Source organism: Eptesicus fuscus, chromosome 13, assembly GCF_027574615.1.
Source record: "Eptesicus fuscus isolate TK198812 chromosome 13, DD_ASM_mEF_20220401, whole genome shotgun sequence".
In the NCBI taxonomy this organism is placed as follows: domain Eukaryota; kingdom Metazoa; phylum Chordata; class Mammalia; order Chiroptera; family Vespertilionidae; genus Eptesicus; species Eptesicus fuscus.
Genome location: NC_072485.1, coordinates 44,505,500 through 44,566,447, shown reverse-complemented (window position 1 = coordinate 44,566,447; position 60,948 = coordinate 44,505,500). Strand labels below are relative to the sequence as shown.

Genomic DNA, 60,948 nt, shown 5'->3' with positions numbered 1-60,948 from the left:
AAACACCCATGCTTTGGATCCCCAAGTTCCTTTCTTTTCACCAAAGGCAACCAGTAATTATTTCTTGGGAATCCGCCCAGAGATAGTATTTGTATAGATATGAATATATTTTCCCATAAGAGACAAAAACAAATGTTAGCATACCAACCATACCGGTCTCATACTTTGTTTTCTTGACTTTCCTTTTTTAGCATAGTTATCTTAGAGGCTGTTCCATATTGCCATATAGATATACCTCCTTGTTGTTAAGTTGCATGATTTTCTACCACATGGATGTCTGGTATTTTTATGAGGACTTTGGATGAACATGGTATTTCCAGTATTTTCCACTGTAAAAAATGATTCAAAAAGGTATTTGTTCACATATCTTTAAGCATATGTGAAAGTTTATCTATAGGAAATTGCCAAGAAGTGAATTACTGGGCAAAATGGAAAAAAAGATTTTGATTGATATTGCCAGATAATCTTTCCAAGAGGTTTTTCTGGTCCTTTATGACAGTAGGGCATTTTTAATGCTCTTGATACACACTTCATAGATTCATCGTAGTATTTTACACACCCAGAATTTGTTCATGATGTGTCTATTTCATCACATCCACACCACAATTGAGAACTTTAATTTAAAAACCTTTATTAATAGAATGAATAAAGATTGTAATTTCAATTTTGATTCACCTTTCCCTGCTTTATTTAGTGAACTTTGACATTTTCAAAGTTTTTTCCCCCCATTTTTATACTTAGTCAATCTTCTATTTTTGCTTTATGTTCACCTCATCTTGTAGTATTAATGAAATAATGAAATAATGTTCTTCAAGGGATTAACATGGAATCTGGCAGCATATGCTATTAATTTGTAAGAGTTTCATTATATCTTGAAATTATTACCTCCATTTCCTGGAAGTATTTCCTCCTATTCATTTTCCCTTAAAATCTATCCTTTAAAAAAAGTTACACTTGTGCATACACTAAAACTTTATATATTCATAACAAGTGTATTTCTAGAATTAATGATTTATTGTTTTTAAGTTTTAAATAATGTAAAATGCAGCATTTTAGTATTTACTTGCATTTTCTTTACAAACATTTAAAAAAAATTAATTTTATAACCAGTTTGAGACTTGACATGGAGAGAGAAAGTCCCTAAATCAATTTCTCCCACAAATGGCTAAACTATTGTTCCAGTAGCATTTAGTAAAGAAGCCTTCTCCTTGCATTAAGTTACAATGTGCTTTATTGTCAAAAATTCAATCCAAACACATATAAAGGAGTATTGCCAGACTAGACAGTCTTCTCTGTTTTCTGTTTTAGTACCAATTGGATGAGTGTATTGATGGTAGGGAATAGCCTTACTAATGACTGCAAATAATTTTTTAAATAAAAAAAGACTGGTTATGATATTTTTGAGTATACATTTTGTTAAACATAAATTAATTTTAGAAAAGCTCATTTTTATCCCATTGTATCTTTCCATTAAAAATCTGTGTTGCCTTTCTGTCATACTTTTTTTTGGTAATTGTTTCCATTTTTATTCGTTTTTTGGTCTCATTATATTTCCTAGTTGGGTATTATTATTTTAAAAAACCTTCTGATGATTATTATTTTTTGAAAATATTCCAAAAAATATAGCTATTTGACACTACTGCCTCCCAAACCAAATTGCTTTTTGGTAAATTCTCTGAAAAAAATTTATTTTTTGTAGAAAATTGTATTACCTATTATTAAGAGAACATCAGTGGTATAAACTTTGATTTTTATTTCTCAAGTTATTCAAATGTTTATAATTTTCTAAGCAACATAAAGAAGCATAGATATATAGATATAGAGAACTATGCCAGAGGGGATTTTTAAAAAAAACTTTTTATTGATTCTTTTGAGAGAAAGGGAGAGGGAGAGAGAAATAGCAACATGGACAAGAGAGAACCATTATAGATCACCTGCCTCCTGTGTGCCCCCTCCTGGGGATCCAGCCTGCAACTCAGGCATGTGCCTTGACCAGGAATCGAATTGGCGACCTTCTTGTGTATGGGTCATCGCTCAGCCACTAAGCCACACCAGCTGGGGGCAATGTGGTTTTGAAACACAGAACAGACTGATGTTTGCCTGTGGGGAGCGGGCTGTAAGCTGACACGGTCCTTGCACCTGTAGGGGCTAGCAAGGCTGGCACCCTACCCGCACAGATTTCCCAGGCCTGTTTGGATGGCAACTAATCAGTATAACGAGAGCAGCCCCTGCCTACAGAGCTTTCCCAGGGTTTGTTTATATGACTGCTATCAGTAGGATAAGAGCCACTTTCATGGCTTACCAAGAAATATGTATCCAACTAGTGAGATTTATTGTAAGAAGAGACCTGTCCTTCAACTTATCCCTCCAGTAGTGATTTTAGAGAAACAAAGAATGTTTTCCTTGTGAGTGATTCCCTGCTTAGTGTCTTATGTATAAAAAGCACTGTATTACTAATAAAAGTTGCCAGAGCTTCTCGAGAGTTCTGGACCTCCTGACCCCGTGGTTGTTTCTCTTGCTTTTATTTCTCTTATTCTTTTTATTTCTCAATTCCCACCTCCCTACCTCAGCCCGGTTCAATCGTCAGGCTGGACCTGACATTTGCCAGAGGGGATATGAAAGTATGGAGAAGTACATATCGGTACATATTTACAAAATAGTCATGGGGATAAAAAGTACAGCCTAGGTAATAGAGTCAATAATATTATAATAACTATGTATGGTACCATTTGGGTACTGAAAATATCAGGGGAACACTTTGTAAAGTATATGATTGTCTAACCACTGTAGTGTACACTTGAAACAAATAGAAAACAATATTGAGTGTAAACTGTAATTGAAAATGTTAAAATTATCTTTAAAAAGAAGCAGCACTGTCAATATCCTTGCCAGACTTTGGGTAGAATGCCTCTGGATCTGTCTCCATTGGGGTGCTGTATAAGTTTTTTGGATAAGTGGTCTTTATTTGTTTTGGTGATTTGATATCTAGTTTTAGTGACTGGATAATGACAGTGAAGAAAATAGCTAAAGAACATATGTACATACCCCTGGACACGGACAATTATTTGATAAAGGTGAGGAAGGGGGTGGCGGGGAGGGTGCTGAAGGTGGAAAAAGAGTGGAGGAAGGGGGATCCTGCAATAATGTCAACATTAAAAATAGTTTTTTAATAAGAAAAGTTCTGATTTTATTTTTGAATCAGAAATGAGTGACTTCAATCACTATCTCTTCTCAGGGTCTTGGATCAATAATTTGAATGGAAGGCTATATGCTTCTATCATTTTGTCAGCCAATGTGCCTCCCCTGCCTCAGGCTCTATGATGGTTGCTTTTTTCTCTGGTATAACTTTGTATTCCTTTTTATTTAACTTTATTTTTATTGCTGACATTATTACAGATGTCCCCATTTGCCCCAGCTTTACCCACCTCCACCTAACATGGCCAGAGAGCTGTCTCATTTTTCTGCTTGTTCTCCAGACCTCAGGCTTTAGTCTCCATACAGGTGAAGATCTTGAGGGAAATGAGAGCCAGTGTTGAAAGGATTAAACTAAGGAAGTGAACTGAGAAAGCCCAGGCTAGAGGAGAGAACCAGAACCGAGAGCCAGGAACACAGAGCAAGGAAACTGCCCCCTCCACTCACCTGACACCTGGTGACTCCCTGCTAGGAGGTCTGGGAGAATCTTCTGCGAATGGATCTGCCTCTGCAGCTGCGACTACTCCCTTGGCTGCACCTCTCTTTTATACCATTGCTGCTGACAGTACATCTTCTCCTGTCCCCTGGGGCCTGGGCTCTTGCACAGTTTGAAGCCCTGAGTTGCCCTGGGTCTTCCCTGCCACTCTCCAGGACCTCCAGGAGGCTCTCTCTAATCCTTTTTCCCAGGTGCATCATGGCTTGGTGTTTTTTCATCACAGCTTCAAAAGCCCCCAGTGATCTCAGAGCTGCATCCAGCTCAGCTCAGGGGACAGAAGTACTCAGCCCCTAGTTCTATGAGACAAGGTTTAAGAAGAGGTGTCCCTCCTCTTGTGTGAATCCCTGAACTCCTCCCCTCCCCCAACACATGCACCTTTCTTTAGCCTCTTCAGGGACCATTTTCCATCAAGTGTGTTCTCTGCTGTATCTTTACCCACTTTCTTATTCAGGACTTATCTCTCCCTTATCCTACCTAATAAAAGAGTAATATGCAAATCGACCGCACCTTCGCTAAGCCCAAGCCATGCTCACCAGCCAATCAGGGTGCATATGCAAATTAACCCAACCAAGATGGCAGTTAATTTGCATACATAGGCACCCTGAGTGGACCCCCTTCGATGGATCGCAGGGAGCTGGGGTCCACTCTGGCACCAGGCCCCCTGCAATCAATCGCAGGGAGCTGGGGGTTGCTTCGGCCTGGTGCTTTAGGCTTTAGGCGTGGGAAGGGGCCAAGCCTACGATCAGAGGTGCCAGGGGAAACCCCTTCCCAAGCCTAAATCCTGGGGTGGAGGCTTTAGGCTTGGGGAAGTGCTGGGGGGGAACCCTTTCCCAAGCCTGGGGTGGAGGCTTTAGGCTTGGGAAGGGGCCGAGCCTGCGATCAGAGGTGCTGGTGGGGAACTCCTTCCCAAGCCTAAAGCCTGGGACGGAGGCTTTAGGCTTAGGAAGGGGCCAAGCCTATGATCAGAGGTGCCGGGGGGTGGAACCCCTTCCCAAGCCTAAAGCCTGGGGTGGAGGCTTTAGGCTTGAGAAGGGGCCAAGCCTATGATCAGAGGTGCTGGGGGGAAGGGGCCGAATGTGCGATTGGAGGTGGGGGGGAACCCTTCCCAAGCCTAAACCTGGGGTGGAGGCTTTTGGCTTCGGAAGGGGCTGAGCTTGGGATGGGAGGGAAAGGGAAAATATCAATGGAAACATATCCTTAGGTGAGAATAAAAAGAAAAAGAAAGAAATGTCATATCCTATGAAAGACACATCTTGAAAATGCTTAAAGAAAGTTGTCATTTTTTCATGGTGAAGGGAGTGGAGTCCGTGTTGATGAAAATACCTTGGCGGCTGTGGTGACTGGCAGTGGCTGCAGCAGTGGGGTGATGGGGCTGGCACCTTCCCCTGATCAGCCTGGTTGCCTCAAGCAAAGGGAGGCCAGACTGAGGCTTAGGTCCGCCCCCAATGGAGAGCGGGCTTAAGCCATCCATAGGACATCCCCTGAGGGCTCCCAGTATGTAAGAGGGGGCAGGCTTGGCTGAGGGACCCCTCCCCAGTGCACAAATTTTGTGCACTGAGCCCCTAGTCCTATATGATAAAGAGGTAATATGCAAATTGACTGGGCTTGCAGGGGAGGGCAGTTAGGGGCGACCAGGCCTGTAGGGGAGAGAAGTTGGGGGCTACTGGGCTGTCAGGGAAGGGCAGTTGGGGGGACCAGGCCTGCAGGGGAGGGTAGTTGGGGGCGAGTGGGCCGGAGGGAAGCAGTTAGGCATGAGATCAAGCCTAAACCAGCAGCTGGACATCCCCCGAGGGGTTCCAGATTGGAGACAGTGCAGGCTGAGCCAAGGAACACCCCCACCCCCACCCCCACATTGCACAAATTTCATGCACCGGGCCTCTAGTCTATAATAATAAAAGCATAATATGCTAATTAGACCAGATGTCCTTCTGGGACAAAGCCGGGGCTGCAGCCCATGGATCTAGGCAGCCTCTGCTCTGTGAGGGAGGGATCCAGGCAGTCATGGCTGTGAAGGTCTACTCTTGCACAAGTTTTGTGCATGGGGCCACTAGTATAAACATAAAAATGTAGATGCCTCTTCTGTTGGAAACCTCCTATTTGTTGCTTCAGATCAAGTTTGCACCCTGCTCAGTACCCATAGAGGTTAAAATCTATGGCCTCTGGATTATGGTTAGATTTGGCTACTGGGAGTAAGCTGGTGGGAGTTCAGAGGGCAGCAAGAAAGACAAGTTGAGATATTTATTTTTTTGAATCTTTTTCTCTCAGTCCCAGTGTTGGGCAGTGTCTGTGTTTCCCTCCTGAAGGCCTCCTGTCTCCATCAGGTGGTTCCCCCCTTGCTGTGGTTAGCACTGGTCAATACTGGTAGCTGTTTCTTCCCCATTGCTCCTCAGATCTGTGGGATGGCAATGGCTTTTGAGGTTGCCAGCTCATGTGTATTTCACCTTTCCTGTTTTTATTACTATTAAACTCTTCCCATATCTTTGGAATTTGACTTTATTATACCCTGCCCTTTGTCCCCTTTAGCATGTGCCATCTGTTTCCCTTGGGACTTTGACAGAGCTGCCTCCTTATTTCAACTCTCTCTCTCTCTGGACCCTCCTCCTGAATCTGCTCCTTCTCTTTCCATTCTTTGACAAATTCCTGAAACATTTTTTTTTTATATATATACAGCTCCCCATTCTTTACCTTTTATAAATGTATTTGAGACTCATATTCTCTTACTAAATCAAAATGTTCCCCCACCTACTGCTTTCTTAAAGTTTACATTTAAGTAATTCAGTCTTATTCTTGGTCCTTTAATACTTAGTTCTTTTCATTCTTACTTGCTTGATTTTGTTCTCTCTTGAATGTTGTAGAACATTTTCAGGTATTTGTATCCCAAAGTATATTTGGGCATTTTAGTTTTGGAATTTTCAATATCTGAGAATATTTTGGTTACCTATTTTTGTGAATCATACCTTACTCTGTCATATATTTAGGAATCAGTAGAATGTTTCATCTTGTGCTTTTTCTAACATAGTGCAATTCATTGGGAAACTCTTTTATAAACATTTTAAGTTTTATACACTTTCTTTTCCATGGCCACTAAATGTTATCATACGGTTTTATAACATTCCCCCCTATTTTTGAATGGTTTTAGTTGCTGCATGTATATAATTTTGGATATATGTATGTTTTGCTTTAAAAATCATACTTATATTATTTTCCTTTTATGTGATTTCTGTGTCTTATAAGCTTAAATTGAACTCTAAGTGTAACCGGGCATTCAATGGGTCTGTGTTGCTCGTCACTACTTGAGCCAATTAAAAAACAGGGTTGAATCATATATGAGAGTTTATTCCAATACTGCTGGCTGTGTGGGAGAGCAGCAGGTCATCCACAAAAATTAGTTCTACCAACTGCTTATATAGGGTAGGACAAAGGTCACATGGGGAAGTAACCAAAGGGTATGTATAATGGGCCATTTACAGATATTCAAAAGAGCTGGGATAGTCAAAGGGCTTAGTGATATGCAAGGCCTGGGGTCCTCAAAAGGCTAGTAATTCTGGTTTCTGCAACAAAGTTCCAGTGCAGCTGTCAGCCAGATTAGAATGTGCCTTCTTTAATCAGAACAAAACAATCACAGTTAACAGAGCATGACACATATTTCTTACAATTCTAGCTGGTTCCCCAACATTCTATTTCTGCCACTATCATAACAAAGAATTTTCCAAGATGGTGTCTGTGGGAGTCTGTAAGCTTTTTAAATTGATATGGAAACATATTATCTATATTTGCATTATTTTGGGGAGAGAATCTGTTTAGCTACCATCAAATTCTCAAAAACATTTCATTATCCAAACAAGAGATGATAACTGAAACTCATTCCTTACTCAAAATTTTGATCAAAATTCACTTCTGTGTGACTTAGAATTTTCAATGGCTGTCTTTGGTTTTGTCACACAATTTATTTACATGGAATTGCTTTTCCTGTTAAGGAGAAGTATGGAGACGAGGGGATCAGTAGATGAGTGGATAAAAAAGCTGTGGTACATTTACACCATGGAATACTATGCAGCGGTGAAAAAGAAGAATCTCTTACCTTTGAGACAGTAAGGAGGGTACTGGAGAGTATTATGTTAAGTGAAATAAGCCACTCAAGGAAAGACAAGTATCACATAATTTCACTCATATGTGGAATCCAATGAACAAAATAACTGCTGAACAAAATAGATCCAGAGATATAGAAGCATGGAACAGACTGACAATCTAAGAGGGAAGTTGTGGGTTGGGCACCTGAGAATAACCAAAGAATTTATATGCATATATGCATAACCCATGGACTCAGACAATATTAATAGTGTGGTGAATGCCTGAGGGTTGTGAGGCAGCATGGAGGGGATCAATGGCGAATGAAAAAAGAGGACATCTGTATTACTTTCAACAATAAAGATACATTCAAAAAATTTAAAAAAAGAAAAAAAATTATGACTGTGTGGTGATAAATATTAACTGAATTTATGGCGGTAGTCATCTTGCCATATATACATATATTAAATCATTATGTTGTATGCCTGAAAAATATTTTAAGTAACTAAACAGTGGTTTCTATATCTGTCACTAATTGATTATTATGCCACCCTTACGGCACATTAAATGTATATCTATACTAATAAAAGGGTAATATGCAATTTGGTCAGGGTGCCCTCATAGTAACGACTGAACAGCAGGCTGTGTGGGGCAACCAGGTTGACAGGGGGGTTAGTGAGGGACAACCAAATGACTGAACAGCAGGCTTGTGGGGCGACCAGGTCATCACGGGGGTTAGTGAGGGATGACCAAATGACTGAATAGCAGGCTGCATGGGGCGACCAGGCCGGCAGAGGGGGGCATTTGGGGGCAACCAGGCCAGTATGGGGGGGGGAGGCAGTGAGGGGTGACCAGGCCAGCAGAGGGGGGGCAGTTAGGGGCAATCAGGCCAGCAGGCACAGGGGGTTAGGGGTGATCATGCTGGCAGGGGGACAGTTAGGGTTGATCAGGCAGGCAGGCAGGTGAGCAGTTAGGAGCCAGCAGTCCTGGATTGGAAGAGGATTGGGCGTAAACTGGCAGTTGGACATCCCCTGAGTGGTCCCGGATTGGAGAGAGTGCAGGCTGGGCAGAGGGGACCCCCCCCCATGCACGAATTTCATGCACTGGGCCTCTAATATATATGTATATTCTATTTCTAGGCAATCTACTATTTCTATTTTCTTCTGATTAATTTTGTGCCAATATAAAGCTGAATTAAAAGTTCTAGTTTTATAAGAAATTTAATACATAACATGACTATATTCCTCTTAGTACTTATTCTCTTGAATTTTAAAGCCCCTTTTATGTGTTTATTTTATAGATGAACCTTAGAATTTCTATGTTGAGTTTTAAAATAACATTTTGATTGGGATTGTGTTAAACTTGTGAATTAATTTTGAAAAATTATTGACATCTTTATAATATTAAATCTCCTCTTTCATAAATGTGAATCTTCTATTCCTGTGTTTCAATGAACTTTCATTAAAATTTGGTACCGCCCTGGCGGAGTTAGGTCAGTGGTTAGAGCATTGGCCTGCACACTGGAGGGTCTTGGGTTTGATTCCAGATCAAGGGCCTGTACCTGGGTTATAGATTCAATCCTCGCCCCTAGCCGGGGTGCATACAGGAGGCAACCAATCTATGTGTCTCTCACATTGATGTCTTTCTTCTCTCTCTTTCACTATTTCTAATAATCAATGGAGAAAAAAATGTTTTCATTCCTTTGGTGAGGATTAAAAAAAATGTTACCTTTGCTCTGTTCTGATTATAATTGCTAATATTTTGGGATGTTTTAAGTGCATATAATTTTTTTGCACTATGTACTTCAATGTGTACTTATGACATGGAAATCCATTGATATTCCCTTTCTCAGTGTTATTATGTTGGTTTTATTTCCTTGTCCATTTATCCACTTTGCTTAACTTGTGCCACTTTTAAATGTTTTGGGAGTTTTTTCTTTATCAAACCAACCCAATAAATATTTTGTATTTACTTTATATATGCAATTGTGTTTGTTATTTTGTTTTATGTATTATTTGTTTTGCTAATCTATTGTCAATTCTTAATATTTTTTGATCAGCACTTTTATTTTGATTTTCTAAGTATACCCAAAAGTTGTTGCTTGCATACATATTTCTTCTCTTTAAAATAATTAATATATCTTAGTTTTTGTTTCATCTCAATGAAAATGCATAGAAATTCATGGCAAATGTAAAATAATTATGAAGGCAAACATTTCAATTTTTGGGGTTGAATTTAGTGGGACTTCAGCTACAATTTATATGAAATAAAATGTCTCTTTTTGTTTTGTCTATTTTTTTTTTTGTACCAGATGTAACAAAGCAGTCTTTTGTTTGTAGTTGCTTTTTGTTCTGGGACTCTTGGAGATAGAATTTATAACTCTCGATCCCTTGGCTTATTATTTATTCACTCACAATCTTAGAACTTAGCCTCATCATTTCTGTTTCCTGATCACAGATTGAGTCTCTAAAAAAGTGAAGAGCTCTAGAGAAGGGAAGCACTAAAGGTCAACAAAGAAAGCCAACCATTGAAGCTAAAGATAAGGCAAATCATCATGTTTATTTTATATACAAGTTATTAGAAATTAACTTTAGTTTTTTTTTTTACAATTTAGTCTTTAGGTGACAAAATATTGTTCTGTGGAACTGTAACTGGATTTGAGGAATAGGTAATATATCCACAATGCATACAGTGACTCATACAATGACTGTTGAAATGTGCATCTTGTTACTTTGGGAAAAAGGTGAGAATTACTTCCTTGGTATTAAGAATAGCTGCATCTTTTAAAATAGAAGAGCAGAGTTATTTTACTGTTGTATGAGAATTCAAATGTACATAAAAGGGTGTATATGGAAGTTGAGTAGTCAAAGGTGTGAACCTTGCTGGTAATTAATTTATTGTGACTCAGTTACCAACTCATGCTTTTTGCTCTGTGAGAGTGAACCTGGAACCTTTACATACCTGTGTCAGTTGGTCTAATCCTCAACTTTGTTGGCTGAAAAGAATGGAGAGACATTGCAAGAAGAAAGTTATCTGTTATTTTTTAAATTGAGGTGAAATTCACATAACATAACATTCAGCATTGTAACCATTTTAAAGTGGCTTCCAGTACATTCACAATGTTGTGCAGCTCTCACTTCTAATTACAGAAATTTTCAACACCCTCAAATGGAAGCCTGTACCCATTAAACAGTTGTTCCCCATTTTTCCTTCACCCTAGCAGTCACTTATCTTCTTTCTGTCCTTATGAATTTGCCTATTTTGGACATTTCATATAAATGTGTCCTTTTCTGTTTGGCTTCTCTCAGTTAGCATGATATCTTCAAGGTTCATCCATGTTGGAGCATGTGTCAGTACTTCTTTACTTTTTTCTGACTGGATACTGTTATGCCATTGTATGGATATATCTCATTTTGTTTATCCATTCATTAGGGAATGCACATTTGGGTCCTTTTCATTTCTTGGTATTATGATGTGGCTTCTTATTTTGGGAGAAAAGTTTTGTGAGGACATGTTTTCAATTCCTTTGGGTATGCACCTCAGCATGGAATAGCTGGGTTCCATGGAAACTCTGTTCAGTCATTGGAGAAGCTGCCAGGCTCTTTTCTAAAAGAGCTGCCCCAGTTGACATTCCTGCCATCTATTGTTGCTTCAGCCCTGGAAGTGATTCCAAGAGGTTGTTCTCCAAGGTGAAATCATATACAAACCTCCTGAGGTCATTCTTCAGACCATGGTCCAGGACATTTTCTGTGCTATATAGGATTCAGCTGACCTATGCCTCCTGACTCACTGTATCATGAATGAAGTATTTATTAGACATCTACTATGCACAGAGTTGTGTACTAGGTTCAGAGAAGGTACAACATGAACATGGTTGAGGGTCCTTGTACTCAAAAGTGTGCATTTTTGGTAGTTGTGAAAATGGTAAAAATTAATTTATATTTAATTAATTGGTTATTTGGAAGTACTTTTTAGGGCCTTTTCTAGGACTATTTTCTTCTTTTCCTAGGAAGAAAACTTTACCACCAATTAGATGAATTTTTCCATGTGTATATCATATCTAAAGGCATCAGAGCTGTGTAAAAGTGTGTCTGTCTCCGAGCTGCAACAATGGTCACAGATAATTATATTGTATTCTCACTTATTTCTAGTTATAGGAAATTTCATTATAATTTTCATATGCCTATTTTGATGAGTAAGGCTACATTTTAGTGATGCTATAGGCCATTTCCCCCCATTTTTTACAATCCAGGTCTATAACCTGTTTTCTTCCCAGCACCTATAGTGACTTATAAAGCTAAGTTTACTTCTGAAATGAATGGACAATTCTTCACCGACCCAAGCAGCTTCGGGAAACCCAGTCTGAGCTCATGCATCCTGAGAGCATAGACCATGGGGTTGAGAGCAGGAGGGATGATATTGTGCAGCACATTAAGGAGTACAGGGATAAGGGGAATCTTTTCTCCTACAAGGTGTGTGACAGACACCACTATGATACCTGAGTAGAAGAAGAGGATGAGGATGAAGTGGGAGCTGCAGGTGCTCAGAGCCTTGGACATTGCTTCTGCTGAGTTTAGTCTCAGCACAGTGCGAAGGATTAGAGCATAGGAAGAAAAAACCAGAGCCATATCGCTCCCAACTATGATCCATGCTAAGAACAGTTGGTAAAATTTGTTCACAGTGATGTCATCACAAGCTAGACTGATAACCCCCAAGTTAGAGCACAGGCAGTGGTCAATTTCATTCTTGGAGCAGTAGAGTCTTTGGGCCGCCAGGACAGGCACTGGGATGGTCAACAGGCCATTCCTGAGCACCATGAATCCTGTGACCTTGACCATAAAAGCGTCAGTGACTATGGAGGGGTATCGAAGAGGGTGACAGATGGCTATGTATCTGTCCACTGCCATGCAGAGGAAGATACCGGACTCCATACAAAAGAAGCAGTGGATGACATACATCTGAGCAAAACATTCAGGGAGGCTGATGGCCTTGGCATCAAACCAGAAGATAGCCATAATCTTGGGCATAATGGTGGTGGCCAAGCCAATGTCGACGAGTGCCAATATGCCCAGGAAATGGTACATGGGCTCATGGAGCGTGGGCTCATGTTGGATGGTGATGAAGATGAGGAGATTGGCAGCAAGAGCTAATAGGTAGAGCAGAGCCAGGGGCAGGGAGAGCCAGTGCTGCCACTCGTGAATGCCTGGGAGCCCCATCAAGATGAACTGGGAGATGTGGAGGCTGGAACTGTTGGTAACACTGGTGGAGGTGTCCATGGCACAGGTGCCCTGTTCTCAGTGTCTGTCCATAAAACCTAATTAGGAAGGAGGCTACATTTGAAAATTCAGATGAAGGTCTTAATTACTAAGAGACTCCCACCAAGGACTCAGGTTCTTTAACCATGAGTGAGCTTCAAGTTTTTATATATTTATTTTTGCTCTGGGTAGCATTTCACAGAGGACAATAAAGAAGGCCAAAATTTGTTCTAAACAGAAAGGTTGGAATAGCTATTTGTCATCATCACTTGTATGCCTAATAAGCATGTCCAAATACATCAACAATAATATCTCCAACTGATAGCAAATACTAATATTTGGTTTACTCCCATTTTTCTGTTTTATGTTTAAGCTGTGTACATCTATAATATGGAGATACTATTATATGTGTCCTCTGTCTTTAAGCAATGTGTTCTAAGACATAAAATAGGTGGTCAGTAAAAAATTACTGCATGAATAATAAAATGAACCATGACTTTCCAGTATCACTAAAAGCAATGTGGAGTCCTAATTTTAATGACTGCTTTCTATTCCTATATTTGACTGTTCTTAAATTAATAACCAATATTTTACCTTTCTGTGTGGAATATCAAAAATTATACAAAAATGATACATACAAAAGTCATAGCGATCTTAAAATTTTATTTTTAGCAGTATTTATTTTTAGCAGTATTTTGGTATTATTTTAATGTCACACATGTACATGTGAGAAAATAAAACATAATTAAAATATAAACCCATGATTTGGATTCCCAAATTCCTTTTTTTTCACCAAATGCAACCAGTAATAATTTCTTGGGAATCTTTCCAGAGATAGTTTTTGCATGGACAACAATATATATACTATTTCCCCATAAAAGACAAAAACAAATGTTAGTATACCAATCATACCTTTTTTATCTTTTGCTTCCTTGACTGTTCTTTTTTAGCTTAGTTCACTTGGAGACTGTTCCATATTGCCATATAGATATACCTCATTGTTATTAAGTTGCATGATTTTCTCCCACGTGGATGTCCGATATATTTTTGAGAACTTTTGATGAACATTGGTATTTCCAGTAATTTTATGCTGTAAAAATCATTCAAAAACGTACTTGGTCACATATTTTTAAGCATATGTGTAAGTTTATCTGCAGGATAATTGCCAAGAAGTGAATTACTGAGTGAAATGGAATAAATGATTTTGATTGATATTGCCAAATTGTCTTTTCAAGAGTTTTTTTCTGGTCCTGTATGATAGTAGGGCATTTTTAATGCTCTTAACATACACTGAAACGTTGCTTCATAGGTACATTATAGTACTTTATACACCCAGAATGTGTTCATGACCTATTTTATCACAGTCATGCAATGATTGAAAAATCTAATTAAAAAATTTTGTTAATAGAATAAGTAAAAGTTGAAATTTCAGATTTGGTTCACCTTTCCCTTTATTATTTAGTAAACTTTGACATTTTCAAAGCGCGGCCCCCGCCCCCCATACTTATATGTACGTAGTCAAAACATTATTTCATTTGATCCTACATGATGAGTTGAACATAAAGCAAAAAGTGAAGATTGACTACGTACATATAAGTATGGGGGGCGGGGGGCGCGCTTTGATTTTCAAGGGCTTATCATGGAGTCTGGCAGCACATATTATTAATTTCTATGGGATTCATTATACCTTAAAAATATTGCCTTTAACTGTTGAGTTTTCTGTAAATAGTTTCTCCTATTCATTTTCATTACAAATCTATCCTTTCAAAAAATCACATGTGCATACACAAACTTTTATGTATTCATAAAAAGTTCACTTTTAAAATTAATTCTTTCATGATATTTAAGCTTTAAATAATGTAAATCTTGGCACTTAAATAAGTGTTTTCATGCATTTTCTTTACAAACATTTATTTTAAAATTAATTTTGTAACCAATTTGAGATTTGACATGGAGTGAGAAAGTCCCAAAATTAATTTCACCCATAAAAGCTAAACCATTGTCCCAGCACTATTTAGTTAAGAAGCCTTCCCTCCGCATTAATTTACAATGTGCCCTTTTTGTCAAATATTCAATCCAAACACATATTTAAGTATTATTGTCAGAAAGGACAGTCTAGTCTGTTTTTATTTCCAGAAGCAATTGAATTATTATATTTACCAATGGTAGGAAAGAGTCTTACTAATCATTTCAAATAATTTTTAAAATAAAAAAAGATTGGTTGTCATATTTTTTAGTATAAAAGTAAAACAAATTAATTTTGGAAGAACTCATTTTTATTCTACTGAATCTTTCTATTTATAAATTTGTTTTGCCTTTCTGTCATAGATATTTTGGGAATTTTCCCATTACTAGTACTTTTTTGTCTTATTATATTTCCTAATTGGATATTACTACTTAAAAAAACCTTCTGATGATTACTGTTTTTAAAAACATTTCACAAAATATAGCTATTTTACAGTACCATGTCCCAAAACAAATAGCGAATAGCTTTTTAGTAAATTTTCAGAATATTTTTGTTAGAAGAATATGTTATATATTTTTAGAACTTTAAGTAGTGTATGCTCTGATTTTTGTTATTTTAAAATGTAATTTATTTTTTATCACCATTTAAGCCCTCCATGCCCTCCTCAACCACCACTCACCCCCCTTCACCCTCACAATCACCTCATTGTTGTTCATGTCCATGAGTTTCCTGTTTCTTTGTTTTTTGTGCACAATTCTTCCACTCCACCATCCTCCACTTATCAGAGCTGTTTGTGTGCTCGCTATCTATGAATATGCAAACAAGTGCACTTTTAAAATTAAACTCTGATTTTTATTTTCATCTTATTGAAGTGTTTATAATTTTCTAAACAACATAAGGAAGTATACACAGATAGACTCATAGATAAAGAAAACAGAATGATGTTTGCCAGAGTGGACAGAGTTTTGGGGGATGAGTGAAAAATGTGAAGGAATTGAGAACCACAGATTGACAATTATAAAATAGTCATGATGTTGTAATAGATAGCACAGGAAATCCTATATAATAAAGAGCTAATATGTAAATGGTCATCACACTCTCGCACTGTGGCCGGGGCCTGAGGCTGGGGCCTGGGGACCTGAGGCCGCACCCCCTGCCCCGGCACCAGGTTGGGGGAGCTGCAGCTGTGTCGGAGGACTTGAGGTTGTGCCCCCCGCCTGGTGGGGCTTGACAGGAGTAGGGTCAGTCGGGTCTGGGTCTCGTGCAATTTTGAGGCACTTGCGGGTGGGCAGGGACTTGACTCTGGGTCCTACGGAGCACCCCAGACTCTGACAGGAGGGAGATTTTCATATACATTTTACTAATTTTCTTTCATCTCTGACACTTCTATTGTAGAGAAAGGGCAAATAACAATATTAAAATATTTCTTCTAATTAATTCCCTTTTAATGTGCACAAATTTCATGCACCAGGCCACTAGTATAGTTAATGATATTGTAATACCTATGTATGGTACCAGTTTGATATTGGAAATATCAGGGGGAACACTTTGTAAAATATATGATTGTATAACCACTATGCTGTACACATGAAACTAATATAAAATTATATTGAATGTATATGGTAATTTAAAATGTTAAAAAATTAAAAAAAAGAAGCACTGATTGTCAACATCCTTGTCTGGTCTAGACTTTAAGTAGAATGTCTCTTGAGCTGTCTCCAGTTGGGTACTGGATAAAGGTTTTCAGATAAATAGTCTGTATTAATTTTGGTGATTTGATGTCTAGTTTTAGTTCTTGATTTTATTTTTGAATTAGAAATGGTAACTTTAATTGCTGTCTCCTAGGGTCTTGGATCTGTAATTCAAATGGGAGGTTATCCTGCTTTTTTTCTCTGGTAGAGTTTTCTAATTCTTTCTAACATGATCAGAGGAGAGCTTCTTAACATTTTTCTACTTGTTCTCCAGACCTCAGGCCTTAATCTCCATACAGGTGAAGATCTTGAGGGAAATGAGAGCCAGTGTTGAAAGGATTAAACTAAGGAAGTGAACTGAGAAAGCCCAGGCTAGAGGAGAGAACCAGAACCAAGAGCCAGGAACACAAGCAAGGAAACTGCCCCCTCCACTCACCTGGCACCTGGTGACTCCCTGCTAGGAGGTCTGGGAGAATCTTCTGTGAATGGATCTGCCTCTGCAGCTGCGACTACTCCCTTGGCTGCACCTCTCTTTTATACCATTGCTTCTGAGAGTGTATCTTCTCTCCACTGGGGTCTGGGCTGTTACACAGTTTGGAGCCCAGAGTTGCCCTAGGTCTTCTCTGCCACTTTCCAGGACCTCCAGGAGGCTCCCTCTAATTTTTTTTCCCATGTGCACCAAGGTCCGGTGTTTTCTCATTGCGGCCCTAAAAGGCCACCAGTGATCTCAGAGGTGTATCCAGCTCAGCTCAGGGGACAGAAGTACTCAGAACCCAGTCCCATGAGAACCACTATTAGGTTGTCATCTCTGTCTTAATGAAGGTTTAGGAAGAGGTGTCCCTTCTCTTGTGTGAATCCCTGAACTCCTGCCCCTCCCCCCAATACATATATCTTCCTTTAGCCTCTTCAGGGACCATTTTCCATAGGTGTGTCCTCTGGGCTGTATCTTTTACCACTTTCTTGTTCATGAGTTATATCTCTCATATACAAACATAAAAGGCAGATGCCTCTTTTGCTGCAAACCTATTTGTTGCTTTAGATCAACTTTGCACCCTGCTCTGTACCCTTAGAGGTTAAAGTCTATGGCCTCTGGTTTATGGTTGGATTTGGGTAACGGGAGTAAGCTGGTGGGACTTCAAAGGGCAGCAAGAAAGACAAGTTGAAATATTTATTTCTCTGAATCTTTCCCTCTCAGTCCCAGTATTGAGCAGTGTCTGTGCTTCCCTCCTGAAGGGCTCCTGTCTCCATCAGGTGGTTTCCCCATGGCTCTGGTCATTACTGGTCAATACTGGTAGCTATTTCTTCCCCATTGCTCCTCAGATTTGTGGGATGGCAATAGTTTTTGAGGTTGCCAGCCCATGTGTATTTCACCTTCCTTGTTTTTATTTCTATTAAACTCTTCCCATATCTTTGGAAAATTCTCTTCATCATTCCCTCTTCTATGTCCCCTTTTGCATGTGCCATCTATTTCCTGTGGGACTTTGACCAAGATGCCTCCTCATCTCGACTGTCCTTCTCTCTGGACCCTACTCCTAAATCTGCTCCTTCTCTTTCCATTCTTTTACAAACTTCCTGAACCATTTCTGTGTATATACAGCTCCCATTTCTTTACCTCTTCTAAACCTATACGATACTCATATTCTCTTAGTAAATAAAAAATTTCCCTCACCAGCTACTTTATAAAACTTTACATTTCATGGCTTATTCTTAGCTCTTTAATACTTGGTTATTCTCATTCTTACTTTCCTGATTTTGTTCATTCTTGAATATTGTAGAACATTTTCAGGTATATTTATCAAAAAGTGTATATGGGCATTGTACTTTAGGAATCCAACAATGTCTGATAATTTTTTGGTTACCTGTAATTGTGCATAATACCTTACTCTGTCAAATATTTAGGAATCAGTAGAATGTTTCATCTTGTGCTTTTTTTAAAAAAAATTATTGATTTCATAGAGGAAGGGAGAGGGAGAGAGAGATAGAAACATCAATGATGAGAGAGAATCATTGATCAGCTGCCTCTTGCATGGGGATTGAGCCTGCAACCCGGACATGTGCCCTTGACCGGAATTGAACGTGGGACTCTTCAGTCTGCAGGCTAGGGCATCTTCTGCTTTTTCTAACATAGTGCAATTCATTGGGAAACTCTTTCATAAACATTTTGTTTTATAACCTTTATTTTCCATGGCCAGTATATGTTACCATGTAGTTTTATAACATTCCCCCATATTTTTGAATGGTTTTAGATGCTGCTTGTATATAATTTTGGATATATGTATGTTTTACATTTAAAAATTATATTATTTTCCTTTTATGTGATTTCTGTGTCTTATAAGCTTAAATTGAACTCTAACCAAGAATTTATAGATGGTTTCTGTGGGAGTCTGTACAATTGATATGGACAAATGTTGTCTATATTTGCATTATTTTGGGGGAGAGGATCTGTTTAGCCATCATCAAGTTCTCAAAAACTTTTCATTATCCAAACAAGAGATGATAACGAAATTCATTTTTACTCAAAATTTTGATCAATATTCACTTCTATATGACTTTAAATTTTCAATGGTTGTCTTGGGTTTTGTTACACAATTTACTTACATGGAATTACTTTTGCTGTTAAGGAGAGGCATGTAGATGAGGGGATCAGTGGATGAGTGGATAAAAAAGCTGTGATACATTTATTTTTTAATTTTTTATTTTTTAAATAAATCTTTATTGTTCAGATTATTACAGATGTTCCTCCTCCCCCCATAGCTCCCCTCCACCCGATTCCCCCCACCCCATCCCTTACCCTCTGCCACTGTCCTCATCCATAGGTGTAATATTTTTGACCAATCTCTTCCTGCACCCCTCACACTCCATTCCCCCTGAGAATTGTCAGTCCACTCCCTTTCTATGCCCCTGATTCTATTATATTCACCAGTTTATTCTGTTCATCAGATTTTTTATTCACTTGATTTTTAGATTCACTTGTTGATAGATATGTATTTGTTGTCACTTTGTTGTTCATAATTTTTATCTTTACCTTTTTCTTCTTCTTCCTCTTCTTAAAGAATACCCTTCAGCATTTCATAAAATACGGGTTTGGCAGTGATGAACTCCTTTAGCTTTTTCTTGTCTGTGAAGCTCTTTATCTGACCTTTAATTTTAAATGATAGCTTTGATGGGTAGAGTAATCTTGATTGTAGGTTCTTGCTCTTCATCACTTTGAATATTTCTTGCCACTCCCTTCTGGCCTGCTTAGTTTCTTTTGAGAAATCAGCTGACAGTCCTATGGGTACTCCCTTGTTGGTAACTAACTGTTTTTCTCTTGCTGATTTTAAGATTCTCTCTTTGTCTTTTGCCCTTGGCATTTTAATTATGATGTGTCTTGGTGTGGTCCTCTTTGGATTCCTCTTGTTTGGGGTTCTCTGTGCTTCCTGGACTTGTACGTCTATTTCCTTGTCCAGGTAGGGAAAGTTTTCTGTCATTATTTCTTCTAATAGGCTTTCAATATTTTGCTCTCTCTCTTCTTCTGGCACCCCCGTAATTCTGATGTTGGTATGCTTGAAGTTGTCCCAGAAGCTCCTTACACTATCTTCATATTTTTGGATTCTTTTTTCTTTTTGTTTTTCTGGTTGGGTGTTTTTTGCTTCTTTGTATTTCAAATCTTTGGTTTGATTCTTGGTGTCCTCTAGTCTACTGTTGAATTTCTGTATATTATTCTTTATTTCAGACAGTGTATGCTTAATTTCTGACTGGTCCTTTTTCATTTTTTTTGGCATTCTCATTAAGATCCTTGAAGATCTCACTAAGTTCCTCGGAGGTCTCACTAAGTTTCTTGGAAGTTTCTAGAAGATTCTTGAGTAACCTTATAACTGTGGTTTTGAACTCTATATCCAGTAGTTTGCTTTCCTCAGAGGGAAGGCAGGGGTTGGAATTGTAGGTGATGAAGAAATGGGAGCTGTATATACAGACAGTCCTCAGGTTACATCGGACTCGACATACGTCATTTCGTGGTTACATCGCCATCTCCCATTTGTGTATATAAAAAAAAAGTTCTGTCATTTCAACATATGTACATATGTGCTTTATGTTTTTTATTATTTACTTACCATAAGTAAAGGTCAGGAATTGTTATTTTTCTTTAAATTTTTTTTTACACTGTTTCACTTCATTACTGCTGTGTATGTGCTCCATGAGAGTGATGTAGGTGCTTATGTAGGTGGGTTCTGACTTAAGGCGAAAATCACGTTACGTCACGCCATAGGAATGGATCTCTGATGTATCCCAAGGACCTACTGTACAAAGAATATATATGTATATATACATTGCCCCATGGACACACACAACAGTGTGGTGAAGACCTGAGAGGTGGCGGGGATCAATGGGGAAAAAAGAGGAACATCTATAATATTTTCAACAATAAAGATAAATTAAAATATTAACCCTTTGCACTCGCTTGCTTTTTTCTCAAGCTGCTACCAATGCTAACCGTGTCGAGTCACACTTGACATCTGAGTGCAAAAGGTTAAAAAAGAAGAAACAAATTGTGATTATGTGTGGTGATAAATATTAACTGAACTTATTGTGGTAGTCATCTTGCAAAATCTATAAAAATAAAAGTGTAATATGCTAATTAGACCAGACATCTGAACTACCTTCTGGACGTCATTCCAGACGTCCTTCTGGACAAAGCCGCAGTGGCGGATGCTGAGGCAGAGGCGGTTAGGGGTGATCAGGCAGGCAGGTGAGGGTTAGGGGCAATCAGGCAGGCAGGCAGAGTGGTTAGGGGTGATCAGGCAGGCAAGCAGGCCAGCAGTTAGAAGCCAGAAGTCCTGGATTGCGAGAGAGATGTCTGACTGCTGGCTTAGGATCAGGCCTAAACCGCAGTCAGACATCCCCTGAGGGGTCCTGGATTGCGAGAGAGTGCAGGCTGGGTTGAGGAACCCTCTACCCCCACCCCCACCCCATGCACGAATTTCGTGCACCGGGCCTCTAGTATACATATATTAAATCATTACATTGTATACCTACAAAATAAATTTTATATCAAATAACTAAACAATGGCTTCTAAATCTCCCACCAAGTAATTATTATACTCCCCTTATGGCACAGTGAATGTTTATTATATCAATTTTATTTCTAGTTGATCTATTGTTTCTATTCCTTTCTGTGTAATTTTGTGCAAATATGAAAACTGAATTAAAGGTTTCCATTTTGAGAGACCCAAGATGGCAGCATAGGCAAACACCTGTACTCACCGCCTTCCACAACCACATCAAAATTACAACTAAAATACAGAACAACTATCATCCAGATCCACTGGAAAGCTGGATGAATGGAAGTCCTACAACTAGAGAAGTAAAGAAGAAAGCACACAGACTGGTAGGAGGTGCAGAGGCATAGAATGGGCTGGTCTGGCACCCACGTGTGCCACTTTTTTAATTGGGAGGGAGATAGTCTCTGTGGAGGCCGCTCACAGGAGTAAAGGGTCCCAGTCCCACACCAGACACCTAGCCCAGGGTCCTAGAGCTGGGAAAAGAAGTTGTAAAAACCCATGTGGATTGGGACTCAGTGACACAGAGGCTGCTGGAGACCCCGCTGCTCCTCTTAAAAGGCTGGCATACAAAATGAACTTACAAGGTCCCTCCTTCTCTAAGCTCCAGTGCTGAGTGAGGCTCTGGGGAACCCAGACACATATGAGGAGGAACTGGAGTCTGGAATCGGGGCAGGAACTTGGGGGCGGCTTTCTCCCAGACAGAGGTGCTAGCAGTGGTCATTGTTCCCGTGCTGGGACCTTCCTGGTTGCAGGGTTGACTGGCAACCATTTCTGTTTGCTCCACCCTGGTGAGTCCCTGAGACCTTGCCTCATCCAAATTACAACCCTACCCAACCTGTGTGTAGCAGATTTTGCATATGAATGGCCTGTTCTTGCTCAGGCTAAAATCTGTCAAACAAGCTGCAGCTGGGTTAGGGAGCCCCAAACATATTAATAGAAGGCCCATGACCTGGCACCAGTCCCAGCCTGCCTTACTTAAAAGCTGGGCTTCATCTGGGCACTTCCAAACCCAATACAAAGAGGAGGAATCTATAGATCTCTCTGTAGCTCCTGCTGGGTGACCCCAGGCAGTGGCTGACTTAATACCTCCCTGGAGACCCAAGAGCCAGTGTACCCACTGGTAAGTGTCAGACCATACCAGATTACAACTCTATACATCCATAGTGACACACTCAAGGGGCAGACTCAGTGAGCACTAAAGCCCCACTGAAGCAAGTCCTGCTCCATAAGGGTGTCTCCTGCACAGCAGCTCTCCCACTGTAGTCACAGCTGGTCTCCACAGCCAATTAGCCTGTAGGTCAGTTCCTCCCAATGACACCAATAGCAATCAAGTTTCAACTACAACAAGACTGTGCACACAGCCCACAAAGGGGTGCATCTAGAGTATCTACCTCATGTGATTGGGAAGGCTGAGCCACTGGCCCCTATAGGACACCTACTACACAAGGCCACTCAAGGAGACATAGAAGCTCTACCCAATACATAGAAACAAACACAGGGAAGCAGCTAAAATGCAGAGACAAAGAATCATGTAACAAATGAAAGAAATGGAAGAAAGCAAGCTACTAGATATAGAGTTCAAAACCATAGTTATAAGGTTACTCAAGAATCTTCTAGAAACCTCCAAGGGACTTAGTGAGACTTTCAAGGATCTTAGTGAGAATGACAAAAAAAAAAAAAAAAAAAAAAAAAAAAAAAGGGAAAAGAAAAAGGAAAAGAACCAGTCAGGAAGGAAAATGACCAGTCAGAAATTAAGCATATACTGACTGAAATAAACAACAATATAGAGGGATTCAACAGTATACTAGAGGATCAAGAGAATCAAATCAACTATTTGTAATATGAGGAAGCAAAAAATACCCAACTAGAAGAGCAAAAAGAAAAAATTCCAAAAATCTGAAGATAGTGTAAGGAGCCTCTGGTATAACTTCAAGCATACCAACATCTGAATTATGGAGGTGTCAGAAGAAGAGAGAGAGCAAGATATTGAAAACCCATTTGAAGAAATAATGACAGAAAACCCTTACCTGGTGAATTGTGAGAATAAACAAGTCATCTTTTCTGTCAAAGAACAGTTTAGATAGCCGCCATTTTGGACTGTGTGACTTGGCAGCCACCATGTTGGCCGCATGGCTTGCAGCTCTCCTGGGGGTTGCCATCTTGAAACAGCAAAGGTCAACCCCTCCCTTTGAATTAGCCAATAGCAAAAGACTGTGCTCCTGAGCGCCAATCAAGAGCAAAGGACAGTTCACATGTGTAAGGAATTATAAACCCTTATAGTGGTGTGCATGTACTTCCAGACCATGTGTGATCACCCTTCTACGTAGAAGTAAATATGTTTGCCTTGCTGCCTGGTTCCCGAGTGTTTTGTATTCTACCAGAACCCCTGACTTGGGGGGCTCACCTTATTTCTAACAGACGGAAATAGACTTACAAGTCCAGGAAGCACAAAGAGTCCCAAACAAGAGGAGCCCAAAGAGGACCACACCAAGACACATCATAATTAAAATGCCAAGGGCTAAAGATTTCAAAGAGAGAATCTTAAAAGCATCAAGAGAAAAGCAGTTAGTTACTTACAAGGGAGTGCCCATACAACTGTCAACTGATTTCTCAACAGAAACTATGCAGGCTAGAAGGGAATTGCAAGAAATATTCAAAGTGATGAATAACAAGGACCTACAACAAAGATTACTCTACCCAGCAAAGCTATCACTTCGAATTGAAGGTCAGATAAAGAGCTTCACAGGTAAGAAAAAGCTAAAGGAGTTCATCACCACCAAACCAGTATTATATGAAATATTGAAGGGTATTCTTTAAGAAGAGGAATAAGAAAAAGAAAAAGATTAAAAAATATGAACAAGATGGCAACAAATACATACCTATCAACAATTGAAACTGAAAATCAAACCAATAAGAAATTTAATGAACAGAATAAACTGATGAATAAAATAGAACCAGAGGCTTGGAAATGGAACAGACTAATGATTCTTAAAGGGAAGGGGAGTGGGGAGGGTGGGAAGAGATTAAACAAAGATTTTATATGCATATATGCATTACCTATGGACACAGACAATAGGGTGGTGAAGGCCTGGGGTGGGGCAGGAACCCGGTGAAGGGGGGAAAGGGGGGGGGGGGAAGAGGGACATCTGTAATAATCTCAGAAATATTTTTTAAAAAATGTTAAAAAAATAAAATGCTAAAAAAGAAGAAAAACGTTTTTGTTTTATAAGCAATTTAATACACAACAGGAGTATATTCCTCTTATTATTTATTCTCTTTAATTTTAAAGCCCCTTTTATGTGTTTATTTTGTAGATTAACCTTAGAATTTCTATGTTGAGTTTTAAAATAACATTTTGATTAGGATTGTGTTAAACTTGTAGATTAACTTTGAAAAAATAGTTGACATTGTTATACTATTAAGTCTCTTCATTCATAAATGAGGATCCTCTTTTCCTGTGATTTTAATTTCATTTAAATTTGTAATGCCCTGGCTATTGTTACTAAGTGGTTAGAGCATTGGCCTGCATACTGGAGGGTCTTGGGTTTGATTTCAGATCAAGGGCATGTACCTGGGTTGCAGGTTCAATCCCTGTCCCTGGCAGCGTGCGTGTAGGAGGCAACCAATCGATGTGTCTCTCACATTGATGTCTCTCTCTCTCTCTCTCTTTCTCCTTACTCCCTTCCACTCTCTCTAATAATCAATGGAGAAAAAAATATTCTCACTCCTTGGATGAGGATTAAAAAAATTGTACTTTTGCTCTGTTCTTATTATAATTGCTAATATTTTTCGATGTTTTAACTAAATATGATTTTTTTGCATTATCTATTCCCATGTGTACTTATGACATGGAAATACATTGATATTGCCTTTCTTAGTGTTATCATATTGGCTTTATTTCCTTTTCTATTTATCTACTTTGCTAAACTTGTGCCACTTTTAAATGTTTTGTTAGTTTTTTCTTTATCACATCAACCAAATAAATATTTTGTATTTATTTTATATATGCAATGGTATTTGTTTTGCTATTTTGTTTTGTGTATTATTCATTTTATTAACCTATTGTTAATTCTTAATAATTTTTGATTGGTACATTTATTTTGATTTTCTAAATAGACCTAAAAATTGTTGCTTTCATACATAATATTTTTCCTCTTTACAAGGATTAATATATCTTAGTTTTTGTTTTATCTCAATGAAAATGCTTAGAAATTTAAGACAAATGTAAAATAATTATGATGGTAAACATTTCAAATTTTGGGATTGAATTTAATGGGACTTCAGCTACAATTTACATGAAATATAATGTTTCTTTCCTATCAGATGTAATAAAGCAGTCTTTTGTTTGTAGTTACTTTTTGTTCTGGGACTCTTGGAGATAGAATTTATTATTCTTTTAAAATTTTTTTTATTGATTTCAGAGCAGAAGGGAGAGGGAGAGAGAGACGCACACACATCATGCCCCATCCTGGGGATCGAGCCCACAACCCAGGCATGTGACCTTGACCAGAATCAAATCCAGGACCATTCAGTCTGCAGACCAATGCTCTATCCGCTGAGTCAAACCAGCTAGAGTAGAATTTATTATTCTTGATCCCTTGGCTTATCATTTATTCACTCACAAGCTTAGAACTTAGCCTCATCGTTTCTGTTTCCTAATCACAGATTTTAGTCTCAAAAAAAGTGAAGAGCCCTAGAGAAGGGAAGCACTAAAAGGTCAACAAAGAAAGCCAACCATTGAAGCTAAAGATAAGGCAAATCATCATGTTTATTATATATACAAGTTATTAGAAATTAACTTTACAGTTGAGTCTTTTTTTTTTTTTTTTTTACAATTTAGTCTTCAGGTGACAGAATATTCAGTGGGACCGTGACTGAATTTGAGGAATAGGTAATAATATAACCAGCAATGCATACAGTGACTGTTGGGATGTGCATCTTGTTACTTGCTGGGAAAATTTGAGAATTTCTTCCTTTGTATGAAGAATAGCTTTATCATTTAAAATACAAATATTGAGTTATTTTATTGCTGTATGATAATTCAAATGTATATAAAGGGCCTATACGGAAGTTGAGTAGTTAAAGGTGTGAGCCATGCTGGTAATCAACTTATTGTGACTAAGTTATAAACTCATGCTTTTTGCTCCGTGAAAGTGGATACCTTTGTCAGCTGGCGTGATGCTCAACTTTGTTAGTGAAAAAGAATGGAGAAACATTGCAAGAAGTAAGTTACGTGTTTTTCAAAATTGAAGTGACATTCACATAAAATAATATTTAGCATTGTAACCATTTTATTTTATTTACTAGAGGCCCGATATATGAAGATTCATGTGAGAATGGGCCTTCCATCCCCTGGCTGCCAGCACCGCCTTCGCTCCAGCCTGGAGCTTCCTTTTAGCTCTGGCCCAGAGCCGCCTTTCTGCCTTCTCATGCCCCAGAGGCCCAGAGCAGCTGGGGCTGTGCAGAACGCCTACATATGCAAATTAACCCACCATCTTTGTTGGGTTAATTTGCATACTCACTCCTGATTGGCTGGTGGGTGTCGTGAAGGTATGGTAAATTTGTATCTTACTCTTTTATTAGTGTAGATTTATTTATTTATTTATTTATTATTCTTGATATTGTTTATTAACTTTGTGTCTTTAATCACCTCTATATTTAGGTCTTTTGTTTTTTTAATTTTTTTTCTTTATTGATTAAGGTATTACATATGTGTCCTTATACCATTTTAAAGTGGCTTCCAGTACATTCACAATGTTGTGCAGCTCTCACTTCTAATTACATAAATTTTCTTTTTTTTTTTTTAAATATATTTTATTGCTTTTTTACAGAGAGGAAGGGAGAGGGATAGAGAGCTAGAAACATCGATGAGAGAGAAACATCGATCAGCTGCCTCCTGCACACCACCCACTGGGGATGGGCCCGCAACTAAGGTACATGCCCTTGACCGGAATCGAACCCTGGGACCCTTCAGTTTGCAGGCTGATGCTCTAACCAGTGAGCCAAACCAGTAATGGCTAATTACAGAAATTTTCAACACCCTCAAATGGAAGCCTGTACCCATTAAACTGTTGTTCCCCATTTTCCCTTTCCCTAACACCATGGCATTCATTTATCTGTTTTCTGTCCTTATGGATTTGCCTATTTTGGACTTTTCATATAAGTGAAATAATAAAATACGTGTCTTTTGCTGTCTGTCTTCTTTCAGTTAGCATAATATCTTCAAGGTTCATCCACGTTGGAGCATGTGTCAGTACTTTACTTTTTTTCTGGCTGGACACTATTATTCCACTAGAGGCCCGGTGCACGAAATTCATGCCCTTGGGGTGAGGGGTGTCCCTCAGCCCGGATTGTGAGAGGACGCAGGTCAGGCTGAGGGACCCCACCGGTGCACAATCAGGGCCAGAGAGGGACACAGAAAGTTGGCCAGCCGGGGAGGGACCGTGGAAGGGCTCTAGGGCGTGTCCAGCCCATCTCGCTCAGTCCCTATCGACTGGACCCCAACAGCAAGCTAACCTAGCAGTCAAAGAGTCTGCCCCTGGTGATCAGTGCACATCATAGTGACTGGTTGACCAGTCGAATGTCTGCCCCCTGGTGGTCAGTGCATGTCATAATGAGCAGTTGAGCGGCCTTAGCATACATTAGCATATTACTCTTTGATTGGTTGAATGGCCAACCAGACGACCGGACACTTAGCATATTAGGCTTTTATTATATAGGATTGTATGGATATATCACATTTTGTTTATCCACTTATCAGGTGATGCACTTTTGGGTTGTTTTCATTTCTTAGTGTTATGATGTGGCTTATTATTTTGGGAGAAAAGTTTTGTGAGGACATATTTTCAATTTCTTTGGGTATGCACCTGAGTGTGGAATAGCTAGGTTCCATGGTAACTCTTGTTCAGTCATTGGAGAAGCTGCCAGGCTCTTTTCTAAAAGTTGATATTCCCGCCATCAGTGTATGAGCTCATGGTTTCTGTTGTTGCTTCAGTCTCAGAGCTGATTCTAAAAGGTTGTTCTCCAAGGTGAAATCATATACAAACCTCCTGAGGTCATTCTTCATACCATGGTCCAGGACATTTTTTGTGCTATATAGGATTCAGCAGACCCATGCCTCTTGATTGACTATCATGAATGAAGTGTTTATTAAGCATGGATTATGAACAGAGGTTTGTACTAAGCTCAGAGAAGGTACAACATGAACATGGTTGTGTGTCCTTGTACTCAAAAGTGTGCATTTTTGTGAGATGTTCAAGTGGTAAAATTAATTTAGATTTTATTAATTGGTAATTTGGAACTACTTTTTTAGAGTATTTTCTAGGACAATTTTTTTCTCATTTCCTAGGAAGAAAACTTTACCACCCAATTAGATGATTTTCATTTGTAAATATCATATCTCAAAGCATGGTAGCTGTGTACAAGTGTGTCCATCTTTGGGCAGCAACAATGGTCAGAGATAATTATATTTTACTCCCACTTATTTCTAGTTATAGGAAATTTCATTATAATTTTAATATGCCTATTTTGATTAGTGAGCCTACTGTTTTAGTGATTTTATTGGCCATTTTCCTCCCATTTTTTTTTTATAATGCAGGTCTACCACCTCTTCCTTCTTAACACCTATAGTGACTTATAAAGATGAAGTTACTTCTGAAGTGGGTGGACAATTCTTCATCCACCCAAGCAGCCTCTGGAAACCCAGTCTGAGCTCATGTATCCTGAGAGCATAGACCATGGGGTTGAGAGCAGGAGGGATGATATTGTGCAGCACATTAAGGAGTACAGGGATAATGGGAAACTTTTCTCCTACAAGGTGTGTGATGGACAGCACAATGATACCTGAGTAGAAGAAGAGGATGAGGATGAGGTGGGAGCTGCAGGTGCTCAGAGCCTTGGACATTGCTTCTACTGAGCTAAGTCTCAGCACAGTGTGAAGGATTAGAGCATAGGAAGAAAAAACCAGAGCCATATCACTCCCAAGTAGGACCCATGCTAAGAACAGTTGGTAAAATTTGTTCACAGTGATGTCATCACAAGCTAGACTGATAACCCCCAAGTTAGAGCACAGGCAGTGGTCAATTTCATTCTTGGAGCAGTAGAGTCTTTGGGCCGCCAGGACAGGCACTGGGATGGTCAACAAGCCATTCCTGAGCGCAATGAATCCTGTGACCTTGGCCATAAAAGTGTCAGTGACTATGGAGGGGTATCGAAGAGGGTGACAGATGGCTATGTATCTGTCCACTGCCATGCAGAGGAAGATACCGGACTCCATACCAAAAAAGCAGTGGATGACATACATCTGAGCAAAACATTCAGGGAGGCTGATGGCCTTGGCATCAAACCAGAAGATAGCCATAATCTTGGGCATAATGGTGGTGGCCAAGCCAATGTCGACGAGTGCCAATATGCCCAGGAAATGGTACATGGGCTCATGGAGCGTGGGCTCATGTTGGATGGTGATGAAGATGAGGAGATTGGCAGCAAGAGCTAATAGGTAGAGCAGAGCCAGGGGCAGGGAGAGCCAGTGCTGCCACTCGTGAATGCCTGGGAGCCCCATCAAGATGAACTGGGAGATGTGGAGGCTGGAACTGTTGGTAACACTGGTGGAGGTGTCCATGGCACAGGTGCCCTGTTCTCAGTGTCTGTCCATAAAACCTAAATAGGAAGGAGATTGCATTGGAAAGTTCAGCTGTGATTTGTAATTATGGATCCCCCAAAACTCAGGTTCTTTAATCATGAATGACCTTCAACATTATTATTATTATTTTGTGTCCTGGAACTATTCCACAGAGGAGCAATAAAGAAGGCTAAAATTAGTTCTAAAGAGAAAAGTTGGAATAGCTATTGTTATCACTACTTGTATGCCTAGTAAGCATGTCCAAATACATCAGCAATAATATTATCACCAACAAATGACAAATACTAATATTTTGTTTATTCAATTCCATTTTTCTGTTTTATGTTTAAGCAGTTTACATCATACAGAGATAAATTTGTATATTGCCTTTGTCTTCGCAGCAACCTGTTCTAAGAGATAAAATTGGTGCTCAGTAAAAAGTTATCGCATGAATAAATAAATGAACCATGACTTTCCAGTATTTAAAAGCAATGTGGATTCTTAATGTTAATGAGCACTTTATCCTATATAATAAAGAGCTAATATGCAAATGGTCATCACACCCTCGCGCCCTTGCTCCCTCATGCTGGGGCTGGGGGATATGAGACTGGGCTGGGGCCCTGAGGCTGTGCCTCCTGCCCTGGCACTGAGGCTGGGTGACCTGAGGCCTCACCCCCTGCCCTGGCACCGGGGCTGCGGGACCTGAGGCCGTGCTCCCAGCCCTTGCACCAGGGCTGGGGGACCTGAGGCCGCACCCCCTACCTGGTGCCCAGCCGGGGGACCTGAGGCTGAACCCCCCCACCCTGCAGGGCTTGACAGGGGTGGGGCCGGCCAGGTCTGTGTCTCACGTGATTTTGAAGCATGTGTGGGTGGGCAGGGACTTGACTCTGGGTCCTGTGGCATGTCCCAGACTCTGACAGGAGGGAGATTTTCATATACATTTTACTAATTTTCTTTCATCTCTGACACTTCTATTATAGAGAAAGGGCAAATAGCAATATTAAAATATTTCCTCTAATTAATTCCCTTTTAATTTGCATGAATTTCATGCACCGGGCCACTAGTATTTTTATATTTGACTATTTCATAGATTACTAACCAATATTTTACTTTTTAGATTATTTCTGAATAGAATTTCAAAAATGATACAAAAGTGATATATACAAAAATCATTGCCATCTTAACATTTTCTTTTTAGTAGTATTTTCCTATTTTTTAAATGTTGCACATGCATATGTTTAAAAAGTTAACAATAAAAAATATAAACCCAAGCTAGGATTCCCAAATTCCTTTCTTTTCACTAAATGCAGCCAATAATGATTTCTTTAGAATCCTCCCAGAGACAGTTTTTGCATGAACAAGAATATATGTACTAACTAGTTTCCTATAAGAGACAAAAACAAATGTTAGCATACCAATCATAACTTTCTTATCCTTTGTTTCCTTGACTTTTCTTTTTTGGCTTAGTTATCTTGGAGACTGTTCCATATCACCATATAGCTATACCTCATTGTTGTTAAGTTGCATGATTTTCTACCACATGGATGTCTGATATTTTGCTGAATATTGGTATTTCCAGTATTTTCCACTGTAAAAAAATGATTCAAAATGTACTTGTTCATATATCATTAAGCACATGTGTAAATTTTTCTATAGGATAATTGCCAAGAAGTGAATTGCTGGGTGAAATGGGGAAAAATGATTTTGATTGATATTGCTAAATTGTCTTTCTAAGAGGTTTTTCTGGTCCTGTATGACTGTAGGGAATTTTTAATGCTCTTGAATTCAAAACCTATTTTAAGAGAATAAGTAAAAATTAAAATTTCAATTTTGGTTCACCTTTCCCTTCATTATTTTGTGAACTTTGACATTGCCAATGGTTCTTTTTTTTCCCATTTATATGTTTTTCAATCTTCTCTTTTTACTTTATGTTCAATTCATCTTGTAGTAGTAAATGAAATAATGTTTTTTCAAGGGCTTAAATTGGAGCCTGGCAGCACATGTTATTAATTTGCATGAGTTTTATTATATCTTGAAATTATTACTTCTATCTGTTGAATTTTCTAGAAATATTTCCTCCCTAAAACCTATCTTTTAAAAATTACACTTCTGCATTCACAAACTTTTATGTATTCATAGCAAGTGAACTTTTAAAATTAATTATTTTATGATTTTAAATTTTTAAAAAAATTTTTATTTATTGATTTGAGAGGAGAGAGAGAGAGAGAGAGAGAGAGAGAGAGAGAGAGAGAGAAACATTGATTTGCTGTTCCACTTATTTATGCATTTATTGGTTGCTTTTGTATATGCCCTGACCGAGGATCGAACCAGAAACCTTGGCATATTGGGGTGATACTCTAACCAATGGATCTACTTGGCCAGGGCCATGATTTTAAGTTTTAAACAACGTAAAACCCAGCATTTTAATAAGTATTTACTTGCATTTTCTTTACAAACATTTATACTGTATTTTGAAATTAATTATGTAACTAATTTGAGACTTGACATGGAATAAAAAAGCCCCTAAATCAATTTCACCCACAAATAGCAAAAACAATTGTTCCAGCACAATTTAGTAAAGAAGCCTTCCCCTCGCATTAATGTACAATTAATTTGCTTTTTTGTCAAACATCCAATATGAACACATATTAAGGAGTATTGCCGACTGGACAGTCTTCTCTGTTCTTAGTTTCAACACCTACTGAATGAGTGTATTTACCTATAGTAGCGAATAGTCTTACTAATAACTTAAAATATTTTTTAAATAAAAAGACTTTTGTTACACATAAATTAACTTTGGAAAAATTTATTTTTACACCATTGTATCTTGCCATTAAAATTCCGTGTTGCCTTTCTGTCATAGTTTTTTGTGTTTTTTTTTTTGTAATTGTTTCCATTGTTATTAGTTTTTTGTCTTATTATATTTCCTAGTTGGGTATTATTATTTTAAAAAACCTTCTGATGATTATTGTTTTTAAAACATTAAAATAATATAGCTATTTTACACTATTGCTTCCAAAACCAAATTGTTCTTTAATAATTTCTCAGAATTTTTTGGGGTAGAAATATGTATTACTTATTATAAGGAGAACTTGAGTAGTGTAAGCTCAGATTTTTATTTTTCTTCTTATTCAAATGTTTATATTTTTCTAAACAACATAAAGAAGCAATGATAGACTCAGATTCAAAGAACAGACTGAGGGTTGCCAGGAAGAGGGAGGTTGGGGGACTGGGTGAAAACTGTGAAGGGATTGAGTACAAATTGGTATTTACAAAATAGTCATGGGGATGTAAAGTACAGCACAGGGAATCTGGTCAATAACATTGTAATAACTATGCATGGTACCAGTTGGATACTGGAAATATCAGGGGGAATACTTTGTAAAATGTATAATTGTCTAACTACTATGCTGGACACCTGAAACTAGTACAAAATTATTTTGAATGTAAATGGTAATTAAAAATATTAAAAATTAGAAAAAGAAGCACTGATTGTCAACATCCTTGTCTGGTCTAGACTTTAAGTATCATCTTCTGTGAAATGCTGGGTAATGCTTTTTGGATAAATTGTCTTTATTAATTTTGGTGATTTGATGACTAGTTTTAGCTCTTGATTTTAGTTTTGAATCAGAAATGAGTGACTTCATTAGCTGTCTCTTCTCAGGACCTTGGATCTATAATTTAAGTGGGAGGCCATCCTGCTTCCACCATTCTGTCAGCCAACATGCCTCCCCTGCCTCGGGCTCTGTGATGGTTGCTTTTTTCTCTGGTAGAGCTTTCTATTCTTTCTAACATGACCAGAGGAGAGCTTCTTCACATTTTTCTACTGTTCTTCAGACCTCAAGCCTTAGTCTCCATACAGGTGAAGATCTTGAGGAAAATGAGATCCAGTGTTGAAAGGATTAAACTAAAGACAACTGAGAAAGCCCAGGCTGGAAGAGAGAACCAGAACCGAGAGCCAAGAACACAGAGCAAGGAAGCTGCCCCCTCCACTCACCTGGCACCTGGTGACTCCCTGATAGAAGGTCCTGGAGAATCCTCTGCAAATGGATCTGCCTCTGCAGCTGCTTCTACTCTCTTGGCTGCACCTCTCTTTTATACCATTGCTGCTGAGAGTACATCTTCTCCTCCCCAGTGCACATATTGGAGCCCAGAGTTTGTCTGGACAGTCTGCCACTTTCCAGGACCTCCAGGAGGCTCCCTCTAATCTTTTTGTCCCCATGTGCATCAAGGCTCAGTGTTTTTCCATCACAGCTGCAAAGGCCCCCAGTCATCTCAGAGGTGTATCTAGCTCAGCTCAGGGAACAGAAATACTCAGCCCCCAGTCCCATGGGAACCACTATTAGAAGGTCATCTCTGACTTAATGAAGGTTTAGCAAGAGGTATCCCTCCTCTTGTGTGAATCCCTGAACTCCTGCCCCTCCCCCAAACACATGCACCTTTCGTTAGCCTCTTCAGGGACAATTTTCCAGCAAGTGTGTCCTCTGGGCTGTATATTTTACCACTTTCTTTTTCATGAGTTATCACTCCCATATACAAACATAAAAATGCAGATGCCTCTTCTGCTGAAACCTTTTTATTTGTTGCTTTAGATCAACTTTGCACCCTGCTCTGTACCCACAGAAGTTAAAGTCTATGGCCTCTGGTTCATGGTTGGATTTGTCTAATGGAAGTAATCTGGTGGGAGTTCAGAGGGCAGCAAGAAAGACAAGTTGAGCTATTTGTTTCTTTGAATCTTTTTCTCTCAGTCCAGTGTTAGGCAGTGTCTGTGTTCCCCTCCTGAAGGCCTCCTGTACCATCAGGTGGTTCCTCCATGGCTCTGGTCAGTACTGGTAGCTGTTTCTCCCATTGCTCCTCAGATCTGTGAGATGGAAATGTCTGTTGAGGTTGCCAGTCCTGGTATATATCACCTTCCCTGTTTTATTACTATTAAACTCTTTTCATATTTTTGGAATATTGTCTTCATTATACCATGCTCTATGTCCCCCTTTGCATGTACCATCTGTTTCCTGTGGGACTTTTAACAAGATGCCTCCTTGTCTCAAAAGTCTCTCTCCCTGGACCCTACCTCTGAATCTGCTCCTCCTCTTTCCATTCTTTTACAAACATCCTGAAACACTTCTTTATATATACAGCTCCCCATTCTTTACCTCTTTTAAACATATTTGAGACTCATACGCTCCTACTAAACCAAAATATCCCCTGCTCTGCTATTACCTAAAAGTTTGCATAGGGTTGTTATTGTTCCTTTCTTAAATGTTTGCTGGAACTTATCATGAAGGGCTTGATCTATTTTCTTCATTTTTAACCCATTGCCACTGCTTTCTTCCAGGATTTTACCAAGTCTTACCCACTCTAATATCATATGCATCTCCTATGCTCAGGATACTATTAAATAAATCTATTAAAGCACTGATCTATCATTGTCACTGCCCTACTTAAACAACTTCCTTGCCTGTTGTGTTGTTGACCTTGACTTCTTATTAACATGTAGTGCTGTTTGGAAGAGTCCTTAAAGGCCTGTTGTAGTCTGGGCCCAACCTCCCTCTCAAACCCTGTCCCTCTGCTCTGCTCCCTCAACATTATTTTGTTAGCTCTTATCAAGAAGTCTATACTTTTGGAATCTTAGTGTCCTTTTTTAATGCTAGTGAGTCATTTTTGAATATTCAATTCCCACTCTTCAACTTTCCTCTTTAATGTTGCCTCATTTGTGAAGCCTTCCCTGATCCCCACAGGCATTGAGTCGTGGCTCCAGGTCTTTGAATGTGCCTCTGGTTGTCTTTTTGGTGGTGCTTTGTCCTAGTTTGATGTACATCTTCCATATTATCCTGTTTAAAATCTCTATATGTCTTTTCCACAACCTTAAGAGGAACTCAGAAAATATTTTTTCTTTTACCTAAATTACTCATTCAAAGCCACTTGACTGTTTTTTTGGAACTTTAGCCTTGTTTCAATCTCTTAATGTTTTGCACAATTTCTGACTTTAGGTAAGGCTTTTAGAATTTTATTCAGTTGGTTCATATTCACACTAATCTAATGTTCCAGTTGTAGGACTTTTTTATTTTGGGGGCTTAAGTTCCTCTTTCAATTATCAATTAACTGCTTCATTTCCTCTTATACTGGCCTTTGTATCACTCTTGCTACTTGTGTTGCTTACTTCTTTCTCCTTCACATGAGGTTCTTTATTATTTAAAAAAATAAATTTTTATTGATTTCTGAGAGGAAGGGCGAGGGAGAGAGAGAGAAAAATTGATGATGAGAGAGAATCATTGATTGCTTCCTACATGCCCCACACTGGGGATCGAGCCCACAACCAGGGCATGTGCCCTGACTGGGAATCCAATCCTGATCTCCTGGTCAACCTCAACCACTGAGAAACACTGGCCTGGCCACATGTGGGTTCTTCATGTTAGGGTTCATAATATGAAGTCATGGTAGGGTACATAATCTTAGTGTTATGTGAAGTGACACCTGCTAAGTCTTCTTCCTTCTGGAACTGGGCCAGTAACCTTAGAACATGGTTACCTAATTCTGGTACTGACCCTTCCTAATAACCCTGTGCTATTCTCTTCCAATATAGCCTGCATTGATCTCTGTCTTTCTGATAAGGAGTTGTCATTGTGAAGACACACAGGGCTGGTTTAGTCCTGAACTGTGAATTTGCATGTTTTTGTTCTTGCTTTTCCTTTGGCTTCATAAAGCAAATCATTCTTTTCCTCACTGGGAGTTTCTTACTGGATTTAAAGAAACCATGAATAATCATGCATGCCACCCCAGTGTTTTTCTAAATAAACTCTGTACACTCAATTTTTGCAATTCTTTTCAATCCACTGCAATGTCTAAATTCTTTGGACTCTTGAATGTCCTCCCATAGATTAATCTGGTATCATTTTCAGGAGTGATTTTGGTGGCTGAGATGAGAGTAAAATATGGAGGTTATTGATTAAAAAGGGGTAGACTTGCAAGTTATTTCACTAACATATGGATGACAATACCTATAGGACTCCGCCTACCATTTTGAATAACAGGAGACATTCACTATTTTCTACAGCCTCATTCCTTTGCTGAACTCTCTCTTCTCACAAAGGCTCCTACTTATTAGTTCATTCTTCTACTCATTTTTTCCATCTAAGTCACAGGGGTCATTGGAGTCATGGTGCATGCTGGTTCTGATGTTGCTGCTCCCCATCATCCTGCTATTTTCCTCACCCTTCCTGGATCAGATCTTGGTTGGCCATCAGACCAGGTGGTCCCATTCCTTGTGGCAGGAAGCATCTCCTTGCTTTTGGCTGCAGGGCCTTAGCCCCATTGTGACATGCACCCTAGAGTATGCTGTTCAAAATATTCCCTACTGAGGTTGTTCCCTGTGGCCCCAATCAGAGGCAGAGACCTTGTTAAACATTTGTTTGAAGAGGAGGCAGAAGTACTAATTGGTGTCTGGGTAGTAGAAACTTCACTTAGGATCCCTATAGGCAATGCTTGAAAAGGTGCCTATTAAATACTCTGTTTTGGGGACCTGACTGATAGCTTAATTTCTCATCCATTTTTAGGTCAACCAGTGCAGCTCTTTGGTGAGTAATGGCTAAGGGTAGGCCGAAAGAAGAGAGATACATACAGGCTCCATCACAAATAGCTTTCCTTCAACCTTTCCAAATCTAGTAATCTTATAGGCCATTTGGAGAGGAAATACATGGTCTTGATATCATTATGGAAAACTAGAAATACTGCCAATATTCTGCACATCATGTGAGGTCTGTTTGGACCTTTTGTGTTATACAGATACAGGCAAGGGAGGGTCCAGGTGTGTGAGAATTCCTTCCTCCAAAACAGGAAAACATCTTTCTAGTCCCTGCTCAACAGTCAGCTATTTGTAAATCTGCTCCTCTGTGAAGCCCACAGGGTGAGTTACAGGGAAGTATTTATGGAGGCACCTAAATCAGTGTCCCAGATTCCTATGGTCCCAGGACCCCTTACCTCTCTTTACCTGCTTCTCTGATGGAGGTAGAGGAGCTGAGTGTACTGGAGCAGATTTTTCCTTAATATACAAGATTATAATAAGGAACATTTTCTGGGTCCTGAGGGAATAGTTGGGCCATCAGGTGTAATTACTTATTACATTGTTCTGAAGACAGTTTCTGCAAGGTGGGCTGAGCCTTCAGGTTGGTCCAGATTTGAAGATAATTTGAAGCAGATGCTCAGGTGATCAGAGCCACATTTCTTGACACCCTTCACCTCCCCATCCAATACTATATCTGGGAGTGCTAGGGAAACGTGATTGGGAGGAAAGATGGGAGCAGTGTTAGGGAAATAAACCTGTGCTATTCTCTTCCAATATAGCCTGTGTTGACCTTTGTCTTTCTGAGAAAGAATTATCACTGTGAAGACACACAGGTATAGCTGAGTCCTGAACTATGGATTTGCATGTTTTTATTCTTGCTTTTTCTTCGGCTTCATAAAACAAAGGAAAGAAATAATTACACCTGATATCCCAACTATTCCCTCAGGACCCAGAAAATGTTCCTTATTATAATCTTATATATTAAGGAAAAAAGAATGATTTGTTTTATGGAGTATTTTTGACTGGATTGCTCCAGGTTACTACTATACTGACATCTGCACAGAGGATAAATCTCTTACGTTTTGTTAAATAAAATGCATTGTTTCAGAATCTCTAAATTTTCTGTTTTTCTTAAACAGATTTTTCCTAATGCATCATTTCTTTCTTTTACTTCAATGATAATTATCCCATTTTCAGAATTTGATAAAGAATTTATGCATTTATATCTCATGGGATTCTCACAACGATCCAGTGAGGTAGGTTTTTGTATACTCATTTCACCTGTGAGGAAACCAAGACTTGAAAACTGTTTGATGCTTTGCTTAAATTCACACAGCTGATATATGGCAGAAATATTACCTGGTTCAGGATCTTGACTCTTAGTCCAGAGTTTGTTCCATGACTCAGAACTGTAGGTCCACTAAGCTCTCCCATCTTCCAGCTCTCGTGCCTTCTGCTGTCATCACAGCATGTCTTTAGGAGATGTGGTTGACAGCATGGGCAATAATCTCATGGTTTCTCATGGAGAAGGTTATTGGCTATTTTAAAGCTGGGCTGTTTCTTTTTTCTTAGAATATGTTTCTGTACAAGCTTCTGATTCTTTCACTCATATTTAGAGACCTTTTCTTGTTGTCATTGAAACTGTGGGATCAACCCAACTGCACTTTTTCAACACTGGGAATGTGAATCATTTATGTTACAATCCAAAGTCCTCTCAGACCCTGGCTCATGTCTCTATGTGTCCTTGTGTTTTTCTTTCATATGGGAGAACTGTGGTCTTGAAGGTATTAGGGGGTCTTGGGGAGCCATGTGATGCCTAAATCACTCCTTAGCTATTTGATTCCTCTACTGCTTACCATTGGTCACAGGTCCTGAATGTTCTTCTTTGGCCCTGCAGCAGTCACTGCTAACATGGAGACAGGATGATGACTTTCTCAATCAGGGATCAGTGGTTGTAAGTTCTTGTCTGATTCTGTCACAGAATAGATCTGGGACCGTGGGCCATGACTTCTTTCTAGAGTTTAGCTTTCTAACTTTGCAAAATGATGATTGGGGAATAGTATATGTTGGGAATCTGATAATTTCATACACATAGTGTAATTAAATGGAAAATGGAACTGGAGGAAATATCTGCCTATTTTCCCTCCTGTTCTCAGTAATGTGGCTGTGATACAGAATTCTTTGGCTTTTATGTGGTTGTTATTACCAAGAGATTCTGTTTATTTCAGGTCACCACAACTCTGAACTTCCTGTCTACCCCTGTACAACAGCAACTTGAAGGAGAGGGAGATACAGGAGGTGTTGAAATCAGATAGCCATTTAGAGATACTGGTGAGAGAAACAAGATATGCATTTATGAAATGACTGGGGAATAATCCAAGGAAGAACCTGATTGTTATTGAAGTCATTAAGCACCATGTAATCTGTAACCTGGCAGTCAAGTGAAGTTTGGGGAAGCTGGATGTCTTCAATTTAAAGAAATTTTCCAGATATTGGGATCTTGGGCAGTTTCTGATGAAGGTTAGTGGTATAATACTAGGGAGCCAATGTTGATTACATCTAGCACCAGCATTCAGAACTTGGGACTATGAGCATGAGAGGAGAATTTCTTTTTAACATCAGTTCCTGAGCATTTAAATCTTGTTATGTGAATTGCCCCAGATTATAGATATATTAGGATATCTAATACTGGAACTTGGTTTCTGAACTTCTTGTCCAGGGCATTTCCACTGGACCCAGTTGTCTTGCCTCTTCTGTGTTTTAAGATCTTGCAGAAATATTGACTAAGTTGAAAATTATTTTGGACTGTTTTCTGAGAAGTATGGAGAAAGAGTGATGGTGATGGTGGTGTTAGTGAGACCATATATCCTAAGCTTCCAACCCTCATATCATTTAATTTAACCTGCTAATTTTTTAATTTTTATTTTTTGCAGTGGCTCTTTGCTCTTCTGAATGAGATGATCACCATGATTCTTTCCAATACTTCTTATCTCTTCCCACATACTTTCTTCTTGGCTGGCATTCCAGGACTGACCGCTGCACACATTTGGATCTCACTTCCATTTTGCTTCATGTTCTTCCTGTCAGTGACTGGGAATGGTGTTCTGCTTTTTCTTATTCGAACAGAACGCTGCCTTCATCAGCCCATGTTTTTCTTTCTTGCCATGCTCTCCTTTGTCGACCTGGTTCTTTCCCTCTCCACTCTGCCCAAGATGCTGGCCATTTTCTGGTTTGGTGCTACAGCCATCAGCTCCCACTCCTGTCTTTCCCAGATGTTCTTCATCCATGCATTCTCTGCCATGGAGTCAGGAGTGCTAGTGGCCATGGCCCTGGACCGCTTTGTGGCCATCTGTAACCCACTGCGTTATGCAACCATTCTTACGCCAGTTGTTGTGGCCAAGATTGGAGGCCTAGTGGTGCTGCGAGGTGTGGGATTGACCATCTCCTTTCCAAGCCTGGCCCATCGGTTGCCCTATTGTGGTTCCCACACAATTGCCTATACCTACTGTGAGCATATGGCAGTGGTGAAACTGGCCTGTGGGAACACCACTGTGGATAACCTCTATGCCTTTGCCGTGGCAATCTTTCTTGGTGTGGGGGATGTGGCCTTTATTGCCTACACCTATGGGCAGATTGTGAGGACCGTAATTAATTTTCCTTCATCTGAAGCACGTGCTAAAGCAGGCAGCACATGTACTGCTCATGTCTGTGTTATCCTCTTCTTCTATGGCCCAGGCTTTCTTTCTGTGGTCATGCAGCGATTTGGCCCACCCACAGCATCTGCTGCCAAGGTCATCCTTGCAAATCTCTACTTGCTCTTTCCCCCTGCACTGGACCCCATTATTTATGGGGTCAAGACCAAGCAGATCCGGGAGAGACTGTTTAAAATTCTAACCCCCAAGAGAATTGATCCCACCTGATTACAGTTCTCATCACCTGGACCTCAAGGACCAGGATGACCACCCACTCTGGGGTGGGAGACCCACAGCTCAGGTTATTTACCTGGTGAGGACAATGAAGGGAAAGCAAATAAAATTGTCCTGAGTTTTTGGAAGTTGGGAAATCTCTTCTGAGGTCTATGGTGTTTAAATATTGTGATGGAAAATTGAGAAGGCCTGAGTATCTCAACTGATCAACCAACAAATAATTTTTTATATCCTTTTCTTCTAAAAGCTCATGAATTACCTTGTTGATAAGATAAATGCATCATGTAATGAAGAAACAATTAAGACTTTGACGAACATGAATCAAGTGACTTAGGAGTTCAGGAAGCGATGAACTGGGTGCCAATTTTAAACACAAGAAAGCATGGGCCACTTCCCACCACGTGACACTGATATATGGAAAGTTTGTGGGAGTGGAGAGGCTCTCTCATCAGAAAAATTTTGGCATCACCGAAAAAGGGTTAAAAAATTATGGAGATACTTTACAGTATCCAGTTTATGAGAGAAACTCCTTATATAGTCATGTTCCTTCTCACTCCAGAATTGCAGCTAAAGCTTTAATTTATTCCCTGTATTTTTTCAGCCTGGATTTGAGTGAATGACCTCTATGTATTATGTAGTTTTATGCTCTGAGAGTAATAATAATTCTTTTATTTCTTCACTTTTAGTCCCAGGCACAGAGATCTGAGTTCAAGTTTATTGCACACAATAATAATTGTTTTAACTTATTTTTTTTCTGTGTTCATTCCTAACTCTCTTGTTCATTTTCTTCTGGTTTCTACCATTGGCACTCACTTTAATATGTTTATTTGTCCTGAAGTATTTACATGCCCTTGTAATATATGTAGTATTGATTAAGTGTTATGTATTTCTAATATAAATAAATACCCTTCTTTAGTTCCTCAGGTGCCATGCTTCCTCCAGCCATGGGTATTCTGGGTTATTTCTAATAGAAATGCATATTTCTATCCTTATCCTCAACATGCCTACTCATTTTGAACTTCAGTTCAAACCTTACCCGCCCTCCCCCCCCGAAGATTTTTATAACTAGATCAGTCACTTGTTTTCTGAACTGAGAGCTCTGTGTATATTTATTGCTCATCATAATTTATAATTATATATGTAATGATCGGTTGAAAGATCTCTGTCTTCCATTTCTACTAGATGGTGAGATATATTCTTAGTCTGCTATCTGGCACATGACAGGCTCTCAATAAATGCTTATTCAGTAAATAAATCTCATTATTTAATAGACTGTGTCATTTTAGCATATTTCCTCATCAGTCACATTGACATATGTGTGTTTTGAAAACATGAATATGTAAATGTCCAAAGTGTAACACAGTAGGCACTCAATAAATTTTTATTGAAGAAATGAAATAATTTGTCACAAAATTACCTTTGCTATCGCAATCACTATTAACACTCTTGTCTTCACTGCTGCCATCATGACTAACACCACTTTCGCTTAGTCTTTTTAAATGGTGTAATTTCAACTGGTGGGGTTTTGGATGCTGTGCAGATACAGTAGAGGCCATGGTTACTCTTACAATGAAGACTCATTGCTTTGTGTGAACATAGAACAAACAGAGAAGTAGCACTTGCCTTCCTTTTCATTCTTTGTTTGCTTCCCCTTTCTTCATGATTTTCTTCCTTGTCCTGAGTATTTATCAGGTTCTCAGCATGACAATGAAATGAAGTTGAAAATATAGAAATTATGATGAAATGTGATAGTGCTGTGGTAGAGATTGGGTCCAAATCCTAGAGGACTAGTTCTCAACAGGAGGTAATGGGCAGGAATGGGACATGAGTCGGGTCAGATTGAAGGGATAGTATAAACGATCAGGGCTTAGAAGACAATGGGCCTGGGTTGAGTGGGTAGGAGGTGGGTCTGGGCTATATTTTTCCCTGAGCAGCTCCTGCTCTATGCTATACTCTATTGTCCCATTTTCCTCTGTTAAATATTAGTAGTAAGAGGATAGCTCTTCAAAGAAAAGGAAAAAGTGGACACTCCTCACCAACTTTTGTCTGTGCTTCACGGGCAGCGAAGTTGAAGTGGAAGAAAAATCTGCAGGAGAGGGGTAGCAATGATAGGATTGCAGAGGAAGATTCCTCAGCAGGTGGAGGATGAGTGGTGGTTTCCATTGAAGGGCTTAGAGGTTTCTAGGTGCTTTTGGCCAAACTAGTTTTGAACAATGTTAGTCTGAATATATCTATTAGCATAAAACCTTCATGACGTGAGTCGCTCTTGTTGTTCAGCTCTTACTCCATGGTATCATGAAACCTTGACAAGAAAATGCTGCACATAAACTCTCATTTAATGCCCACAAATGCAAATGAAGCTGATGTTCTCATTATTTATAGTTTTTTTCCTCTCATGAAAATCTTATACTTTCTACTAACTGGGGACCATTTATTTTATTGCACCTCTTCTACCTCTGTTTTAGTAGTAAGTTCACTGCTTTGTTCCCAAATGAAATTTTCAATTTTTTTTTTCTTATAAAACAGACCAGCAAACAAACAAACACAGACTGGTGCTTTTGAGGTTCATGTCATTCATATATTTTATCTACTACCTCTCCCACTTATGGAAATATCTCCTGGTTGTTCTCTTTCATTAAATGATAACTTGGTCAGTATCTTGTACCGTAATTTTTGGCCACCTGTGATCCTGGTGGGAACTTCAGTATCTCATTGATTTTTTTTTTTTAATTCTTGATTTTTTTTCCCCTAAAGATCCCTTCCTCATACCCATTCCCAAGGCATTTCCTTTAACCTCTTGAGAGATCACTGTATTTGTTTCCAACAGTTCTCCCAGCATCTGTGCTTCACTCTTTTCTATCCGTACACCCAGCATGACCTTTGACAATGAAATTCTGATTGTGTCTCACTCTTCCACTTAAAATCTTCACAACTTTCCTTTGCCCTTTCACCTGACCTACAATGTGCATGCTAAGGTTTCTGCTTACACTCCAGGCTCAGTTCCTGGTACTGCAATCCCACATTTCACTATTCTATCAGGTCTTTGACAATGTCAAGTTCCCTTCCCTGCAGCATCAGGGATTTTGTATCTACAGCATACTCCCACATCTCTCTTCATTTTTAACCTATTCTTCTATCACTAACTTAAATGAAGGAGGACTTTCATGAACTCCCCAGACTGAGAAGGTTTTTCTTTTATGTGCTTTATCACACTGTAGTTTTAATTTATGACACTTATAACTGTTATTAGGTATCAGTGATTACATACTTAACATATATCATGCCATGAGTTATGATGACAACGGACATTTGTCATATTGATTGTTTTTTCTGACATTTAGCAGAGTACATAGATTTTCTAGATATTTAATATCCATTGAATGAAAAAGGAGGCTTCCCACAATCTGTGAATGAAATACTTGTTGAATAGATGAATAAATAGACTGTGCATTTGAAACACTATTCCAAAGGAGAAATGTGACCACGAGGGTGAACTGGCAGCTGCTTTATCAGGGATAAGACTAAGGGAAAGATTTCCTTGCTTATGGGAAAGTAGTACTTAGCTCATCTCTTTGGGAACTCGCTGGGATGAATAGTCTGAGAGTCTATATTCACCCCTTATTTGCTATGGTACACTGGACTTGATGTCCATAGACCTGCCACAATTCACCAGAAGAAAAGCAGAGAGCTCAATTAACCTGAGACAAGTGTCATTTATTTTAGGTTGGATTCTCTAGAAATAGACTCTGAAGCAGATATTTTCATGCAAGAAGCTTATTATGAAGTAGACTTGGGAATGACACCTGTCAAAAGTGGGGAAAACAGGATGGACCAGAGAGAGAAGTTAAACTATGATCCCATTTCCCGAGTCTGAGCTGATTATAGGGTATGTTCTTGAGGGGAATGGGTTTTCAGTGTTGTTTTATATAGAAGAAAGAGGGTCAGGTCTTTGTATTCTTACATAGAACAGTCAGTGATTGAGAGCTACACTCAGAAAGGAAAAGTTCTTTAGTGGATTCTGGGTTAAATGTGTTCATTTCTCCATCTGCTGTGAGCGTTGGCTACTAAAAGCTCATAATTGAGTCACTCTCCCTTGTACAAATAGAGCTGCATTATCCAAGACTAAAGAACTTTTTTGGAAGAAAGAAATAAAACTGTCATTATTTGCACATCATGCTACTGCATAGAGAGAACCCTAAAGACTCCACAAAAAAACTACTAGAACTGATCAATGAATTCAGTAAAGTAGCAGGATACAAAATAAGTATCCAAAATCAGTTGCATTTTTATATACCAATAATGACCTCTCAGAAAGGGAAACCAAAACAACAACAACAACAACAAGCAATCCTATTCACAATTGCTTCAAAAAGAATAAAATACATAGGAATAAATTTAACCAAGGATGTAAAAGACCTATACTTAGAAAATTGTAAGACATTGAAGAAATAAACTGAAAAGGATACAAATAATTGGAAGCATATAGTGTGCTTATGGATAAGAAGAATTAACATCATTAAAATATCCATACTACCTAAAGCAATCTATAGACTTAATGCAATTACCATCAAAATACCAATGGTACATTTCACAAAACTAGAACAAATATTCCAAAAATTTATATGGAACCATAAAAAACCCATAGCCATAGCAATAGTGAGAAAGAAGAACAAAGTTGGAGGAATTATGCTACCTGATATCAAACTATAATACAAAGCCATAGTAATCAAAACAGCTTGGTACTCACATAAAAACAGACATATAGATCAATGGAACAGAATAGAGAGCCCCAACATAAATTCACACCTTTATGGTCAATTAATATGTGACAAAGGAGGCAAGAACATACAATGGAGGAAAGACAGTCTATTCAATACATGGTGTTGGGAAAATTGGAAAGATACGTGCAAAAATAATTGATATTAGACCTCCTTCTTACACCATACATAAGAATACATTCAAAATGGATTAAAGACTTAAATGTTAAACTCGAAACTATAAAAATCCTAGAAGAAAACACAGGCAGTAAAATCTCGTAGCAATATTTTTTCTGATATATAGCCTTGGGCAAGGGAAACAAAAGAAAAAATAAACAAATGGGACTACATCAAACTAAAAAGTTTTGCACAGCAAAGGAAACCATCAACAAAATGAAAAGACAACCCACTGAATGGGAGAACACATTTGCCAATGATACAGCTGATAAAGGGTTCATATCTAAAATTTATAAAGAACTAATAAAACCCAACACCCCAAACAGCAAACAATCCAGTCAAGAAATGGGCAAAGGACCTGAATAGACACTTCTCCAAACAGGACATACAGTTGACCAATAGACATATGAAAAGATGCTCAATGTCACTAATCTTCAGAGAAAAGCAAATTAAAACCATGAAGAGATATCACCTCACACCTGTCAGAATGGTTATCATCAATAAATCAACAAACAACAAGTGCTGGCGAGGATGTGGAGAAAGGGAAACCCTCCTGCACTGTTGGTGGTAATGCAGATTGATGCAGTTACTGTGGAAAATAGTATGGCATTTTCTAAAAAAAAATTAAAAATGGAACTGCTTTATGTTCCAAAGATTCCACTTCTGGGAATATATCCAAAGAAACCTGAAACAATATGCTCATTGCAGTGTTATTTACAATAGCCAAGATTTGCAAGCAGCCCAAGTGTCTATCAGTAGATGAGTGGATAAAATAGCTGTAGTACATTTACACAATGGAATACTACTTGGCCATAAAACAGAAGAAACCACTGGACCTTTTGCTATAGCATGGATGAACCTGGAAAGTATTATGCTAAGTGAAATAAGCCAGTCAGAGAAAGAAAAATACCATATGATTTAACTTATATGTGGTATCTAATGAACAAGATAAACTAATAAACAATAAAAAAAAGCACGTTTTGGGTCTGAATTTGACCTGCAAGAATGAGGAATATGGGCTTATAAAGCAATGTGAATTTTTCTAGCTCACTGAGCATGAGGTTTCCTAACAAAGCCATCAGGATGTACAGGCTTAAGGGTGATGACCAACACTGGACAAATGTGGGCCTCTTGGGCAGGTGCACATGCCATTCCCTGCTCTGCCTATCTGCCCAATTATCCATCCCTGGAGCAGTAGACTTAGCTCTGTGCATCTCCAGCCAATCTGCAGGCTATGTCCATGTATGTATGAGTGTCCTCTGGGATCCACTAATGGTAATAACATCTCGCCTGCCCAGTCCTTTGTTCACAGTCACCAGCGCTGCCTTGGGGAAGTATCAAGAATAAACTTGCCTTTCAGAGTGAAGATGACAGAACCAGCTAAAAGTTCATTATGAGATTTCAGGTGGGAAAATGAAGTCAGGTTTGGGGCTTATGGTTTTAGGGAAGACTACTGATGGCTCCCTTCTTCTGCTTATCTTATAGCCCTTGTGATAGAAGTTATTTCTTGGTTGGCTATTATGGCTCCAAGTCTTCCAATACCTATGATCTGACACCTCTTAGTAGTCTTGTCTCAGAGTAGCTGCTCTCCCTAGGTCTGACTCCTCAAAACAAACTCTCGATGGTCCATTCCCCTTAGCTTCTGCCCTTAAGATCACATATTATTGCAAGATAACTTGTGTGTTTCTGCATCTCCCTGTTACCACTGATATCAAGTCCATGACACTGTTAAGAAGGGGATTAAGGAGAAAGGGTCAGGTAATAGCCAATAGAGGAGTTTCCCTGCCTGCAGTGACAGAAGTGATCAGCGGTGACCACAGGAGACCCTAATTTCTGACACATACCCAGGATTTGGTGATGATCTTTAGGCAGAGAGATTTAATAGGGTTCCTTTTCCATAAGGCACCCAGAATTTCACTTCAGCTGAGAAGAATTGAGGAATTAGTCCATTCCTCTGGGACATCCCCCTGTCTGCTACATCCTTCCCATCCTGTAAGTTCAATGTGTTTTATCAAGTTCCCTCGATTCCTGGTTGTTTTATATACTCACCTATTTATTTAAAAATGTAATCATACAGTTATTAATTTATTCAGCAAACACTACCAATACCAATTAGATTCCAGCACTTCTGGAACTTGCCTTGTGACCACTGCCATAAGCTAGGCACAGTCCCAGTTCTTCAAGGATGGACAGGTTTTCAACTCAAGGTAATCAGTGCAATGACAGGCTGGTTAAGAGTTTTGATACTGCATTACAGAATTGGGGGACAGCTTTATAGATGACAGCTCACTTGAACTGAATTGACATGAATAAGTAGGAAGGCCCAATATCAGTTCTTTGCTAATTGTACGTTGCATTCTGGTCAGAGAGCTAAATATACGTATCTTCACTTTTATGTTCCTGGTAATAAAGTCCCTTCTGCTTTCTTCTAAGAATAACAGAGGGACCTCTTGTTTACTTCAGCAGTTAATGCTTATTAAGCAGCTCTAGGCTTTCCCTCTAGACTCACAAAACACGCAGCACAGGGATCTCTGCTGCTCCCTCCTCCCACTGCAGCATGGCTTCATTCTTCACTGCTCTGCTGACAGGTCCTCTCTCAAAGCGATGAGTGGCCTTCCACAGATGCTCAGCTGTTCTCTGACTTCTCAGCTGGAAAATGAGAAGTGGCCTGAAACTTGTAGTAGAAGGGAGTGATTAAGAAAGAGAATTAACTTTCTCACTGCATAGAATGTTAAGCACTTGAAATGTGACTTTTTAAAGATTATGAGATTCTCCTGGGCTGGGGGTGAGATCTCAATAAAACTATGTCACTGTTACTTGAAGCTAATAGGGGTTTTGAATCTGGAAGGAAAATAAAGGCTGGAAGATATATGCCTACCAGAGATTTCAGACTTTTTAGGTGTATGTGTATAGGTTTGATGACACTATTGTAGTCATTATTGATTTATTAAAAAAGACAATTGAAGTGGTCTATTCATGCATAATTCACCAGAACTGAGTCATTTCTGACTCTTTTTATAAAAACATATATATATATATATATACACCCCACTCCATCCCTCAGGTAACAAATATAATTATTGCAGACTGTGCCCAGCTTTTAAGACAAGCACACACAAATATATCTAGTTTCAAGTGTTTTTTTGTTTCAGTGCCCAGGAGATGACTCACATGGAGAAAGTTAATCAGAGCACCTATTTAATTAGTACTCTTTGTTAATATAGGGGTGTAAAAACCACTGAATTAGCATCACCCCATGACGAGACAGACAGCAAAAGTTTGAAACAGAGAAGCAGACTCATGGAAACAAGGAGAGAAGGAAAGAGGCCAGTGATCTCAAAGTCAATGATCTTTTATTATTAATGTTAATAACAATAGCTATATTGACATAAGAGACTTTATATAAGATAACTCTTGAAGATCTTGTATGCCAGTCTTAACTGTATATTTTTTCATGGATTAAACTCACTAAAGAATTTTAACTTCAGATGTGACATGATGACATCGCATTTCAGGAAAAACCCTCTGACTTCAGGGTGGAGAGTGATTGACAAGGGTATAATAGCAAAGGCAGGGAGATGTAAGGAAACTATCCAGGTGACAGGAGTTGGGAGTGTGAACTTGGTAGTGGCATTGGGGGTTAAGAAAAAGAAGTAGATATAAGAGGGGTTAAAAATAAATTCAACAGGAACTGGTGAATAGATGAAAGTGATGAGAGATATAAATGAGTAAGGATAGTTTCACATTTCTACATTAGGTTGGATAGGTAGATAGTGATTTAATTCACAAAAAGATGGACAAAAGGGAGGTAGAGCAGATTCGGTCTTGAATATATTGAGTTTGTGATATAGCTGTTTAGAAAGCACATGAAAAAATGGATTTGTGTTTCAGAAAGCTATTTAGCTTAGATACATAGACATGGAAGAAATTAAAGTATTTAAATAGTTAAAACCACGTAAAAGGATGAACTCAATCAGATATAATGTACAGAATCTGGAAAAAAGGGGAAGATGGAATCCTGGAATGAACAACATATAATGGATAGGTAGATGGAGAAGGTGCTGAGACTGGGGATACAGAAGAAACAATTGTAGAGTGCTATGCAATGAAACTGAGGGAAACATTTGGGGACTAACAGATTGATTTATAGTGTTCAGTAATGCCAAGAGTTAACACAGAAAATCCCTTGAGTAGACAGTTCCAAATTACAAGTAATTGAATGGCAGACTTTAAACATGTCTCTAAAAGCAGCATATGCTTACTTATGTTTGTACATGAAATGAGACCTATGCTAATTCAGACATGAGGATGTCTCATCTTTAAAAAAATTATCTCAAGAAAAGGAAATGTTCTTCCTTGTATCTTTATTCCCTTTATTCCCTTGTGTTGCAGTTTAAGCCTCTTTATTCTTCTTATGAAGATGGCAGCCAGGTCTGGACCAGGTGATAACCCACCAGCAATGGAGAAATCACGATTTTGGTTTCTTTTGTCTCTCCCCTTTCTGAGCCATTCATGATGACCCTTAGTAATTCCAGCTGGAGTCTTCTCCATCCTTCTTTTTTCCTAATTGGCATCCCAGGTTTAGAGGAAAGCCAGCACTGGATAGCATTGCCACTGTGTGTCCTTTACCTCTTTGCTCTCGTGGGCAATGTCACCATCCTCTTCATCATCTGGACTGAACCATGCTTGCACCAGCCTATGTACATCTTTCTGGCTATGCTAGCTGGCATTGACCTGGTCCTGGCCTCCTCCACTGCACCCAAAATGCTCACAGTGCTCCTGGTTGATGCCCATGAGATTGGGTATACTGTTTGCCTGATACAGATGTTCTTCATTCATGCGTTCTCTTCTATGGAATCAGGTGTACTTGTGGCCATGGCTCTTGATCGCTATGTAGCCATATGTCACCCTCTGCACCATTCCACCATCTTGCATCCAGGGGTCATAGGGCGCATTGGAATGGCAGTGCTGCTGCGGGGATTAGTCCTCCTCCTCCCCTTCCCTATCCTTTTGGGGAGACTTACCTTCTGCCAGACCACTGTCATAGGCCATGCGTATTGTGAACATATGGCTGTGGTAAAACTTGCTTGCTCAGAAACCACAGTGAATCGAGCCTATGGGTTGGCAGTGGCACTGCTTGTGGTTGGACTAGATGTCCTGGCGATTGGTTTTTCCTATGCCCTCATCCTCCAGGCAGTGGTAAAGTTACCAGGGGTTGAGGCCCGATTAAAGGCCTTTAGTACATGTGGGTCTCATATTTGTGTCATCCTGGTCTTCTATGTTCCTGGAATGTTTTCTTTCCTCACTCACCGTTTTGGCCACCATGTGCCCCATCATGTTCATGTTCTTCTGGCCACGCTCTACCTCCTTGTGCCCCCTGCACTCAATCCAGTTGTCTATGGGGTGAAGACTGCGCAGATCCGCCAGCGAGTACTCAGGGTGTTCTACATAAAAGAGTAGATATTAATACATTTATTCTTTTTCAGAGGCTCCTGCCAAAGGCACTGCCCATGGATGTTCCAGGCTATATAGGTGGAGGCCATTCCACAGTGAGAAGTCCTTCTAGTCCTATTAGTCTCATAACAAAGTAGTCATGAGCACTTGGTTCCACAGGTGATTGAGATGTATCCAAATAGCTGGATTTGTGAATATTTCCTCCATTCATTTTTCCTCCTGATCCCAACATTTCCCTACTCCTTGTGATGGAGAAACTGGTAGATAGGATAAATTGACTCTGGATATGATATTTTTTTGACTGTGCAATATCACACAGAATGCAGAATGTGTGGTTTTAGAATGTCCTCAAACCCTAAAATTGCTGTGAGCTCTAGGTCACTGGACTTCTGTGTGGTAAGGGCCCTCTCTAAGCATTTGAAATGCCCATAGTGTGAGAAATATACTATAACAGGTTCTAAGAATAAAACGTTATAATCCCTAGTTTAAAAAAAGTAAAATAAGCCTGTATTTAAAATTCATTGTATTTTAATTTATTTATATATTTGCCTAGAATAAAGAGAGAATAAGACCAGGTATTGAGTATATGTGTGTTTTATAAATGTTAATTTAACAAAGTAAAAGTAACCATTACATGGTTATCTAATAACTATAAAATGTATTAGAATCTAGTGTTGGTTAACACAGCTTTATTAACAAACTAGGGGCCAAGTGCACGACTTTGTGCACCTCGAAGGAACTGTGGGCTGTGAAGTTGCTATGGGCACAGGGGCAGGTCTCAGCACATCATCCGTGCCCCTCCTGGCCCCTCCCACATGGCCACTGGTTCCCTCTCTGCTGGAAGTCCTGCTCCTGCCACTGCCACTCCCACACGCTGACAGCATCAGCCCCGCTCACACCCACTGACTGTGCTGCACAATTGGGGCTGGCGCCAGCAGCAGGTGCGAGCAGAGCTGGCGCAGTCAGTGAGTGTGAGCGCGGCTGCTGCTCTGATCACCCCTCGGGAGCAGGGGGAGGTGGAGAAGCCTTGAGGGGCAATCGGGACCAGTAGCCGCTGTTTGCACCCGCTGACAGCACTGAGTGATTGGGGCCAGTGCCAGGAGCCAGTAGTGGATGCAAGTGGGACCAGCATCAGAAGCAGGTGTGAGTGCCAGGTGGGACCACGGCATGCGAGAGCAAAGAATTTTCAGTAACCACCAGAGGTTCACCTCAATGACAGTGACCAGCACCCCACCTTGGTCTGGTACCCCCGCTCACCTGCTCCACCATCCTGCCGCTGCTGACACTGGCCATGTTCTGTGCTCTGCCATCTGCTGCCAACACCCGCCATGTTCTGTGCACGCCCCCTGGTGGTCAGCACACGTCATAGTGACCGGTTGTTTGGTTGTTTGGTTGTTCTGCTGTTCGGTCTATTTGCATATTAGCATTTTTATATATATATATATATATATATATATATATATATATATATATGAAAATAGTTATGCCATCTGAAAAATGAATTTCTCTTTCTGAAATGTGGATTATGAGTGAGGTCAATTAGGCTTCTCATTTCTGTTCACAGCAACTGGCTAAAAACCTATAAGAGGATTGTCACAATTGGTGTATTGCCTCCTGTTTGTTGGTTATTGCCCTAAGATTTGTCTTAACTCTTTTGTGTGCCTTAAAAAGAACACTTTTAAAAAAAAATCCTCTCCTGAGGATATTTTCCCATTGATTTTTAGAGAGAGTGGAAGAGAGAGGGAAAGACAGAGAGAAATATCAATGTGAGAGAAACACACCGATTGGTTGTCGCCTGCACATGCCCTGACCAGGGCCTGGGTCTGGGAGGAGCCTGTAACCAAGGTACATGCACTTTACCAGAATTGAACGTGGGACCCTTTGGTCCACAGGCCAATGCTCTATCCACTGAGCAAAACTGGCTAGGGCAAGAACCCATTTTTATTTGTTCAGTCCTGGAAGAAGTCAAGTCACTGCTACCTTTAGGTAGGAAGCTCAAGTGAGGAGAGGATCCTATTTTGGGATTCAATAGTGCTAGAAGGGGTGGAGTGGATGGTTAGTGTTTTCAATTTCTCCTTTCTTTGTAAACTTTATTCCCAATAAATAGTTGTCTGTTACAGAGATTGAGAATTAAATCTTTAATTTGGTTGGCACACGTGGATGAAATAGAAATGAGTGATGTGGGTTGTTCTTTGCAGGAGGAATTACACATTGCCATCACCTTGGTTCTAGGTCTGGGACTTAAACTCTGGTAAGTTGTCCTGGGGAAGCCCAGGCTATGGTGTATCACACCCATTGGAAAGCAACTTCCTTGAGTCTAGAGGTACTTGGTTTTGCTAGGTTATAAAATGAAGCAGTTCTCTCTTTCCACTTAAACCACTGATTAAAGCTTGGGACAGGGATAGTATGATGGAGTCTAAAGCAGTTTCCTTCTATCATGAGATGGAATTATGAGCTGAAGATGGCAGGATGACACTTCAGAAGAACCTGTGTTCCTGAGGCTGTATGGGCCACCAACCCTAACTTAAACCTGAGACAGAAGTAAACTTGTACCTGGTTTAAGACACCATATAGGGGATGGCAAAAGTAGGCTTACAGTTGTGAGTATGCAAAACAGAGTTTAGTCTTGTATTATTATTAGAATCATAACTTGCATGTCTTTGTCCATAAAACTATAAACCTATCTTGGCCCATCCCTGTATTTTTGGGAATCTTTGTTGCAGCTGAGTAACCTTATAGCCTAGCAAGTATATGTTTATCATCTTAGATCTTCCACATGGGATATGTATTCTGCCTGATGTATGCTTTTTAAAATTTCCTTTTGAAAAGGTTTGTAGTTTTTATCTAAAAATTTCTTTATGTTACTCTCATTCAAATTTATTATCAGAAGATTGCATCATTTTCTTATTGTTTTATTTTCTGTGTCTGATGTACATCTTCTATTTCATTATATTTGTGTTTATTTTTCTGTTTTCCTTGGTCATCCATGCTAAACATTTATTAATATTATATAAAAACATTAAAACATTTAAATATCTAAACTGGGGGGTAGGGGAGGCCAGGGGAAGGTCATTGGGAAAAAAAAGAAGACATATGTACTACTATGTGTAATACTTTAAACAATAAAATAAAATTTTAAAAAATAAAATAAACTTAAAAATATCTAAACTATATAGTTATTCAGTTAAATGTTAGCATTGGCTCTTTGGATTAACATTTTCTTGTTTTTACTGCTGGCTAATATTACTTTATGATTCTACCACCTCAAATTTCCATTAAAGAGGCCATTTAAAAATATTATTACATATTTTATAAATATATCTTTTCTCCTTGCACTCTTCTCTCTAATGGATTAGCCTTTCTGCTTGTTTGGGGGGGAGGGTGTCTTTCTTTTTCATTCTATTTTCCTCAAATATATATAGATTCTGACTCTTATCTATTTGTTCATATATGAGAATTAATTGGTTTGGGTACTTGGGGTGAGTTTCTTCAGAGGCTCTGAAGGGCACAGCTTCTGTGCCAAGATTGCAGGACTCTGTATGTCATTGTGCAGAGATTTGCTGACAGGTAGAATTCCCTGCAGGCTGTCAAGAGGAAAATGAAGAGGCGAGCTGTGTTCTCTCTCTTTTGCTAAAAAAGAAAAGATTTTATGCTTGGAACCAGAGATGCTACAGTATGTTTTGTGGAGCTGGCATTGCATGTTTTTTCTCTATTTCTAACCTGGAGAACCAACCCTATCTTGGAATTGACTCTAATTCTCTCTATTTGGTCTCACTGCAATGACAGGGTGTGGAGATACAGAAGCACCTCCTTCATTTTATATAGGGAGCTGATTTCCTTGTTGCTGAGTATGAAACTGACCCAGCTTCTCTGGCAATACAAGAACAATTACCTTCTCGATTTGCTAATGGATTGCTCTCCATTTCTGTTATCTTTTCTATTGATTGATTCTAAGCGTAGAGTATCCCCTGGATCTCTTCACAGTAACACATTCCATTACATAGCACTTCTTCCTCAGGTACAGTTGAAGCTCTAGCTCTGCTCTTCAGGCCATGACTATTGTTTTTGTGTGAACCTGTTGCTGTCCATAGGCATCTTCTCTGTAGACCCTCATCAGAGTCAGGAAGAACTAAGCAGAGGCACAGAACTCAGAGAGATTATCACCTTTTCCTGATTATGACTGTTCAAGCTTCTTTTACAAATAAGGGTCGTGGTGTTCCGCTGGGTACCTTGCCAGGTGGTTTTGCCTACCAGGGGTTTGGAAAAGGTAACACTGACATTTCAAGGGCATGTTATCCTAGATGCATAAGAACAATGGACAGGGTGGGCTTAAGGTAAAGATTGACCTTTGATAAGGAAGCTATGGGCCTGGGATATGATTGATTACCTGCCATGACTTGCCCAGTTAGGAATTTATGATCAGACCATCCTGTGTGGTTACTTTTGGTCACTGTGCTTGTCGGGCCTGCCATGTAGCCTGTTGAGCTTGTCAGGCTTATTATATAGTCTCTTGTTTTTTTGTTCATAGGTAGTAAGAAATTTAGGGCTCAGGCTCATCCAATTATCAAACCCAAAGATTAGACATAATTTTTATTTGCAAAATTCTGTAGTGTGAAAGCAAGGACCACTCTGTTAAGAAATCCTTAAACATTGGTTTTGGTGAGTAGATCCCACAATTATTAAAGGCATTTGGAATGTAAGAGCAATGATCTTCTTTGGTTTTTGAAATGTCCCTTGACTGTAAATTATAAACACTGGATGAAAAGGTATATATTATATGGTGTTAGGGTGTAACAAAAGTTAGGGAAAGGTGGAAGCCTGGGGAGCTGCTTAATTCCTTCAATTGCAAAGGGCACAGAAAGGTGATTAGGAAGTATTTTAAAGGAATTTCTTTGAAGAATGAGCAGAACTTGATTTTCATTTGAATGTGTGAGAGGGAGAGAACTATGACTATATTTTCATGCTAACACTCTGTGGGTTTGTTTGTCATCCACAGTATTTGACAACTCAAGAAGTTTTGGCATAAAGTTCTCTTCTTATGGGTGAAGACAGAGATTGGTTTCCCAGAACTAAACATAATTAACCTAGAGGCCTGATCATGCAGCTGTCCTTGCTTAACCCTGTGAAAATCCCCAGAGTTACATGTTCTTCCATGAGACACTCATATTCATTCTAAATATACATTCTAATATCTCCACACACAAGGAAGAAAATTTTGATAGACTCTTCACTTAAAAATAAACCTAATTACCATCTTCATCTTGAATATCCTGGAGCAGTCACATCTCACTTGATTTCCCATTTCAGTACAACACCTTTCTTCCTCCATCCTAAAGTTTATTTTCTTCAAATTCCTTAGATATATTTTGGAGTTCCTAAATCACTCTGACCTCAGGTTCCCCCAGAGGCATATTTCCTCTTACTGAAGAAGAGAGAACTGCATAAAAGATAATCCCAAAGATCTTCAGAGGGGCTTTCTTGGGTATTCAGCATAGTATGGACTGGTGCATGCATGTGCAAAATTATCCACAAATATTTGAGGAAACAAAAATAAAAACAATAAATCACATAATCACATAAGGAGCTCTGGGATGGCCCTTTCCAGAGTTGCCTAATTTGTAGCATTTGGGTTAGGCCTCTTTTCCGTCTTATGAGCTAGGCTTTGAATAGCGTTTGCCTTGGGAAGGAAACAACTTTGGAGGAGGCAGCTCCCTTTTGCAGAGGACAATGTGCCAAGAGGAACACAGTTGAATGCCCTATCAATGTAAAATAGAAATTCCTGGCCAACACAATAAGTCATAAAAGAAAGGAGAGTTTTAGAGATCAGAATAAAAATGGTTAAACTATCATTGTTTTCATATGATATGATCATACAAAATAAACAGATTTTAAAAATTAGTTAGATGTTCAGTAAGATGTTCAGGTATAATATAAACTTTAAAAAGCAATAGTTCTCTTTATACCAGCAAAAGTTACCTAAAAATATTAGAAATTAATATGCCATTCACAGTAGGAAAAAATTTCTTAATATGTAGAAGTTGGCATCATAACAAACACACAAGACCTTTAAGGATACTACTTTAAAATTATGCTTAAAATATTTAAGTGAAGAGCTGCTTAAATGCAGAGATAAACCCTATACATGAAAAAGACATGTGAACATTTCAAAGATGTCAGTTCTCCCTAAATTAATTGATAAATTCAATGAATTTCAAGAAACTTTCCATCAAGATCTTCAGGGACGTTTGTTATAGTTATTCTAAAATGTATATGGAAGGTGAAAGTTTCACCAAATGGAGGAGAGTTTTTAAAAAGATTAGAGTCACACCATACCAGATAATAAAACATACTACAAACTCATCCTAATAAAAGAGAAACATGCAAATTGACTGTACCTCCGCTACACCACAAGCCCACCAGCCAATCAGGAGCGAGTATGCAAATTAACCCAGTCAAGATGGCGGTGGCCATGGAGCTGGAGCAAGCAGGAGGCTTGAGTTGCCCCCAGTGATGGAGGAAGCCAAGCTTCCCCCTCCCTGGCCTGCCCTGGCCTCCACTCAAAGCTACAAAGTTTCAATTATAGAAGATAAATAAATCCCAGATACCTGCTTCCAGCCTATGCTTGGGTCGCTGGGGTGTGTGGCTGGCCTGCAAACCACCACAGGCCCCTTGCCCAGGCAGCCCCATGCCCCAAGGGAACCCCCACCCTGTTCCGGGACACCCTTCAGGGCAAACCAGTCAGTCCCCACCCATGCACAGGCCTCTGGCCTATCTAATAAAAGAGTAATATGCAAATTGACTGTCACTCCAACACAAGATGGCTGTCCCCATGTGGTCAAAGATGGCTGCCTCCATGTGGACACAAGATAGCTGCCACAAGATGGCCAGCAGGGGAGGGCAGTTGGGAGGGACCCAGCTTGCAAGGGAGGGCAGTTGGGGGCGATCAAGCCTGCATGGAAGGGCAGTTGGGGGGACCCAGGCCTTCAGGGGAGAGCAGTTGAGGGGGACCAGGCCTGCAGGGCAGGGCAGTTGGCGGGGGGGACCAGGCCTGCAGGGGAGGGCAGTTTGGAGCAAGTAGGCCTTCAGGGGAGGGCAGTTAGGGGTGACCAGGCTGGCAGGGGAGCAGTTAGGCATCAATCAGGCTGGCAGGGGAGTGGTTAGGGGGTTATCAGGCTGGCAGGCAGAAGTGGTTAGGGGCAATCAGGAAGGCAGGCAGGCGAGCAGTTGGGAGCCAGCAGTCCTGGATTGTGAGAGGGATGTTCAACTGCCCATTTAGGCCCTATCTTACTATGATCAGGCCTAAACAGGTAGTTGGACATCCCTGGAGGGGTCCCAGATTGGAGAGGGTGCAGGCTGGGCTGAGGGACACCCCCCCCCATGCACGAATTTCATGCACCGGGCCTCTAATAGTATATAAAATGGAGATGTTTTCATGACTTATGGTTAAGTCATGAAACCATAAAAATCCTGGAAGAAACCATAGGCAGGAAAACTCAGACATCTCTCATAGTAATATGTTTGCAGATACCAGGTATGTCTCCTAGGGCAAAGAGAACTAAGGAGAAAATAAACAAATAGGACTACATCAAAATGAAAAGCTTCTGCACAGCAAAAGAAATGATCAACAAAACAACAAGAAAGCCCACTGCATGGGAGAACATATTTACCAATGAAACATCTGATAAAGGGTTAATATCCAAAAGATATAAGGAACTCATACAACTTAACAAAAGGAAGACAAATATCCAATTAAAAAATGGGCAAAGGACCTAAATAGACATTTTTCCAAAGTGGACATACAGATAGCCAAGAGACATATGAAAAAAATGATCATCAGAGAGATGCAAATTAAAATGACAATGAGATATCACCTCACACCTGACAGAATGGCTATCACCAACAAATCAACAAATGACAAGTGCTGGCAAGGATGTGGAGAAAAGGCAACACTAGTTCACTGCTAATGGGAATGCAGACTGGTACAGCCATTATGTAAAACAGTATGGCGTTTCCCCTCCAAATTAAATATGGAACTGCCATTTGACCCAGTGATTCCACTTCTAGGAATATATCCTAAGAAATCTGAAACACCAATCAGAAAGAAGGTATGCACCCCTATATTCATAGCAGTGCAATTTACAATATCTAAGATCTGGAAACAGTCCAAATCCCCATCAGTAGATGAGCAGATAAAAAAGCTGTGGTACATTTACACCATGGAATACTATACAGCAGTAAAAAAGAAGTATCCCTTAACCTTTGATACAGCATGGAGGGACCTGGAGAGTATTATGCTAAGCGAAATAAGCCAGTCAGAGAAAGACAAGTATCACATGATCTCACTTATATATGAAATCTGATAAACAAAATAAACTGATGAACAAAATAGATCCAGAGACATAGGAACATGGAACAGACTGTGGAATCTCAGAGGGAAGGTGAGGGAAGAGATCAACTAAAGTACTTGTAAACAGCCTAGCCAGCACAGCTCAATGGTTGTGCATTGACCTATGTACCAGGAGGTCACAGTTTGACTTCCAGTCAGGACACATGCCTGAGTTGTGGGCTCAATCACCAGGGTGGAAGGGGGTTGCAGGAGGTAGCCGATCAATGATTCTCTCTCATCATCAATGTTTCTATCTCTCTCCCTCTCCCTTCCTCTCTAAAATCAATAAAAATATATTAAAAAAAGAACTTGTATGCATCTATGCATAAGCCATGGATACAGACAATAGGATGGTGAAGG

At 39.5% G+C, this 60,948-nt stretch overlaps 4 protein-coding genes across 4 annotated transcripts; 2 read left to right on the top strand and 2 right to left on the bottom strand.

Moving 5' to 3' along the window:
• Positions 1–12,045: 12,045 nt before the first annotated feature.
• Positions 12,046–13,032, bottom strand: LOC103302830 (olfactory receptor 56B4-like). Its single transcript, XM_008159887.3, has one exon. The coding sequence runs from the start codon at positions 13,030–13,032 to the stop codon at positions 12,046–12,048; it is 987 nt and encodes a 328-aa protein (XP_008158109.2).
• A 16,311-nt stretch (positions 13,033–29,343) lies between these two features.
• LOC103302831 (olfactory receptor 56B4-like) lies at positions 29,344–30,330 on the bottom strand. Its single transcript, XM_008159888.2, has one exon. The coding sequence runs from the start codon at positions 30,328–30,330 to the stop codon at positions 29,344–29,346; it is 987 nt and encodes a 328-aa protein (XP_008158110.2).
• Positions 30,331–40,854: 10,524 nt separating this feature from the next.
• On the top strand, positions 40,855–41,808 carry LOC103302805 (olfactory receptor 52K1-like). Its single transcript, XM_008159868.2, has one exon. The coding sequence runs from the start codon at positions 40,855–40,857 to the stop codon at positions 41,806–41,808; it is 954 nt and encodes a 317-aa protein (XP_008158090.2).
• Positions 41,809–51,227: 9,419 nt separating this feature from the next.
• LOC103302832 (olfactory receptor 52L1) lies at positions 51,228–52,208 on the top strand. The gene has a single exon (XM_008159890.3). The coding sequence runs from the start codon at positions 51,261–51,263 to the stop codon at positions 52,206–52,208; it is 948 nt and encodes a 315-aa protein (XP_008158112.2). The 5' UTR covers positions 51,228–51,260.
• The last annotated feature ends 8,740 nt before the right edge of the window (positions 52,209–60,948 follow it).

Coding starts and splice junctions, on each gene's coding strand:
- LOC103302830 (XM_008159887.3), bottom strand. CDS start 13,032: ATGGACACCTCCACCAGTGTTACCAACAGTTCCAGCCTCCACATCTCC.
- LOC103302831 (XM_008159888.2), bottom strand. CDS start 30,330: ATGGACACCTCCACCAGTGTTACCAACAGTTCCAGCCTCCACATCTCC.
- LOC103302805 (XM_008159868.2), top strand. CDS start 40,855: ATGATTCTTTCCAATACTTCTTATCTCTTCCCACATACTTTCTTCTTG.
- LOC103302832 (XM_008159890.3), top strand. CDS start 51,261: ATGATGACCCTTAGTAATTCCAGCTGGAGTCTTCTCCATCCTTCTTTT.